The sequence below is a fragment of the Streptopelia decaocto genome, assembly GCF_964273445.1.
Source record: "Streptopelia decaocto genome assembly, chromosome: 1".
Classification (NCBI taxonomy): Eukaryota; Metazoa; Chordata; class Aves; order Columbiformes; family Columbidae; genus Streptopelia; species Streptopelia decaocto.
The window spans coordinates 84,794,097-84,866,185 of NC_138663.1; the positions used below are offsets into that span (position 1 = coordinate 84,794,097).

General features: G+C 41.5%; 2 protein-coding genes across 3 annotated transcripts; both read left to right on the plus strand.

The window, feature by feature from the left end:
- Window positions 1-16,894: 16,894 nt before the first annotated feature.
- On the plus strand, window positions 16,895-21,715 carry TMEM139 (transmembrane protein 139). Its single transcript, XM_082056114.1, has 3 exons — window positions 16,895-17,198; window positions 18,220-18,528; window positions 19,926-21,715. The coding sequence occupies exons 2-3, from the start codon at window positions 18,281-18,283 to the stop codon at window positions 20,413-20,415; spliced, it is 738 nt and encodes a 245-aa protein (XP_081912240.1). The 5' UTR covers window positions 16,895-17,198; window positions 18,220-18,280; the 3' UTR covers window positions 20,416-21,715.
- A 1,237-nt stretch (window positions 21,716-22,952) lies between these two features.
- On the plus strand, window positions 22,953-41,433 carry CASP2 (caspase 2). Of its 2 annotated transcripts, none has more exons than XM_082048250.1 (11): window positions 22,953-23,109; window positions 23,375-23,525; window positions 27,733-27,900; window positions 29,026-29,101; window positions 30,554-30,648; window positions 32,148-32,324; window positions 33,524-33,652; window positions 34,114-34,204; window positions 38,519-38,668; window positions 38,760-38,869; window positions 39,474-41,433. In XM_082048250.1, the coding sequence occupies exons 2-11, from the start codon at window positions 23,376-23,378 to the stop codon at window positions 39,606-39,608; spliced, it is 1,281 nt and encodes a 426-aa protein (XP_081904376.1). In that variant the 5' UTR covers window positions 22,953-23,109; window position 23,375; the 3' UTR covers window positions 39,609-41,433. The 2 variants fall into 2 exon arrangements, with proteins under 2 accessions (XP_081904376.1, XP_081904377.1); XM_082048251.1 differs by having other exon boundaries at window positions 23,107-23,242.
- The last annotated feature ends 30,656 nt before the right edge of the window (window positions 41,434-72,089 follow it).

The window sequence follows — 72,089 nt, forward strand, 5'->3', positions numbered from 1 at the left end:
TTTTGCTATGTATTTTCCCAGTTTTTCTAACAGATTTTTTTCATTCTTATAACTACGTTAGCATTTTGTCTTGCTCACATAGGAAAAGTCTGTATTAGCTGTAACACGGAAGCTGATCTCTGCAATTTTATTAATTATTTGAGTCATTGTAAGAACATCAGAAACTCCACAGAAGCTGCACAGTGTCACATAAACACCGCATCTTATTAACAATAAACTCTTCAGAGCAGAAACTGTATTTTTTTTGTGTTCTACTACAATATTACACTTGGTCATCACAACTCATAGATGCACTCAGAAACATACATGTTTTCACATCAGCTGTTTGCACAGATCTCTGTACAGAGCTTCTAAATAAATTACTGAGTGTGCACAGACAGCACCTCCCACTGCCCACTTGGACTCATCATGTTATGCCAAAGGCTGATAATTTTGAATCAGGGTGGGATTCCTTTGAGTCTGGACAGACTCTCTTTCATGCTGCCCATCTCTTCAGTTTGTCACATTTCCAACACAGACATCTGCTTTCCCTACCCCCTCTCTCTTTCCCCCTCCCCAACTGCTTCTCTGCACAATGCAGTATTGCACAATGTCCTTTGAAAGGCATACAGAGTATGTCCTGCTGAGGCTGAAACTGCTCCAAGGTCCATCTATTACACAACACCAAGCAAGCAGCAGAGAAGATCTGGATCAACCCTCCCCCATTCCTTCTAGATGCAAAACATATTTAATTGGCAATGCAGGCAAGATGAGAACAAAAGCAGCTAAGCTGTTCATCCCTTACCTGAGTGAGGATCTCTCATCCCCAGCTGGGGAGCGGATAGAGACAGAGAACCCAGCTGCTCTCCTTTCCTTGCACCATCAATTATTCACATAGGTTGCAGTCTCCTCTTTCTCCCTCCCTCCCTTTCTCTTCCGCTGCCCCCAACTGCAGATGAATGGAGAGTGAGCAGGTCGGTGCTGTCACACTTGAAACTAGAGATCATTGTTGATTGAACAGCCAGCCTGTGGAGCAGCTGTGCTTTTAAGCAGAGAAGCTTCGTCCTGGGGGAAGGTGCCAGACCGGCAGCTCCATAGGTGGAGCACAGGCAGCTCTGTACACCCACATCCTGCTTCTAATCCCAGACCTGCAGGGATGACCTTTAAAAAAAAAAAAGAGAGGTTTGCTGTGGTTTGTTTTGGTGTGGTGTTTTGTTGTTGTTGTTGTTGTTGTTTTCTTTCCCACAAAAAAAAGCACATTTCCTTTTAGCTCTGTCAAGTATAATGACAGTTATTTGGTGACAGTGAACTAGGTCATGTGGATTCATGTGTATAGATCAGAGTAGGAAGGGAAAGTAGCAGACTGGAAAATCTGAAAAATGCTTAGTTAATATTGACTTAGTCCCATAGCAAAGGCACTGAAAGAGGATAATCCAAGGGGACAGGATGACATGGTACTTTCTGCAAATGGTTTTGGTAACCACAAGCCATGAAACTAACCTGTGGATTGGAATGATTGTTCAGTGACAATTTTTGTGGATAACTAAAGAATTTTCTGTGTGGTGGAAGCCTTAGGCAACAGTAAAATGAGTTCTGGCAGACCTAGGTGAAGATGTTGAAAGCATTTTGCCTTTGTAGAGGGCTACTACCTACAACTGGGTGAGTGCTTTTAATTCTCAGGCCAAATTAACCACTCTGTTTTGCACTAGAGTAACTCAGCCTGACTCATTCTAATCCCATCAGTCTGCTGGGCGGATCTTCTATTACATCATCTTGAACATCACAGTAATTTCTTCTGTTAATTCTTCCCATGATCATAGCCATGGCAGAGGCACCACGGATACAAAGGAAAAAAGCATACTAGGGTGCTCAAATAGAAGGTCATCATTGGCTTTTCTGCCCTATTTAAATTTTCTTGTATTTTGCAAAAACACCTGCTGGAATTTTATCAGATGTAATGTTTCCTGAAATTATGTTAAAAATAAAGTGCCTAATAAAAGATGTTGGCATTGCAACCCCAATTGTGAGTACAACTCCTGAAAACCAGCAATCACTTTAAGAGGATACTGTGATTGTTTGTATCTAAAATTGTCTTTAATTATGTCAATTTTTCAAAACTTCATGTATAATGCTTTGCCAAGTTTTTCTCCACAACTATGCAGGCTGGAAATGTTTTATTAAAAAAAAAAAAAAGTTAAAAAGTCAGCACCTTTTTGTTTTCACTTGAGCATGGGAACCAACAATTTCTATAGGTGAACAAAATTGTGTTTCCTATGGTTTTGTTCTGTGTAGTTGTTCCAGGTCTAGGAACTCTGACTGAATCTGCTAGAGCACTTACAAGAACCTTCTCTTGTGCTGAATCTTTGATGAGGTTCACCTTGCAACCTTACCCTCTTTAAACCAGCCTATGAAACTGCGTCACCAGTCTCCTGGCACAGCCCATAGATAACAACTCAGGTTATTTTCAAGCTTTGAACAAAGCTGCCTGCTAGTAGAATTTAATGATATGAGAAATATTTATTAATTTATCTGACTGTCAGTACTGTATGAATTGGAGGAGATTTTGGCAGTATAACTCCGGATATTTGTCAACAAGGAAAATTCATACAAACAGAAATTATGGAATTACTTTCTAATTTCAAAGTTGACTGGAATGGCCATGATTCAAAAAAGAAGCAGCAGCTCCTCCACAGACTTCTAAGTTCTCACATATGTGCACAGCAGAAGGACAAGAGGGAACACTCAGGTTGAACTAAGGAAAATTTCAGCTATATGTAAGGAAAAAATTGTTTCTCCTATGAGGGTGGTTCAGTACTGTGAAGAAATGGCAAGAAACACTGAGTAATCTCCATTCTTGGAGAACTTCAGAAAATGTATGGACAGTCCTAGAGTAACCTGTTGTAGCTTTAAAGTTATCTATTTTGTGTAGGGTAGTTGCCCTAGATGAGATCTTTCCATCCCAACTTAGTCTATGATTTTACACTCTGCATGTTAGAATACCTGTGGCATGAAATGTTCCGAAGGTCAAAGTTCATTATTTCAGTACAAAATGTAAGAGCTTCAAGTTCTGCATTGTGTCAGATCACAATCAAGTTGAAATTCTTCACTACCAGTTTCCACCCAGAAGTCATCAAGTTTTCTAATCAGTCAGCAGGTAAAAATTTTATTGGTATATGTGAAAGCATTCAGAAAATCAGAGAGAGTTTGTAGCATCCAGCGAGTCTGGCCCTGGAAGTATATCACAGGTGGTCAATAGAGGCAAATGGAAAATACGAGATGTGAGGACAGCTCTAGCAGAGGAAGTCACCCTAATAAGACCATATTTTGCAAACAGCAATGCATTATCTATATAATAATCATGCCTAAGAGAAAGGACTTTTTTCCTGGGCTTTACTGCACAATTAACTTCATAATTGGCTTTCGCTAATAATTTTAACAAAGAAAAACTTTCTTTATACTCTTAGTCAGCCCAGTCCCTCAAAATCAGTAATATATGGATATGCAAAGCCATGTCATACATGTGAATTTACACATGAAATCAAGGCAGAGAAGTAAAAGGATTGCCAGGGACATGTTAAAACAGATGGAAGGACAGACTTATTTGACAGCAGAGAGTCATTAGAATGAGGAAAGGTTGAAGAGCTCACTGGTGAAGATATGGGCCTTGCCTGGTTTCAGTCAACTATTTAAAAAGTATGCAGCAATTAAATGGTATTCAAACAAGGTGAATAATAGCGTTCTAATCCAAACAGAACAACAGGGTTCACATGCAAAATTTCTGTGTTATAACCACAAGTTTCTAAACTGGCTGTGGGACAGGATAGGGAGGAAGGGAGGTCAGATCTGGACAGATGCAGTGTGGGTGAGGACAACAGGAGAATGCCTGGTTGGAAAGGCAGTCACACAAGTAAGTTTCTTTCACAGAATTAGGGATAGACTGCTCTCAGTTTCTTTTAACTAGCTGGGATTATTCCTCACAAACTTCTGTTGGCTTGAAACTCTGAAGCTCTGAGGGAGCAGAAGGGGTTAAAGCAGTCTGCATCATAAGAGGTGGCAGGGAGCAGCCCCTGTCAGGCCACCTAAAGCTGGAAACCCCTGGCGATAGAACACCATCAGCCCAGAGCCTACTGCTCTGGCAGGAGTCCCCTACTTTTGGCGGGTTTCCGGGAAATCAGAAAAATGCTGTGGCCCCTTTAAGAGCGCAAGCAGCTGTTTATTAGTGTGGACGGCACGATTCACTGCGGTGCGGAAGCGGGCAAGGAGCAGGAAGCATCCGCGAACTCACTGTGCCCTAAAAATGTTAAGGAAACCCAATAGGACATATACCCGCAGGTACGAAAGTTCACTTCTGAATACATGGCAGGGCAGAAAGAGTTTGTGATGCTGATTTCTTACAGTTCATCAACACCTGAAATGTTGTGAAATTATGTAGTTCAGCAAAACATTTATATTTTTTCGTCTTTTTTTTTCCTCTCTCCTCTCTCTCTTTTTTTTTTTTTTTCCTCTCCATTGAAGGGGGCTGCAAGATAGCTCACTCTGATCTCGGCCCTATTTGCAAGGCACGAAATAAGAGTCAGTCCCCACCCTAAAAAATATTCGTTCTCCAAGAGACCTGCAATGAGCCAAGGGATTTGCTTTAAGTCACAGCCAAAAGGTTTGTAGTATCCAGAAATTTAACTGAGATTGCCTGAATCAGAGGTCAGTTCCTCAGTTACAGTAACAGTCTCCTTGTTTCCCCATTCCTTGCTATCACTCCTCAATAGCAGAAAAGCATGAAATACAGTGCCTTTCTTAAATTATGAAAAAGGGAAGACATTGTTACGTACTTGAATCAGGACAGTAAACAAACAATATGCAGACTATTGACAATTTCATCAAAAAGCACCTACCAATTATTCCACAATGACAGGCCACCAGGAAAGAGGTAAAGATGATTTATGAAGATAATTAGGAGACAAAATAATGGATCATTTATTTGTTAACTAATAAGTACTCATAACAAATAAGGAGGGTCTAGCAGTGTAAGTATGTGTGATGGCAGAGAACACCTGATACTTGCTTTGACAAATATTTAGCATATATAATATCTTAAAAATAATCACTTCATGATATTCAGTAAGAAAATGTCTACCGTTTAGTAACCATACAGTTAACTCTAAATACCCAGAAAATCTAGTAATGAAGAATGTGGCAGACATTTTGCTTGTGTGAATGGCTAAATATATATTATTTTGTGTTTGTTCACAATTTCTAAAATTCCAATCCTCAATTACATAACACTGACAACGTGGGTTTCTACCAGATCATAAAATCATTTTGGTTGGAAAAGATCCTTAAGATCATAGAGTCCAACTATAACCTAAATCTAGCACTAAACCATGTCCCTAAGAGCCTTATCTATATGTCTTTTAAACACATGGTGTTTAAAGTTGTGGGGGAAAAAAAAAAAAAAAAAGGAAAACCCTGCCTGTGCCAAAAAATCTGCTGCTTTTGCCAGAGTTTTGTATCACCTTTGCAGCAGCTCCCCTCAGCAATGAACACACTTCATCACAGGGCTGGCAAAGGCAGCTGAGTAACCTGAAGAGCAGGAGAATCAGGGTAAAAGTAGCACCACCATGCATCAAAGACTTGGAAACTTCATCAGTATCAATGGAGACTTGGAGACTTTGTCAATATCAATGGATCTACAACTAGGTGTAGAGTAGAAACTTGTGAGAGATCAGGGTGTCACACACTGACACACTTTTAAGTGTTAAGAAGTGTCATATAACAGTGATTCTGAGAAAAGACTATTATCCCTTTCTTTAATGAAGCAAGACAAAATTTGAAGGGAGCAGGGGGGAACAGCGGAGGCACTAGACAAGAATATATACATCATCAGTATTTCCAATACACTCAAAGAAGTTTCTTCAGCCACAACTACAATCTCCCATGCACCAAGTGTCAATGAGAGCTTTTCAAATAGATAGCACTGTCTCCTGAATCACCCTAGCATCTTTCATCTGCAAAGGACTTCATATAACACTCTTATGAATCAGAGGTTTTCAGTAGCCAGTAGACTTGACAACTCTTCTCCAGAAACAGCGGCACTTGGATGATCTTTGGCACCACATATTACTTCATCCAATGCAGACATTTGTGAACTATAAACCACTCTATCCTGAAATTCTCCATTCATTGGCCATCTCATATTCACAGAAAGTCTCTTTGCAACCAGTCATTGCTCTTCTCATGAGTATGGACATGAAGTAGAACTTGCAGTTATCACCATTAATAAATTCTGTCAAAGCCATCAGTTCAACCAGATACACACCTAATTCCACACATTGCATGTCCTTCATGCATGTTTTTTGTTGCCTCCAGTGAACAAGGAAGCTATCTCTCAGAACAGAAGCCTTGATAAAACAGAATTTCCCTTTACAACTAACAGAAGTTGCAGTATCACTACTGCTGCTGCCTCAGGAGAATACAAAAATGGTGTATTGCTTTCACAGCACTGATTTACAAACAGCAGCCTGGTCTGGCAATTATGTGGTATTGTGCTCTTTATGAGACTGTTCCTGCAGCTGATGGCTAACCTCAGAAACCTCCTGTTCACCCCACAGGAAAAAACATCCAAAAAGTTTTTACAATGCCATGCTAGAATGTGCCAGGATAAAAACCTCAGATGCCATACAAACTGCAGTAGTACAGGGCATGATCATGGCACATACCAGAAATTCATTATGATGTGCTGTTTCTAATTTGGCAGTGTCCATTAGAAATGCAAATCAATGTCAGAACTGGATAAAACCTGCACCTATCAGTAAACAAACTGACAGCTCACACATTGATGAACTACAGGAAGATAAAAGCTACATTCTTTTCAGCTCGTGTATCTATTTGCTTTCATAAAGTAACAAATAAAATGCTCTTTCGTTGAACCCTGTGAATGCCTATTTGCACAGACTTAACCAAAATGTAACACCCATTTTTCCAGAGGCAGAAAAAAGAACCACATTGACCTTCCCCTCCCTGAGGTGTGCTGCCTTATTGCGCATGGCTGGAGCAAAACACAGTGAAAACCAGTGCTAAAACTAGCCCTGAAAGTTAAGTGTTGCCTTTGAAAGGAGAATATCTAATGAAGCCAATAAAGGACCACTGTTATAGATGTAGTTTTCAAGCAAAAGCTGCCTTTATTAAAATAGATTTTACTATTTTTTTTCTTTCTTATTTGTTTTCTTAGAAAGTTATCTCTCTCCGGCCTTCTGTACTTGAATTGTTGTTCTGTGGATTTGTCACATTTGCTTTAGACTATGAGCACCTTAAGCTGGGAACAGGCATCAAGGACCATGTAAGATTCTGCACTACATTCGCTATAAAGCACAACACTCAAAGCGACCAGTACCAGTAACAGCAGTGTACTCTTTTTCTCCAAAGCACAGCTCATCAATAAAATAGTTAAGTGAGCTCTTTGTCTGGCAACACCTCCCCCATTCTTCCACCCCACTATTAACTGAAAGAATGTGGAGAAAGTGCAACATAATAGGAACACAAGAGTGTCTCAAGGATGGACACTGTGTCCCACCAGTGACAGCAAAAAAAAAGACAAACTCTTGCTCAGGAAGCTACATTCTGCAACAGTAATGTCAAGCTCCTTCTCCTCCTCTCAAGACTATTACTTTTCAGTCCACAGTTATCTAGTATTGCAGTGAGTTGCATACAGACATTCAATTTTAACCCACGGAAGCTGTTTTTTAATGTTGGGTCATAATTCCCAAATATTGCTGGTGTGGTTCCCTAGCAGAACTATCTAATGCTGTTGAAAGGAAAAGGGCATCCCCTACTCTTCAACACAGAAATAGGCCCTCAGTTCCTTTCTCTTCTCTTGTGGCCATACTGGCACTGCCTGCATGTTTTTGTGACTATTAGTTTACTAACCCAACAGAAAATATTTTCTTTTTTCCTTTTTATTTTATTGGTTTTATGCCTTGTTAGCAATTCAGAACACGTCAGGGAGGGCCACAGTGCATAACAGGTTTGGCAACATAAGCAGAAAGGATATATGGCTAGGACCAGGGAGAAAGATAGGGAACAGGAACTCTGTTGTAATTACACATTGACTTTCCTCATTGTATCTCATATCCTTTGGCTGAAAACTTTCCCCTTCTGGAATGGTGAAATCACGTCTGGAGAAAAGGAATGCAAATATTATTCTATAGTAAAGCAGTTCAGCATATAGAGGTCTTATTTTCTCTTATTTCAAGAGACACTTAGTACAGTCTAGATTACAGGAAATTATCTTCCTGTGTTCTTTTAACTATTTTCAATTGATTTCTTCATTTCATCTTGAAACTATTTCTTTCTGCTCACTTGCTCTTCCCACACTAGGTATTCCTTTCACCATATTCTAGCAGTAGAACCTTAATTGCCCTCCTTCTCCTTTCCCTTTAGCGACAATTAAGTTCTCTCCTCCTCTGCCTGATCCACATTAGGAGCTCTGAATTACCACAAAAGGAGAAGTCCCTTTAGTATTCCATTTAGTAGCATTACAGTCACCAGGGTAAATTATTTCAAAAGAGTGTGTACTCACAGAATCACAGAATGTTTGGGATTGGAAGGGACCTCAAAAGATCATCTAGTCCCATCCCCCTGCTGGAGCAGGAACACCTAGATGAGGTTACACAGGAAGGCATCCAGGCAGGTCTTGAATGCCTCTAGAGTAGGAGACTCCACAACCTCCCTGGGCAGCCTGTTCCAGTGCTCTGTCACCCTCACTAGAGAAGAAGTTTCTTCTCAAATTTAAGTGGAACCTCTTGTGTTCCAGTTTGTACCCATTACCCCTTGTCCTACCATTGGTTGTCACCCAGAAGAGCCTGGCTCCATCCTCGTGACACTCACCCTTTATATATCTGTAAACATTAATGAGGTCACCCCTCAGTCTCCTCTTCTCCAAGCTAAAGAGACCCAGCTCCCTCAGCCTTTCCTCATAAGGGAGATGCTCCACTCCCTTAATCATCTTAGTTGCCCTACGCTGGACTCTCTGCAGCAGTTCCCTGTCCTTCTGGAACTGAGAGGCCCAGAACTGGACACAATATTCCAGATGTGGTCTCACCAGGGCAGAGTAGAGGGGAAGGAGAACCTCTCTCAACCTACTAACCACCCCCCTTCTAATACACCCCAGGGTGCCATTGGCCTTTCTGGCCACAAGGGCACAGTGCTGGCTCATGGTCATCCTGCTGTCCACCAGGACCCCCAGGTCCCTTTCCCCTACACTGCTCTCTAATGGATCATTCCACAACTTATACTGGAACCTGGGGTTGTTCCTGCCCAGATGCAAGACTCTACACTTTCCCTTGTTATATTTAATTAAATTTTTCCCTGCCCAACTCTCCAGCCTGTCCAGGTCTCGCTGGATGGTGGCACAACCTTCTGGCGTGTCAGCCACTCCCCCCAGCTTGGTGTCACCAGCAAACTTGCTGATAGTACACTCTAGTCCCTCATCCAACTCATTGATGAATATATTGAATAATACAGGTCCCAGTACTGACCCTTGGGGCACTCCACTAGGTACAGGTCTCCAACTTGACTCCGCCCCATTGACCATGACTCTCTGGCTTCTTTCCTTCAGCAAGTTCGCAGTCCACCTCACAACCCGTTCTTCCAGACCGCACTCCCTCAATTTAGCTGTGGAATATGTCCTCCCTCTTGCCCTTTTTGAAGATGGGAGTGACATTTGCTTTCCTCCAGTCCTCAGGCACCTCTCCTGTTTCCCAAGACTTGGCAAAGATGATGGAGAGCAGCCCAGCAATGACCTCAGCCAGCTCCCTCAGCACCCGCGGGTGCATCCCATCCGGACCCATGGATTTATGGATGTCCGGATTGCATAACTGCTCCCTAACCCAGTCCTCATCAACCAAGGCAAACTCCTCCATTGTCCTGCCTTCCTCTGGGGTCTCAGCAGTACGGGGCTTCTCAGGACAGCCTCCGGCAGAGTAGACAGAGACAAAGAAGGCATTCAGTAACTCTGCCTTCTCTGTATCTTCAGTCACCAGGGCACCCACCTCGTTCATCAGTGGGCCTACATTGCCTCTGCTGTCAGTTTTATCTGCTACGTATTTGGAAAAGCTCTTCCTGTTGTCCTTGACGCCTCTCGACAGGTTTAATTCTAAGGAGGCCTTAGCTTTCCTAGTTGCCTCCCTACACCCTCTGACAACAGCCTTATATTCTCCCCAAGTGGCCAGCCCCTCCTTCCATGATCTGTAAACTCTCCTCTTCCACTTGAGCTTACCCAGCAGCTCCCTGTTTAACCACACAGGTCTCCTGGCTCCCTTCCTTGACTTCCTACGTGTCGGTATGCTCTGATCTTGTGCCCAGTAGAAACAGTCCCTGAACACTAACCAACTATCTTGGTCTCCTTTACCTACAAGCAGCCTTGCCCATGGGATTTCCCTTAGCAATTGCCTGAAAAGGCGAAAGTTTGCCTTGCTAAAATCCAGAGTTGCAATTCTGCTTGCTATACTGCTCCTACCACATGAGATCCTGAACTCCACCATCTCATGTTCGCTGCAACCAAGGCAGCCTTCAACCTTTACTGCTTCAACCAGACCCTCCTTGTTAGTGAGGATGAGGTCCAGCAATGCACCTCTTCTAGTTGGCTCCTCCACCCTTTGCATCAGAAAGTTATTATCAAGGCACTGGAGGAACCTCCTAGACTGTGGCTGGCCAGCCGAGTAGTCCTTCCAACAAACATCAGGGAAGTTAAAATCCCTCACCACAACCAGGGCCTGTGATTGCAAGGCTGCTCCCAGCTGTCTGTAGAAGGCCTCATCAACTTCCTCACCCTGATTTGGTGGCCTGTAATAGACACCCACAACAGTATCACCCTTGCCAGCCTGCCCCTTAACTTTCACCCACAGACTCTCAACTCGCCCCTCATCCGTGCCTGGACAACACTCAATACATTGTAGTTGCTCTCTCACATAAAAAGAAACTCCACCACCACGTCTGACTGGCCTGTCTTTCCTGAAAAGGACATAAACAGTTTTCATCCTGCCAGTTTTCATCCTATATTGTGATGGACATGGTATGCACCTCGTTATGCCTTAAACAGCTGTTTTTTGCAATTTCTGGCAGCAAGGAATAGATAAGTGCTGTGGAGACAGGACTTATGTCTTCCTTGAGGCCTACCTATTCCTTGCAAAATGAAGGCCTCATTAATAGTATCTCTTCCTTGAGGTCTCATTAATTGGGCTGGAACAAAGGCAGGTTCATTCAGCAAACACTGACCAGCTAGGGGAAATAACAAATCACCAGCTACCCCTAGAGGACCAATCAACTCACTTCTGGGCACTTCTGAGACCACCAACCCATTTCTGGAACAATCTCCTTAAGTAGCATGAGGAGTGAGTAGAGGGAGGAGATGAGCTGCCCTCTCCTATCTCTCAGGCAAATGAACTAAAGCATAAAAAAACTTCTCACTTGGGACACTTGTGGTGAAGTTTTGTCGCACCCACCACCAAGAGAGCTACAAAGATTGTCGCTGGATCAATGGACCCTTGGAGTGGTGAAATCCTACCTTTCTTCTGATATCTTAATCTATCTCTCTTTTCTCTCTAATTTTATTCTAGGCACATAAGGGTAATATCATTGTGAGTTTTGTTATTGAAGTCTTGTTAAGTTTTATGATACAGTTACAAACTTTTGTCAAGGCACTATTCACTGTAATTCCACTGAGTTAAATGTGACTCACTATCAGAAAACAGAAATCCATTAGTTCTGCATAACATAACAAGTGTCTCTGACTCAGTCTCTGTAGATGTATGCTTTTCAGGTATCCCTGAGACAGGTGAGGAAATAGTGGTAGCAGTAGAAGCTCTCCTTGCAATATCAGTCCTTCTGGGAACACATCTCAAGCCTGATCTACAGAGAAAAGCCACTGCAGGTAGAAGACAGCCATGCCAAAAAAACCCAACATACAGTGACTACACATATGATAACTTTCAACCATTGTCCTATAAGAACTAGAATAAGCTGGAAGACAAAAACATTCAGCTATGGCAAGTCAAGCACAACTGTTCTTTTGAAATTTACACATATATCTTGAACATCTGAGCACAGGCATAACTTCCTTGGAGTTTTGCTTTCTCCAGCTTAAGACATTATACTGACCAGAAACATACCAACCACAGGTAAGGGCTGTTCCATGACCTCTGTAGATACAATGTAATCATGCTCCTGAACAGAAAAATCAAAGTCATATTTCACAAAGGTGACTAAGCACAGCTTGGGAGACAAAAGCAGAGATAGAAAAGACAGGAAAAGGTAGTTCAGTAGCACTTTGTTCCCAGTACTTGCTCAGGCTCTCAGAAATTGCTTCAGGACAAGGTTATAGGGAAGAATAGACAGTGATTACAGAAAGATTAATCATGCCATGGTATGTTCGTCACAAGGCCTTGGGAATAAAGCAAGCTTCTCTGCATACCGAGCTGATAAGCAAGCTTATTGTAGGTACTAAGTTAATTAGTAGCAGTTTGGGCAGGAGGTAGATAATGAGATGAAACAGGGGAAAGGTGAAATGCTTCCTAGAGACTGAATGAAAAATAAAGATTAACAATGAGGTACTGGAAGAAAGAATGAAAAAAAAAAAAAAAAGAAAAAGAAATCTGTGGTCTTAACTAAAGAAATCTGCTGTTAAATGAAGTCTGATCCTCATGGCATGATTCTTTCTATAAAAAGCATCTCCACAGCACATGATAGAGAGACAGTTTAGGACAGCAGTATAAATCTCCTCGTTTGCTTTCCCTGACTTCTACCCCTTATTCCACAAACACTGCATAGTGATACCTATCAGGCCTTTCTCAAGCTTCGGTGCATTTTCTTAATCTTGTCATCACCAAAAACTTCTTCATGCAGCAATGTGATCCATTTTTCTTTGTTATGGTTCCCCAGACACTGTAACCAATGACAGTGTGAAACAGACTATGGACTATGGCAGACACATGAACATGTCAGAAGTCCTTCAGGAATGCTAAAAGGCCTTGCGTAGAAGCACTGTGTTGCAGTCAGTAACATGTTAATAAAGATGTTCAACTAATGCATTCACAGCTGCATTGCGAAGTATAACTCATATAAATGCATAAAAATAACTCCTAAAGATTCAGCCCAGTAATCCATGCATCTCCATGGGTAAAATTTAGGGGACTCACTGGACTCTGAACTTCAACTGAAGTAATACAAGCAACAACTAATGCAGCAGAGATACCTATCATTTTTAACCTTTCTCATCCTGGTATTTCATAATTATGTCTATAAACATTTTTTAAAAGGGTGTACCAATCAAAACAGAAAGTTTCCGCAAAACCTATATCTATCTATTTATCTATCTATCTATCCACAAATCAAATAAAGTGCTTCCAATCACGGAGGTATTTTTCCACCAAATAATGAAGACTTCTTCACCTTTCTGACTTTCTCCTAACTTAGCAAAAAGGTCTAGCCCCAAAGCAGTTTTTATGTGCCTACTCCCTACAAGGGAATGTGCAGACAAGCAAAGTGCCTCAGCTCCCTCTACATAGCCTACATACCTTCTGTAGGTACTTAAAAAGGGGATTCAACAATAGTCAGATTGTTGGAAGGATTTAGTTCACTAAATTCACTCTGGAAAAATGTAAATACTTTCCCACTAGCTGGGACAGCTGAGGTGGCTCAGCAAGAGATCAACTGAGCACTAGAATCACCACAAGGAGGACAGGCTTTGACAGCTGGGAGGTAGAGAAGAGGTAGGAAGGACTACCATATTCCACAGCATTCACCTATTAGGTTGGTTCAGCTGCCTTATCAAATCACACTTTTACTCACTATTTTAAAAAGTAGGACCATCTTCTTTGTAAATAATTCTTATAGTAGGTATTCTCTTTTCTTACAATAGCTCAGTAAACAGAACACTCAGATAGGGTCTGTAGTATATTTTAATTCCCTCCTCAACCCAGTAGGATATCTCTTCTCTAGTCCTGCTGGCCATACTATTTCTGATACAAACCAGTATGCTGTTGGCCTTCATTTCTTCAAGGGCACACTTCTGAATCCTCTTGAGCTTGCTGTTCTTCAAGACCATCAGGTCTGTTTCAGCAGAACTGCATCCCAGCCAGTCAGACTCCAGCCTGTACTGCTGCTTGCGATTATTCTGTCTATAAATTACTTTACATTTATCTTTGCTAAACCTCATGCAATTCTTGTTGGCCCAATCTTCCCACTTGAATACTCTTAATAAACATTTAGTAGTAGTACATCTTCGTATCACAGACATACATGAACTACAGTCAGCTCGTGGAGGTAATTCGTATTGTGTTTGGCTACTTCCAGTGATGGAAGTACTGATGAGTTATTCTACAGGCAATTAAGAGAAATTTCAGGATCAGTAGCCCTTGTCCTTATGGGAGTTTTCAGCTTCCCAGACATCAACTGTGAATATCATACTGCTGAGATGAGCAGGTCTTGGAATTCTTGAAGTTTGTAGGAGATAACTTGTAGTCACAAGTACTCAGTGAGCCAACTGTGAAAGACACCCTCCTAGATTGGCTATTTCTGAATACAGAACGATTCATGGGGGATGTGATGGTAGATGGCTGCCTTGGCCACAGTGGTGACAGAAACATAGAATTGTTTTGGTTGGTAAAGACCTTTAAGGTCACTGAGTCCAACCATTAACCTAACATTGTCAAATCTACCTCTAAACCATGTTCCTGAGAAACTTATATACACATCTTCTAAACACCCCCAGGGATGGTGACTCAATCACTTCCGTGGGCAGCCTGTTACAATGCCTGACAACCCTTACCATGAAGGAGTTTTCCTCATATCCAACCTAAACCTCTCGTTGTGCAACTTGAGGCCAATTCCTCTTGTCCTATCACTTGTTACTTCAGAAAAGAGACCGACACCCACCTCACTATAACCTCCTTTCAGGTAGTTGTAGAGTGTGGTAACAAACCTGTTAGTGTAACCTAAGTTCCTGGAAAAAATATGGAGCAGATTATACTGGATACTATTGAAGGGCATTTAAAGAACAATGCAATGATCAGGCACAGTCAACATGGGTTCACAAAGGGAAAGTCCTGTTTAGCTAATTTGATAGCCTTCTATGACAATGTCACCCACCTTGCAGGTGAAGGGAAGGGCAGGTGAAGGGAAGGCAGTGGATGTAGTTTTTCTGGATTTTGGTGAGGCTTTTGATACTGTCTCTCACAGCATCCTTCTGGACGAATTGTCCAGCTGTGGGATAAGCAGGTTCATGGTGCACTGGGTGAAGAACTGGCTGAAGGGAAGAGCTCAAAGGGTTCTAGTAAATGGGGCTATATCTGGCTGGTGGCCAGTCACCAGTTATGTTCCTCAGAGCTCAACTCTAGTGCCACTTCTGTTCAATATATTTATCAACAATCTGGATGCAGAAGTTGAATTCACCATCAGCAAGTTTGGTGATGATAACAAACTGGGAGGTGCTGTTGACTCTTTTGAAGGACAAGAGGCCTTGCAGAGGGATCTAGATATTAACAGATTGGGGCACCGGCTATGATTTATGGGAGGAAATTTAACAAGCTGAAATGCCAGATTCTGTACCTAGGACAGAGTAACGCTGGGCACAAGTACAAACTGAGAGAGGAGTGGCCAGAGAGCAGCCCTGCAGAAAGGGATGTGAGACTGCTGGTCGACAGCAGCTCAGTAGAAATCAGGAGTGTGCACCCTGGCAGTAAACAGCATCCAGGGTGCACCAAACACAGCATAACTAGCTGGTCAAAGGAGGTGATTATCACATTGTATTTAGCATTGGTGCGGTCCCACCTTGAGTATTGTGTGCAGCTCTGGGCCCCACAATTTGAGAAGGATGTGAAGGTCCTTGAATGCGTCCAGAGGAGGGCAATAAAAGCTGCTGAAAGGACTGGAAGGAATGTCCTGTGAGAAGTGGCCAAGGACTTTGGGCTTGTCTGGTTTGGAGAAAGGAGACTGAGGGGCGACCTCATGGCTCTCCACAGCTTCCTGAAGAGGGGAATTGGGGAGGGAGGTGCTGATCTCTTCTCCTTGGTATTGAGTGATAGGATGTGTCAGAATGGATCAAAGCTGCATCAGAGGAGGTTCAGACAGGACATTAGGAAACATTTATTTACTGAGAGGGTGGTCAAACACTGGAACAGGCTTTCTAGAGAGGTAGTCAATGCCCCATCCCTGACAGTGTTTAAGAGGCATTTGGCCAATGCCCTTAATAACATGCTTTAACTTTTGGTGAGCCCTGAAGTGATCAGACAGTTGGACTATGTAACTGTTGTAGGTCCCTTCCAACTGAAATGGTCTCTATTCTATTCTGGTCTGGTCTAGTTGAGTCTAGTCTAGGCTATTTTCAGACACACACTAAAGGTTCAGATGATAACAGACATCATGAAGTAATTTAGTACACATTCCATTGCTTATGAGTAGTCCTCATTGCCAGACACATCAGGGAGTAAAAAAGATTTTAACCCAGCCCTCTGTTTTCTTTTTGTTTGCAAAATCCACTTTGCAAAATAATAACCCATTGAACCATTGCCTCCTTTTTTCTTTTTGTTTGTAAAATAGAAGAGGACATAAAACAACATCTGACAAACAGCACCCAATCAGGATAGGAAAATGTACGGATTTACACTCTACAGAACTCATAAATAGATTTATGTGTGGACCATGTGATGTGGGCTGGGCCAGCAGTCCATCCCCCTTTGTGAGGCAGAGATCAAGATTCCTCTGCTACGTGGGGAGGAGAACGTAATTTTCAGGGCAGAGTTTCTCTCCTTAAAGTAAAGCAGACCAAACAGATCTCACACAGGTAAGCACTCCCCCACTGCTCACTCCGCCCTCTTTCCTAATGAGTTTCCTGCTTTTGTGGGACAGACCTAGAACAGCAGCAAAAGAACAGAAGGTCTGTGATGGTCTAGAAATTGCTTTGGATTCAGAACCTGGAAAAATGAAGTTCTACTTTCCCACACAAAACTCGTTTGGTAGCTTCTGATATTCACTAGTTTCTGGCTTTTAGTTTCAAACGAAGTCTTCAGTGCCTCCATACAAGAAAAAAAGAGGAAAGGAGAGTTTTTGCTGGTGTCCCATCCTCAGGTCAGAAGGGGAAGTAGCAGGCATGAAAGAGCTTGCATATTTTTCCTTCTGATGAAGAGAGAAGCTAAAACATGACTACTCCTACCTACCAAAACCTCTCTCTGGTAAGTATAAGCTGAAAAAGAACGTGTTTATTTTTATGGCATTTGTATATTAGTTTATACATTTACCTATTTTTTGCTATAACTAGGGAAAGCATTTAGCGTGCAAAAGCACACAATGTAACGTAGAACTACTATATAAAACTGTGTATTTGTTTGGAGATGCATATTAATGAAAAATATGCCCATTGTCTTATGCTTTTTTTTCTTCAAAGGGGTCTTCATCAAAACAGTGGGATATATGTAGTTTAGTGCAACACATGCAAGATGACTCCTTATTAATATTTCTTGAATGCCACAGATCTCTGGTATTCACTGTATATTGACTGCACACAATGACAACTGTTGTCTCTTTCACAGAGATGGGGTTTGGAATGGGGCACAGGAGGTGCTCTCATGTTTGAGAATGGTGCAAAAGAGCACATCAACAGAAAAATCCTTACACTATTGGCAAATATTCAAATACATGCCCACAATTTGCAAAAACAGACATACCCCAGCTATATATAGAACCTAAAGTAATATTATTGCTGTAATGCTACACTCAAGTTAGACGCTCAATTTACTGGGGCAGACAGCCCCATCGATAAGGCTGGGATCTGAACTAGTATCTGAATGTTCATTATGCAACGTACAAATGTCATAGAATTTACCTTTATTCTGTGTTTCACTTTTGTAGTAATATCAAATCTGCATCCTAGACAACCCTAATTTTATTAAGAAGCTAGACCTTTTTAGATAAGCCTGACAGTAACTGCTGATGGTCTATTTATGCATTTTATGTCTTGCAATTGTGTATCCAAGCATTCCCATTATTCAATATGCATTCACATAGGAAATTCTAGTACATTTACATTGGTGTGCATTTATGCAGAGATTTCCCAGGCTTATTATGTATGTGCATATCTGCATGTTCTCATGATGGCATGTACTCGAGTAGGTATGTTCTTATTTTGGTCATGATACTAAGAAAATGTTTGTATGCTCATGTTTCATATTGAAAAAACAATTCCGTCTTCCACAGATGTCTGTCCCCTTAACTGCTCATCTGTTGTCAACTGTTTGCTACCACCACCTATACCACCATGCGGTTAGAAACACAGTGGAAGAACATTCGCCAAGCCTTGTTGCTTCTTTTCACTGCTGCTCTTCTCATTGGGGTCACCATGCTGGCCATTACTTCTAACATCAACCCAGTAGGCTATTTCTTCCTAGGAGTAGGGGGAGTGTGCCTGGTTGGGTATTTGCTGAGTGTGTTTGTCGAGTGTTACCTGAAGAATCATCGCCGACATGACACAAATGAGATACCTCCAAGCAGACAAAGCCAAGCAGAGTAAGCAGTAACCTGATAATTCTTCTTACTTTAATTCTCTCTCCTCAGATATGGCCATTTTACATATTGTTCTGCTGCCGTTCCCCTATGGCACTAAACACAGACCCACTCCAAAAGATAAAAGGTCTTTTCAGGTTGCTTTCCTTCATTATTCAGGTGGAGGTTGCAAATGTCTATGCCATGCATGTTCTGTATCTTGCCCAACATATATTTTCTTTCCCCCTAGGAACTGATCCACTAACAATTCCCAAGATTAAACAGGTCCAGGCCCAGTTTTATTTTAATTTGAGTTATCAAGTCTTGCCAAACAATGAGTCAGACAAGGAAAAAGAAAAAATGCTGAAGTAATATTGCGTCTTAGCTGGGTTTAGTTTTATGAACCTTATCTTCAGAGCAACTGTTCCTTGGCAAACTTTTAAAAAGGAACTTGTAACTAGGTGTATTTCCAGTCTTAAAAAAACACAACTTTGACAATAATAAGCTCTGATTTTGAGAGGCTCTGAATACTCCCACGTCTCCTTGGCTTCATGTACATTTGCAGGTGCTCAGCATCACCTAATTTAACCCCAGTTTACCTACTGTAGTCAAAGAGTTTATTTGTATCTTTGCTTCCTTGTCTGTAAAATCCAGATAATAATTATCCACATCCATAAATGACTTTAACTTCTCAAATACAGGTGTTGTGGAAGTGCCAAAAATGTTATTATGTGTTTACTTTTAGAAAGAGTGCATAAAAAGAAGTCTACCTTGGGCTTTGCTAGCTTGGGGGCATACTAGAAGAAAATTAGAAAATTAGTATCTGTTTACAACCTAAAAAGGAAAATGTTTCTAAAGTAACATTTTTCTCTGCAGATATTATTTTTAACACAGAAGAGTTAGTTCTTGCTTAAACTAAACAAAAATACTTAATTTTCTCCACTTCTTAAAAATAGATGAACATTGAGCTAAAGTATTAAAAAAGTAAGATCCTGTTTTATTCTGAGGAATAATTAGTAGTTAGTAATTCTTAGTAATACATTTTAACTGGTAGGAGATTATAAATGAGAGACAGGACCCTTTTGGGTCTCTTCCAACTTGAGATATTCTTTGATTCTATGATCAAGCTAAGCCTGGGACACTGAAAACCAGTATGTTTTTTTTTTTTTTTCGCTTGTTTGGAGGAGTGTAGGAACATGGCCAGATGGTCCATTCTCTGGACCAGAAAGCAAGAAATTAAGTTGGCTGGACAAGTGAGCAGCAGAATATCACATAGAACAACACCACATGAGATATCCTCTCTCAGTCATATCTATTGATTATAGCATGGTCCCTATACTACATTATCCAGACTACCTGCCCCTGCATAAACTAAGCAGTAAAATAACCAGTAAAACTGTCATTCCTCTCTTTGTGCATAGGGTGAATGCTGCCTATGAAGCACCCACCTATGAGGAAGTGATGACTATGTCAGCTCCAGCAATATGGACAATTGCATCCAATCCAAGCTTAGTGCCCTCACCACTGAATGAGCCTCCTCCTTACAACGTTGTTATTGAATCATCTGCCCAAGAGGCTCTCAGGGTGTCAGTGCCAACAGGCACAAGGGGGACCTCTGAGACGGACATAGGTTCCAGGATGCAGTTGCAGCTGGTGCTGCCCCCAAGGCTCCAACGGTTTGTTTCAGACATCCATGAAGTAAAAGGTATTGAACAAAGGTTTGAGCCACTGGAGCCACTCACTCCACCACCGGCTTATGAGAGTGCCATTAACAATGATGTCTTTGAAGATACTTTCCAGCCCTCCATATTATCATTAATTTCGCCTTCCACGAATGAAGAACCAAACCCTCACCCCAATACAGGGTGCTCCTGGAGGGAAGGTGAAAGTGCTGATATTTTTCATGCCTGAAACTGTAAAAGTCTGTCTCACCATTATTCAAACCAGAGCTGAACTACAGACAAAGCTTCTGATCTCACTAGAACCTTTTTGCACAAAATATAAATCGATGTAATACCACAATGCTTTGTCTAGGCAGATCTGTAAAAATACTGTGAGGAAAGTTTTGTTACATACAGCAACAATTCTCAAACTGGAGATACACCTTTGTGAGGGAGGAGAGTGAATCATGAGAAGAGACAAGGTTTCCAAATGACCTCTGAAGAAGGACTGTAGGATGCAGCGAGGAGAAACTACCTTGGAAAGAGAAGCAATAGGAACTGCACTGAGTAGATTCTGCCTGTGTGTTACAAACAGCAGCATTGCTGAGAGCTGTGTGATCATCAGCCACCCTAAAATTCTGACTGAGAGACTGAGGCTGTAATTCCCCATGTTGCTGTTTCACAGGAACACAAATTTATGGCCTGTGCTATTTGTTGCTATCCCTCTGCTGCACCCGCTCCATGTCCTCGGCTGTGCTGCCATGGAGTGTGGCTGAGGGTGATTGTCCTCATTGGGGACCCAGCACCACCCGATATCTGTCACTTGGCATTGCAAAGCTGATGGCAAGCACAGCACCGTGAAACTACTGCTGTTGTTCACACAGTTATCATCCCACACAGCCTGCAATGGTGGGCAAGAGGGACAAAATAGCAGTTTTACTCCTGCAAGAGAGTCTGGCAGTAGGATACATGTACATATACATATACACATACACATATACGTATCCTTTGCTAGGACCACCAGTCTTAGCAGCTCTACAGGAGGGTGTATTTCTTGGCTGTACTACTGCCGCAAACAGATCACTTGAGATATTTCATTGTCATCATGGCAAACATTTGCATAGAAAGGTCAATGCTCCTCTAGCTCTCTGTAATGACATCATGCATGGAGACTTCTCTCTGGACTCTGGAAAGTGCCAGTCTGACAGCAGAGGACACAGCTATAGCAGAGAGCACTTAAAGATAGCAGTTCCAAGACACACATAGTTTGCATCATGACAGCTCTAGGTTGCATCCAGGTTATAGCTCTCACTGATCAGTGACGGTGTGTGCTCTTTTAAAACGGGTGAGTTAAACTGATGGGCTCTGCAGCATTAAAGTGGTCTGCAGTATGCAAATAAACATTCGTGGCTGGTGAATTTCCAAATCAAAACAAACAAACAAACAATGGTGGTCCAAATCTCCTGTGAAGGAGAGGAGTAATCATAACAGCCTTGTCTCATACAATTACATCATTTTTTATTCATGTGAAGAACCATCAAACCATACACTAGAAGCAAATAAATTATTTCTTATTGTTTGATTCTTTATACTTCAAAGAAAAAAAATACTTTTAATGTTGTTTCTAAATAAATGGGACCGCATTAAAAATACCTAGTGGCGTTGTTTATTTTTCCTCCCCAAAGAAACACTCCACTCCATGCTTTTGCTTGTGTTCTGTGTATTTGAAGATCTTGGCTTAGAAAAAGGAGAGGAGTTCCATTTCTAAATCTACAGCTGAATCACTTTAATATCATTAATGATGAAGCAGCTAAGATACCTGTTATAAAAGTACTATGAGAGACAAATTTGCTGATAGAGGCAGTGTGATTTTTTCAAAGCCACTTATTTCTTGCATGTCTCTTCTGTAGCTGCAAACATGAAAGAATAAGCTACAACAAAAAACTAGCACAGTTCTTCCACGCAGAAACAGAAATGGAGTCTAAACTGGGCAACCCAGGACCTTTCGGAGTGCAATGAATTGCCAGGAGTTAGGAGGAAATTCAGGTGATCTGCACAGATAAAAGTTAGCCAAAAAACCCCTAATATATATATAATTAAAATAATAAATATATATATATATATAATGTCACCAGCTGTGATCAGTAGGATTCGGTTTTAGCATCTGTAAGGGTTATTCAAGCTTCTGAACTTGTGTTAAGTTTTAGTATGTGAAACTCCTGTGCACCAAGGGACGACCGTTTGAAGCTTTGCATGCCAAGAGCTGTAAATTTGCTTCTGCTTAAAAAGGATGCTCACTTGCTCTTCCCTTCATATTTCACGTGTACTCTGCATGCCCTGTGTGCCCCCCTTCTTCCCTTTCAATTACGTTACTTGTGCCCTTCTTTGATTTTAGCTGAAACGTATGTCAACAAAACATACATAACAAAAACTCTAAAAATAATATTTAAAAAAAAAAAAATCCCAGAACCGGTGTGCTTGCAAGCCAAGCTGCATACCTGTGAATTCTACGTGTACGCAGAGCCCCTCCCATTCCTTTATGAGCAAGACAATAATCCCGCCCCCGCCACACCTCCTGCTCCTTGGCCCCTGCACGGCATCCCGCAGTCCCACGTGCGGCGGGAGGGCGTTGCGGGGCGGGGCCAGCACGCACTGACGGGCCGCGGGAGACGCCCCGCCCCGGGGGCAGAGGCCAGGCAGGAATATACGCAAAACCTTTTCCGCGCTGCGAACTCGCCCCGCCCAGCACCCGCCTTGAAGCGACTGCACATGCGCGCAAGCGCCCCGGTGTGGGTGGTGTCCGGCGCTTGTTTTGTTCAGCTGTCGGAAAGGGAGGGGCTGCGGCTTGGGCCTCTGCCGCGTAACTGGTGGAAGCGGGTCTCGCGGTTTGAATCGCTGGGGCCGTCGGGAAGAAACGCGGGCGCGCGCGGCGTAGCAGCGCGGGGTGAGTGGCGGGACGAGCGCGCGCTGCTCGGGCTGTTTGGCGGGAACTGGTCCCGGGAGCGCGCATAGCGGCCTGCATCGGCCTGCCGCCGTCGGGCCCTTGCGGCCCTCCTTCTCTGCCCATCGCCGACCAGGCGAGTGGTGGAGGCCCCTCTGCGCGTTGTAAAGGCGGCGGCAGCCCGCAGAGTCTGTCTGCTTCCTCTTGAGCGGGAAGTTGGGAAGTTGCTCGCTGTTGAGTAGGGCTTTGTTTTACTCTCTCCTGGCAGGATGCTGGTTGCCTGCGGCATGCAGCGATGTCACCAGGAAGCTCTAAAGAAGAACCGGGTGATGCTGGCAAAGCAGCTGGTTTTGAAAGAGTTGATGGAGCACATGATAGAGAAAGACATCATCACCACGGAGATGATGGAAATGATACAGGTATGCAGGTTATACTCAACTGTACCATGAATTTTATTCCTAGTTAAGGTGAGTGTTGTTCTTGGCAGTGGCAGCACAGTAAAACTCATCTGTTTGTTACCAGCATTTTTTAATGTGACTGTTTGCAGAACGTACCGAGCAATATGGAGTTCGCTTGCAACACGTAGGGTAACTGTAAGCTGCTTTTGGCAATATGGATTTTGTCGGAGATTTATTAAATTGTTGGCTTGTGTGTTAGTATGTAGTTGCAGCATGCTGTGCTTCGAAAGTCAGGTGGTATCCTCCAGTCTTTTGTTGTCATTTTGTTGTCATTTTGTTGTCATTTTGTTGTCATTTTGTTGTCATTTTGTTGTCATTTTGTTGTCATTTTGTTGTCATTTTGTTGTCATTTGTCAAAGTAGGAATAATACCTACTTCCAGAATAATACTGTGAAAGTAAGTGAAGCACCATATTATAAACTAGCTTGTTGTGGCACTTGTACACCTGTTGCTGAAAGAATTTGTATTTCAAATATGTCTCTGTAGATTGCCTGGAGAACCTTACAGGATCCAAGACTCTCACTCTCAGATAAAAATGCTGTTCACAGGCTTTTGTTACTCATCCTGAGCAGTGGGTACTATGAGAAATAGTTAGAAATAGCTTGGGATTGCTCCCAAAGGTATGGTAGTGCACTGAAGACTGCAGAATGGAGATATGGCTCTTCAAAGAGAAAGCAAACTGGAAAGGTAATTACTGAAGATGCACATCAAATGCATCTCAAGATTCAAATAAGCAAACAAGGGTCTTTTTAGTCCCTTAGTAAGGTTGATGGTCCTGTCATAAGAACAGATGCTGAAAAATAGAATTATGAGATATTTGCTGGGCACTAGTGCAGCAGGTATGAACCTGAGACTGATAAGATTTTTGAAAGCAACAAGGAAATAACTTCTTGATTAATTTTGACTCGTGTGTGTCAAAGATAATGTGAAATTTCTCATGGGACCTGTCAAGGATACTTGTGCTAAGTTGTAGAGACACAGGCAGTTTTACCTGAAGTAGCTCCAATCCCTAGTGGAAAAGGTCAAAGGTACAGGAAGACAGTGAAAGTCAGAGAAGGAATCAAGAACTTTTTTTACTGGTTTTGGCTGGAATAGAGTTGATTTCTTCATACTAGCTTGTATGGGGCTGTTTTGGATTTGTCATGAAAACTGTGTGGATAACAGGGATGTTTTAGTTACTGCTTGCACACTGTCAAGGTGCACAAGAAGTTGGGAGGGGACACAGCTGAGACAGCTGACCCCAACTGACCAAAAGGATGTCCCAGACCATATGGCATCATGCTCAGCAATAAAGGCTGGGGGAAGAAAAAGAGGGGACATTTGGAGTTATGGTGTTTTTGTCTTCCCAAGTAACCATTATGCGTGATGGAGCCTGGCATTCCTAGAGATGGCTGAATATGTGCCTGCCCATGGGAAGTAGTGAATGAATTCCTTGCTCTGTTTTACTTGTGTGCACATCTTTTGCTTTTCCTATTAAACCATCTTTACATCATCCTGCACGTTTTTTCAGTTTTACCCTTGACTGAGGGGCTCCGTGGTCGCAGTCCCATTTCAGACTCTGGAAGGTTTCAAAATGATTCCAAGAGTGAGATTAAGACACAGACAAGGTCAGATGCCACTAAACAACCTATTTTATTTTTACGCCTAAAGCTAGAATGACAGAGTAAGTGGGAGGCAATTAGGAGGAAAGTTAAGCAAGTGATAGTTACCGCCAGGGATCCACCAGGGATCCGTCATCCATTGGGTAGCTCTCAGGTTTCAGGCCCTGGTAGTGCTGGCAGTTTGCAGGTCTCGGGTCCTGGTGGTGCAGTGAGTTTGCAGGTCTCGGGTTGTGCCGATATCGGAGTCCAGGTCCCAGTAGTGCTGGCAGTGCTTGGGTCTCAGGTCTGCTGGTCTCAGGTTACAGGTTTTGGTCCTGGTGGTGGATGGCCAGTTGTAACCTGGGTGTTTTGTGGCAGTTGGTGGCAGGTGTTGCCTGAGGACACTGCAGGCCTTGTTCCAGATGTTGGTGGCTGATGCTGCTAGAGTTTTGCTTGAGCTTTACACAAGCTTCAAGCATTCTTTGAGTTTTAGCAGTTCACAGTGATCATGCATTTTCTGCTTTAACTCAATGAATTTAAGCATTTACAGGAGGCCAAATTAAGCAGGCAGTGTAAGCAAGCATTTTTCTGTAACAAGCAGGCCTTAAGCCCATTATTTTAGCAAGCAAGCTTTGAGACAATAATTCACAATATCTCAGCCTTCCACACTTATGCTGTGTTTTAAGAACCACCGTCTCTCATACACACATACCACATGCTAAGAGGCATCATCTCTTATAGAAGTCCACTGGGCTTAAATAAGGATGCTGATGAAATATGAGTGGTTAGTAGGGATGTTGAGTTGCTGGCCTGAAGTTAGTCACAAAAATGGGAGGGAGGGAAAGAAAAGGAGAATTTAAATTGGGTAATTTAGAAAGATACCAAAAAAATTGAGATTTTAAAAAAATTATACGCACTTTTAAGGAAGAATAATGAAAAAAATGTGTTTACGGTATAGTGGAGATGATGTAAATATAATTAAGTAGGTGAAGGCCCAGATGAGAGGGATTTCAAACACAGAGCAAAAATCGTAGTGGAAAGCAAGTGGGACAGTGGATACATAAGTTTTTAGAATGAAGTAAAAAATCCACTTCATTAATGCCTTCTTGTCAGAGCATCAGGTATTCTTCCAGAGCTCTGGGATGGACCTTCAAAATAGCAGATATGACAGCAAGAGCTTTCTCTTGCTTTTTAAACAAGGTGAATGCTGTCAAATAATCAAAGACTATCAGATCGTGTAGATACTGAGATCTCAGTGCTCTTTGTTGATACCAGTGTATGGAGCTGGTTATCTTTTATGAACTAATGGAGAAGTGTTACCAGGAGAAAGGGCCAAGTATTTTCATACTTCTGGAAAGGCACAGGTGAGATATTTCTGTATGCACTTCTAGTCAACAGTGTTCTGAAAGTTGAGGTTTCCATGGATATGGGAAAGGGTACTTGCATTGTCAAGGTGAAAAGGCCATTTATGAGGAGGCTGAAAGAAGGTGGCTTGTTTACTATAGCAAATGGAGACTGATTTATAGAAAGAAGTTTGATAAATAAGGGAAAGGACAGGAGAACAGTGAAGTCAAGGGACATTGTTGATACAAAAATAAATGCTACTAGTCAGTCATGAATGAACATATATCTGAAATTTCAGAGTAGGTTCATAAGCATTGGATCAACAAAATTCTGCAGTAGCCTTCCAATGTGATGGGACAAAAGCCAAACTATTTTTAACACCAAGCTTGATACATTTTGTAAAGGAAACCAAATCATGTAAAATGTTCTGTACCAGAGGATTTACACATCTGACTCAATGCTTTTTTTTCTGATTTTCCTGTGATTGCTAACATAGTCTTAGTCTTTGGTTCTGTGTATCTCAGCCTTTCTTATCCATGAGAAGGAGAGATCTTGGAGCTAAGTGGTAATTAAAAATATATAGGATGAATTCCATGGAGTTTACAAAATTTATATTTGATACTTAGTGTTTTAGTACATGATGTTTTGGTGTGTTTTAGATTTCACAGGGAAGGCTATTTGTTGGCAAGTGTCCTGTTAATATTCTAACAATTAGAACTCCCTGAGAATCTTTTACAGATTTTTTATTGTTACTTTTTCGCATACACTACTGTATATTGTTTCATTGATCTAAATGTTACAGTCTATACGTATGTAGCATCTTTTCAGAATTCACTCCGTAAAATAAGTATTTTACTGAAACTTTTCTTAGGCTTTGTGTTATTTGTGCGTGAGACAATAAACCATTGGGCAGTAGCGGAAACATGTTCTGGACTTTGTGCATTTAGTCAGGGGAAATAGATACTATTAGAACAGTAACTGGAAGTAAAAGTTTAGAGAGAAGAGCGTATATTACTCTGATTGTGTATGAATTGTTGACTTGCTATATTGTCATATATTCTCCCCATTGTGCTAATAGGAAGAGATGAGTGGGAAAAGCTATAAAAATGGATCTAGTACAGCTAAGCACAGTTATGAAACGTTTACATGAAGGAAAAAAGTTGAGTTGTTCTGAAGTTTCGTTCAATATTGATTGCATTGACGTGCTAAATTTGAGTGTGCATTTTTTTTTCCTCTGGGTCTAGGCCAAGTCAGGGAGCTTCAGCCAAAATGTGGAATTCCTCAATTTGCTCCCCAAGAGAGGCCCTAATGCCTTCACAGCCTTCTGTGAAGCTCTACGAGAAACCAAACAACAGCATCTGGAGGCAATGATCTTGAAGACAACATCCAACCTAAGCAATGGGATTGCAAGGGTACAACAGTTTTAAAAAAATAAAATGGATATACTGCATTTCAGATTGGGTTTGTGCACTAAGTGATCTTTTTCAAATGGGAAAAAAAATAATTGTTTACAATGGAGAGGATGAGTTTTTGTTGCAAATTGGAACTTACAGTAGCCTTAGTAAAAGCAGAGGGGAAGAAATTTGGGAACAAGAGAATTTTTACAGAGAATCACAGGATGGTAGAGGTTGGAAGAGACCTCAGGAAGTCATGTGGCACAACTCACCTGCTCAAGCAGGGTCATCTTAAGGAAATTGCCCAGAATCACATCCATATGACTTCTGAATATCTCCAAGGATGCATCCTCATGGATTCATCCATGGAGGATGAATATCTCCATGGGTAACCTCCTCCAGTACTTGGTCACCCTCACAGAGAAAAACTGTTTCCTGATATTCAGAGGGAGCCTCCTGTCTTTCAGTTTGTGCCCTTTGCTTCTTGTCCTGCTACTGGGCCTGGCTCTGTCCTCTTTTCACCCAGGTGTTTATGTAGAGATTCCCCTATATGAGATCACCCTGAGCCTTCTCTTCTGCAGGCTGAACGGTCCCAACCAAAACTCCCCTGGCTGCACCCCAGCGAGAATGAGACTGGGACCTGAAACCCCAACTCCTTAAATCTGAAGCATGACACTAATGGCATGAAATATTCTTATTGATCAGTCTGGATGTCAGTCAAGCTCTGCCCCATCCATGCCCCCCTTCCTTGATATCTCACACCTGTGGGCAGAGCACTCAGAATGTCCTTGGCTCTCAGACCAGAGCGATTAAAAACATTAACTCTGTCCTGGGGTGTTACCTTCTTGTTCTCAAACTAAGTCCAAATAATGACTGTGCTAGCTATGAAAAAGAAAGGTTTGTAACTGCATGAAGAAAATTAAGTCATTTCGAGTCTGACCTGCACACATTGATAGAAGTGGTGCTGCTGTCCTGGCATGATGTTCCATTTGGATGTGAATGATAATACTCTTTTTAAAGTCATATATTAGCATATGTAAGTACATGTATCTTTGTTCCATGATACCTACAGACTTGTACCGTACTAAAAAAAAAAGCTGGTTTATGCTTCTCTTTTTCATGGATTTGTTGGTTATCTTGTAGCTTGAGTGCTGTTCTGGATCAAATCTTCCATTCTCTACCAGTGAATCCTGTAATTCAAAGAGACCATGCTGGATTGGTGAGTCACACATGACATTGTGAATACTTGATTGGCCATCTAGTTGTTTGCTTCTAATTTCTCTAATACTCAATTCATAAGCTTGCTACAGCTTTGTTCATCCCAGGAATACAGACTCAACAGTGAACTGACTGTATTCTGATCAGATGCAGGAGGCAGAATTAGGCTAGAAAATGGAAGTGAAATAGCATATTGAAAGAGAGAATCCAGTCAGTTTCTAGTCAGCTTCATTTATTTATACAGGAATTTTTGTCGCCCAAACAATACATTAGTAAAATCGGATATTTTCAAAGATTTTCTTCTTTCTTAAAATTCGTAGTAGAGTTTAATTGAACTGGAGCTGTGTAAAGATAATGATTTTGGCCAGAATTTCTTAACTTAGTCTTCCTTCTTAGCAAATAAATTTAAGTACATGGCCTTATATATATTACATGGGCCCAACATAGATTTCTGTAGCTTTTGTTAAGTGCAGCAAATTAGCTTTTCTTTAGCAAGCATCTGTGACTTAGATCAGGGAACTAGTTGTTGGGATGGATCTTCCTGCTAGTCTTTATTTTGCCTCTGGTAATTCCTGAAGTACTCATGTTCCGTAATTGTAGGTTTAACTGTATGCTGGTTAGTAGGAGTGCTCTCTCTAGTGTTAAAGAACAAGAATCTAGATTTTGAAGGCCATTGTTTTTTTTTTTTTAATTTAGGTGCAAAGGTTTTATGTTTGGGTTGTTCTGGGTTTTAGAACATGCATTCTCTAACCAGGAAAGCCATGTCTCAGAAGGTGAAAAAATATTTCAAAGGAAGTAATGAATGTCATAAGCTCCTTTTCTTCAGGATAGGGCAGTAAGTGTTTGTCTGCAAATGATGAATAGTTGATTATCATTCCCCATATCTGCTGTTATCCAGAGGAAAGGGTTATTCAGAGGCAGGTGAACAAAAAAGGGCATTGCACTTTATGTATGTTAGAAACATCTAGTTTGATAGCTTATGTATGTGTTCAGCAAAAAATAAATAATTGTATCCAGTGAGCATGGGAGGCCTTAAATGAAAGGAAAAGCATTATTCTATTTGAGTATTTCTAGCAATGGTTTGTCAACCTAACTGTGAAAGGAATAACATACTGTTCAAAATGACAGAAAGCACTCATCTCTAATTTTAGATGAGAATTCTGCTTTCATAGTCTTGAACTAAATTTACTAGGCCTTAGGTAAGGCTAACTCACATATAAGACAAAAAAAAGTTGCCAATTAAAATAATAAAAAATAAGCATGTAATTCTAGTACTTTTGATCTTTTTCTGCTATATTTCATTCTATGATGAAGAAGAATTTTTAGAGGTGTGAATAGTATACTACAGGAATATGCCTAAGACCATGTACTTCAGAGTTTGCCAGTTACTACCTTAATGCAGAGGCTTTGTAGCTGGAATTTTTTATTGTTACTGATACGTTTATTTGCACAGAACCAATGGAACATTCCTTGGATAATAGAGATGGTCCCCTGGTTCCTTCAGTGAAGCACTGCACTCCTGAATTTTATCATAACCATCAGCACTTGGTAAGTAGTTGGCAGAGAAAATCTCCTTAAGATGTGAAAAATATGAGGTGTTTGTATATATCAATGGAGCACATGCTACTTAAAACTGAGCCAAAATGCATGCTGCATTAGAATCAAGATCAGTGGTGTGCTATCTGTGTAACTAAAAGATGTTACCAGTGTTGTTTGATTTGATGTAGTTCTCATTTGCAAGTGTCAAGAAATTCTGAGAAGTTCTGTAACTCTATGCAAATCTCTGGCTCTGGTTTTTGTTCATGAAGAGCTTTGTGAAATGTCTTCTGTTCTGTTGCTCTGTGTAGGCTATCAGTATTATTGTGTCTTATTTGTCTGCATCCTCATCTCCTTCAGTGTGATGACACACCTTTCAAATGACTGTAATACGCTAGAACTGTGTTTCAAATAGTAGTCACAGTCTTGGCTGTTGTAATTGCTACCTGTACCTGGAAGAGTATCTCCTTAGGTTTAAGAAAAAGGTCAGGATTCTGTGCTGGGTAGCACTAGTTAGAATAGCCTGAGTTTCTAATCTTCTGCAGCATTTGAAGTTATGTAGGTAGACTAATTACTTTTTGTTTATTCTGTTTGTAAAGCATAGCTTCTGTTGGAGTGGGTTTAAAGGAAAAGAAAAAAATCCTTTCTTGTATACTTTACGAGGGTCACACAGTGTGCTAATGCTGAACACTCAGTCACAGGCTCTATGTACAGCGAAACAGATATTTTGTTTTAACTGTCTATTGGAGAGATCTAATTAGGCAGCATCAGTGTGAGTTTGACTTGACTCCTTTTACATCTATGCTTGGATACACCCTATTTGATATGCTCCTTTGGCATTAAATTTCACTTCCAATTTACAGCAGTGTTAGTAAGTGATTTGTTGCTGTTAGAGTGGGAGAGGCAGAGAGAGAACTTAATTTGAAGACACCCCTCTTAAACTAGTTCTTTCCCTGTTAACCTTTTTTTGCCACATGGATAACTTTTGGGATCAGTGACTGACAGTCCTGTGCTGTTACAATTGCACTCATGCTATTTTACATCTGTTTTCCCAACAGCAATTAAGAAATGTTAGCTAGGTTTTACATAGTGTTGTCCTAAGGCCTTTGTTGGGGACGATGGAAATATGTGTGGCCATGTTGGGGTGAGAGTGGGGAAAGGGAAAAAAGTTAGCAAGATCTAATTCACAGTTTGAAATGTATAAGCTCTGTTTATTTTAAAATGATAAATAAGGCAAGCTAGTGTAGCATCTTAATAATAGTGTTGTAGGATCATCAGTTGTGAAGACTTGCAAATGCACTTAGTTGTCTTTTGCATCCTTTGCAATTCAAACATTTATTTTATTTATTAAAAAAACACAAGTAAACAAAACCAAACAACCTCTAAAATTTGACCTCAAGAAATCCTGTGCATCATATATCAAGCTGATACGTAGGGATTACTGTTCTAGTCTAACACTCTGTTATTTCCTTGTGTAGTCTAAAGTTACCTATTTAAAATCTTCTTTTCAGGCATATAAACTGATATCAGAGCCTCGGGGCTTAGCGCTTATTCTCAGCAATGTCCATTTCAGCAGTGAGAAGGACTTGGAGTATCGTGCAGGGGGGGATGTGGACTGTACTTCCCTGGAGATGCTTTTCAAGAATCTTGGGTATCAAGTGACTGTCTTTCATGATCTAACTGCACAGGTAAGGGGGATGGATCCTAGTACTTCACAGCCAGTACAACTGAGAGTTTGTAACTGTTCCATAAACATCTTAGGATGTTCTGTTGGATATAACTAAGCTTAAACAGGAGGATGTGAATGGTCACTTAGGAATGAAAAATAAGGTTAAATGGGATGATGTCTGCTTGCATTCTGACAAGTATGAAGAAGCTTGGAAGGCAGAGGACTTACAATAGAAAGTAGAATCACAGAGAACCACAAGAGATACTACTCTAGTCTGACCTCTTGTAGTATAATACAAGGGGCAAGAATTTCTTGACCACACCTGGCATGTGTGTTAAAAACACAAATGAATATATCTCCAGTTTACTCTAGATAGGTTTTTCTGGTATTCTGCTATCCTAAAAGTTAAACTTTGCAAATATTTGACGTAGACTTTGCAAGTGTAAGTGGTGGTTTTTGTGTCCTTTCACTGATGGAGTCAATTGCTATCCTGTTTATCAGTCTCCCAGTATCTGTTCAGTTAAGTTCTGCTCTTTCAGTCTTTGCTTTGCTCAAGTAGTGGCTGTGCTTCACTTTGGGAAATTGGTAGTGTTCCATGACTGACTGAATCAAGCCACTGTCTTTCTCTATGAATGGCAATTGCTGCCCTGTCCAGCCTCATTTGTTCTTATTCCTTTTAAATCCATATGAAAACAAGTGGTATAGAACCTGTTAAAGCATGTTTTATTCAAGAAGGCAGCTTTTTGCAACATTAGTAATAGGACTTTTGCACCTGACATGTAGTCAGTTTCTAAAGCTTTCGACTTGTAATTTGCTGTTGTGTTTTCATCACTAGTGTTTGGCGTACAACTGATAAGTTGCTCTGATGTCTCAGCCAGACTTAAGTGTTAGTGTAAAATCTCTATATAATATAAGTTGGTTTCTTCTGTGTTGAATCCATGTGTACCAACTCAGATACTTGTTGCATCCCCCTACTGAGCGGTATAGAAATGTAGATATCCTAAGTGAATGGTACTTCGTGATGTTATGCTTAGGACTGAATATTACATAAAAGAACAAGAACATTTTGCTGTTGTTTTTATGGAACATGTCCTGTAAATTTGATGTATGTAAGGCTTATTTCATAACAGGAGGACCATTTGTGTTTTTCCCTGTGTATTGACCCACTTTCCCTGTGCAAGTCTGGAAAGCATTAAACATTTTTTTTTTCTCTTCTAGGAGATGCAGAATGCATTGGAGAGATTCTCTAAACTGCCAGATCATCAGGATGTGGATTCATGTATTGTAGCTCTACTTTCCCACGGTGTAGAAGGTGGGGCTTATGGCAGTGATGGCAAACTACTACAGGTATATTGCTTTGTCCTCATGTGTTGTGGGTTTTCTCTTGGAAGGTAACAATGGAAAGAGGGGAAGAAAAGTTTTTTTTAAAAAAAAATAAAGTGAAGCGATGGGAGACTGAGGATGTACATTTTTTAAGATGGCAAAAATAAGGGCTTGTGGGAAGAAAGGGGCAGGAGGCTGTCCATGAGAGGTCTGTGAGATAAAGAATGACATAGAAATAGGGCAGGTGGGGGAAGCTATTTAATTCTCTTTTTCCTGTACAAGTATGAGGTAGAGTGCTTGAACTCCGACTAATAGGAGCTAGGGGTGAGGGTGGGAAAGGGATGTGTTTGTCACACAGAGAGTTTGAAGATAAAGGAGAAAATACCAAGATTAGTGAGGTAATAGCCAAAATGAAGGGAAGCAAGGTGAGACTAGGTGTGGCTCATAGAAGGCTGCAGTGAAGATTATTTACCGTCTTCTCTCAGTTGCAGGAGGCTTTCCGTCTCTTTGATAATGCAAACTGTCCGAATCTCCAGAATAAGCCCAAGATGTTCTTTATTCAAGCTTGCCGGGGAGGTGAGTGCCCAAATACTGAAGGCCATGTATTTGACATGCCATTGAGTCTCATTTTACGCACATACACACCCTCACATTCAACTTGCTGTCAACTCTCCTCTTTGCTTCTCTCAGGTGTAAGTGGGACTCATATTCACCTCCCTCTGCCCTGCTGCTGCTGCTACTGCATCTGTTGCTCTGTAAGTGTCTTTTGCTCTGCATGAGGTGTGTGCATTGACTTGCAGACCCCAGAGCACCTTAGTGATACAAAGCTCTATGATATCCCACTAGTATATAGAAGCTTTTTCTTGCTATGCCTGCCGTAGGGGGAGTGGGGCATATGGTGCATCAAATTGCAGCACAGCATGGAGTGGTACACTAGCACTGGAGTCTTGCCTGAGGTCCTGTCTTTTTCTTGGTCCTGGATGTGTTGTGTCTCATGTGTTGTCTCTCAAGCTATCAAAGTTGGCTCCAGGTTGTGGGGTTTTTTTCCTTTATCCTGCTAAATGACGTTTCCTTACACCTGTTGTAGAAACAGAATTCTTTTCTTGTTTCTCCTAGGTTGAATCTTTTCCCACTCTTTCCTTTTTTTTTCTTTTTTTTTTTTTTTTTTAATTCTGCTATTCGCTTTCCCTCCTTTTGTAACTATGTCTGTAACTACCTACCTTTCAGATCTGCTAATGACCAGTTTTTTCCGTAAAGTGTCTGGCCTTTGAGGTTGCTGGGAAACTGCAGATACTCCAAAGTGAAGTTCTGTCTTATAAAGCTTTGTTTTTTCCCTTGTGATAAAGAAATGTTTCTAGCGTTTATGCTTTCCCCCCTTTTCCCTTGTTCTTTCCAACAGTCTCCCTTCTTTTTCATTTTTACCTGAGCTTTATAGTTTGTCCTCTAGCCAAGAAAATGTTTCATTCATTTGTTATATACTTGTGTGGAATTCCAATTCAGAGAAGAATCTGAAGTGTACCTGAAATATTCTGAGTATCAAAAATATTTGATCCTTCTAAGCATTTGGAAATATTGTAATGTGCATGTTTACAATATAAATTGGATGTGATTGCTTTCCTTTACATTATTGAGCCTTTAGATACTCTTGAACAAATGTGAGTACACAAACTCATAACAGTCTGGAAATAGGTGTAATAACCCAGAATTGGCAGCTGACATAATTAGGTAATTAGGTTTATTTGACTGTAATGTTACCAAAATGGGTCTGTTCACATCAACAAATCAGGCTTGCCCTTCTGCTTCCCAAGAAGGTTTCAATTAAGAAAGCTATGCAAAATGCTGCAGAATTGGAAGGGATAGTGCAATAGGCAAAGGATTGAGACTTGAGCAACTGAAAGAGAAAAATCTATTCAGTTTAAAAAAAATAAATCATAGAAAATAGAAAGGGTTGGTTTGGGAAGGACCTTAAAGATCATCTGGTTCCAATGCCCCTGCCATGGACAGGGACACCTTCCACTAGGCTGGGTTGCTCAAAGCACCATCCAGCTTGTCCTTGGATGCTTCCATGGATGTGGCATCCACAGCTTCTCTGGGCAACTTGTTCCAGTGCCTCACCACTGTCATAGTGAAGAATTTCTTTAATCTACATCTCCCCTCTTTCAGTTTAAAGCTATTACCTCTTGTCCTATCACTTGTTCTATCCTACCCCTTGCTAAAAGTCCCTCTCTAGCTGTCTTTGGGCCTCCTTTAGGTACTGGGAGGCTCGTATAAGCTTTACCCAGAGCCTTCTCTTCTCCAGGCTGAACAACCCCAACTCTCTAAGCCTGTTTTCATAGAAGAGGTGTTCCAGCCCTCTGATCATCTTCATGGCTCCACTCTGGACTCATTCCAGTAGCTCCATGTCCCTCTTATCTTGGATGCCCCAGAGCTGGAGGTGGGGTGTTGTTAGAGCAGAGTAGAGAGGGAAAATCACCTCCCCTGACCTGCTGGTCATGCTTCTTTTTATGCAGCTGAGGATACGGTTGGCTTTCTGGGCTGCAGGGGTACATTGCTGGATCATGTTAAGCTTCTCATCAACCAACTCCCCCAAGTCCTTCTCCTCAAGGCTGCTCTCAGTCAGTTTTCTGCTCAGGCTGTACTTGTGCTTGGGTTTGCCCCGACCCGTTTGCAGGACCTCGCACTTGGCCTTGTAGAGCTGAAAAAGCATAAATTTGTCTTTTTTAATGTCTCTTTTAAACCTTGAGTAATAGTTGAAGCGGAAAGCTACTTACAAAGTAATTGAGCTGCCAACAGAATATGTGTACCTTTTCATGTTAGCATTCAAATGTTAGACTAGCCAATACATTTTCTTTTAAAGTAGCATTTAAAAGACTGTATAAATAGTGTGGACAACTTTAGATTAGTAATCAATCTCTTCAGGCATGCAAGGTAGCTGGAAACGGTTGAAACAAAATGAGAAATGCATAGGTTATTCTTTTTCTCTAAGTTTATGTGGTAAAGCTTTTCTTTCTTCTATTAATGACACATTAAAAATGTAGATAAAGCAGAGTTGGTACGGTCCACTTAATTTCCAAAGGGCCTTTGGCAGGAGTCTACTAAAGAATCGAATTAGTCCACCTGCTGTCCATGGATCAAAAACCAGCGACAACAGAAAGCAATAGGAAAACAAAAATAGTCAGATTTCACTATGACACAAAATGAGACTTTGAAGCTGTGTTTGATATAGTAGTTTATCCAGAAAAGTGGAGAACTTTGGTAAATAATGACAAATAGGTAGTCAGCCATTATTTAAATCAATTGAGAAAAGAGTGATCTGGAAGCCTCAGTAAAATTTAAGAGGCTGGATCAAACTGAGTGGCAGTTATTGGTGATATAAATTAGAGGTTAAGTATATAGAAGAATATCTTGATAGGGTTAGTGCTATACACATTTTTGTTTTGTTGGCAAGTTGAATAGAGTGGTGTTTGAAGACATGCATGAGGAAGACATCTAATTCTGAAGCTTTAATTAAAAAGGTTTTGACTTTATATATTATGGGATGATAACAGTGTGAATAATTTAGCTTGACTGTAAAGTTACCTGAGTTTTATCTGAAATAACAGACACTGTGAACAGTACTCTAAATTTTTAAAAATATATAGAACTAAAAGATTTTGGAGAAGTGTAATAAAAGTGATTTTAAAAGTGTGGTTAAAAAAAGAAAAAATTGCATTGCTACCTGAAAGAGGTGGAAGTACCCATGAAATTTTGAGCTATGGAGCCTTAATTATAGGCCTGTCAGACAATTGCACCTCTCCCACTGCCACTTTCATTTTTGGACGAAAATAACAACATTGCTGACTTATGAAGTGACCATTTCCTGTGTATAATTAAGAGATGCCACCAGTGCCACTGCCTGTGAAAGCGTTAGAAATCCAAATGCATTTCTTAGACACAACCTAGCAACAAAAACCTAGAGCCATCATAACAGGAAGGCTTCTGAAGGGATGCTTATGCCTCCAAAGACTACAATCTGACCCATGCTGTTAAGGAAGTAAGTAAAACAGTAGCTTCTCATCTTGCAACAAAAGAACAAAAGGGCAAAATCAGGTAGAAATCCTGTAAAATGTAGTTATATTTTTCATACAACATAGCTAGACTATTAAGCTATTGCCATTAAGCAGTTAGTCTAAATTACAATGGAAACTCTGCATCGTGTAAACAACCAATAGAGAACATCTCCACCTGTCATAATACATACTACAAAGGACATTAAATATTCTATAGGTTTTAAACCAGTTTTCCTGTACTCATGTTTGGGGTCAAATTATTTTGTATGTTACTATTGCACAATTTATGCTTTTAATTAAAACAAGTGGGATTTTAGTCAGGATTTAGAACTAGGTGAGATACTTGGTCTGTTTTTTCTTGATGTCTTGGAGGTACACCTTAGCAGCAAAAATGGTAGCTCTCACTCAGTTCTGCAATAAATACACTGTTAGCATTGCAAACTAGACTAGACATTTTTGAACATTTCTGTGATTCGTGAAGGTGGAGGCCAGAAACTTTTAGGGCTAGGCATCAAATCCTTCCATACATGGTGAAGAACTATCAGAAGCTTAATTGCTTTCTGATTATCCCATGACATGCATAGGAAAGGAGAGGGGAAAAACAAAATCAGTCATGATGCGGACTAACAGTCACATTAGGCTGAGCGGGTTCAGTACTTGTTGGTATCTGCATTAGTTTCTGCAGAACTTTCAGATGAGTTTAAATAACAGCTGAAAAAGCTTAAAGTTCATGGTTCGTTGAAAAGCTTTCTGCATGACAGCAATTGTGGCATTACTGACCAGAGCAGTAATTCAGGATGATTTTTTTTTTTTTTTTTTCCTACCCCTTCACCCCCTCCAGATAAGACAGACCGGGGAGTGGATCAAAGAGATGGGAAAGAATGGTCAGATTCCCCAGGTTGTGAGGAAAGTGATGCAAACAAGGAAGAAAATCTCAAGCTGCGCCTGCCTACATGCTCTGATATGATCTGTGGATATGCTTGTCTGAAAGGTACTGGAGAGAGGCCCTAATAGTCAGGGCATAAGGAGGTTTTATGTGTCTATGTTTCCCAGAAACTTGATAATACATGTTTTCTTCTCAGGCACTGCGGCCATGCGAAACACCAAGCGTGGATCCTGGTATATTGAGGCTCTCACCTCTGTGTTTGCAGAGGACTCCCGAGACACTCATGTGGCTGACATGTTGGTGAAGGTGAGCTGGAGCATCTTTGCTCTCCCATACTTACCTGGTTTCTGAAGTGCCTTCCAGTGCTTCAAATTGCTTGCATTAATCTACTATTAAAGCAGTTGTTCTTGCCTTGCTTGTTGCAAAAATATTACTTCTTTCCCTGTTTTTACATATATATTTATATACAGTTCCACAGCACTTTAACCGAAGTCAAAATGTTGTTTCTTTTACTCCTTCCATTTCCTTGTGTGATTTCATGGTGAATTTATGAGGATTAGTCTGGCTTGCCAAGAATTACTTTTCTATAGAAATAGCGTGGTTTTTTTTCCAAGTAGATTCATTCCCTGAACTGGCTCACCAAATAGCTGCACAAGCACTTGCACTCACATAAGATTAAGAAAATGGGCAAGAGGGAGTGGAGACAGCTGTGTGACCACAACAACTTGAGCTGCTGTGGAACTGAACCCTAGTTCTTTATCCGTATAATTTAGAAAGACAATAGATAGGGCACTACTTAATAAGTTAAACAGAATAATTTGTGAGTACAGAAAGCAATGACATTTTTCTTACTTCTGTCTTCTTAATCCTTCCAGTCATTTTTTTTTTTTTTTTTCAATCTCACATCTAGGTGAATAGGCAAATCAAGCAACGAGAAGGTTATGCCCCAGGCACAGAATTTCACCGCTGCAAGGAAATGTCAGAATATTGTAGCACACTCTGTCGGGACCTTTACCTTTATCCTGGCTATCAAGCAGGAAAATAACCTGCCAGCTCTGTTGGAAGAGAGATACTGCCAAAGCTGAACTTTGAGTATGGATGTCGAATTTTCATTCTTATGGGCTGTGACATCAGATGCTCAAGCAACGAATGCTTGTTTATACCTGGCCAGTCCAATTCTTGATGTCTCTTTCTAAAATAATCTGGCAACTCTCTTTGTAATCTGATACAGTTCAGGGTTTAAAATTCCAATATCCTCACTCATTCCATATGTATAGACATTGAGGATCAGCACTGGAACCGGGAAGAAGTGGGAACATCCTTTGGAAGGAGACATAAGGACATCAGTAAGCTAAGTGAATGTGAAAAGGCAAACAGACTATTCATAGAGTTTTTTAAATGTTAAGCCTCTCTGAAAGGAAAGTTATTTATAAAATACTACTTATCTTATGCTTGTATTTAAAAATTTTTTAATACTTTCTGCCTGATTCTTCAGTCAGGACAGCCAGCTCCTGTGCACGTTAGGAAAGGGTTCCTTTATGAAGGAGAATCCTTCCCCTGTCTAAAATGGAAGGTTATTTTGAGTACTTGACACTTTCCTATCCATCTCAATCACTTGAAAGTCTCTTTTTGCACATTCCTTCTGCAGCTAAGAGAACTACAAGACATCCCAGGTTATCAGAAAACAAACAGAGATCCAGAATTTCTCATGTAGGCAAATAAGCCTTCATGAACTGCCCCAGAAATAGTTTTGAATCTAGAAATTCTAGATTAGCTTCCTTTAGTCTCAAGACTGAACAACTGCGTAGAATATTACATTTGAGGAATTTGTTTGCCATGGTATCTGTGTGTCCCAACAGGCATAGGATTCAATCCACCAGCTTCTCAGGAGTCTATAAATTGCTCTGTACAACTGAATCCCTGAAACCCTTCAGCGTTGTACAAAAGGATGTTTTTGTCTTCTGTTTAATTAACAAAAATATTCAAGGCAGCTCTTTACAGTCTAAGTGTGTTGCTTGGATTATTTATCACTGCAGTTTGTTTCCCTTTTAAATGAAAAGGAAGGGTTTCACCTTATTACTCTGTTACGTGAGTTTTCTTTCTCAGCCACGATCATTTAAAGCTAGCTAATGTTGTTTGCAAAGTGTCATTTCAGTTGGTCAATAAGAAATGTTGTGGCATAATCAATCACTTCTTTTGAATATTTTCTGCACAGCCTCTTCATGTTGTAATTTGTTTCTTGCTTGTGTCCAGGAGATGGGAATTTTTCTCCTTTTGTGGTAGAGCCTAAACCCTGGTATACTGGGTTATACATGGACTACAGTCTTCTCCATTTTGTAGCAGTAAGTTGGTATAGTTTCTGGCTTACTCTTTTTATGTAAGTGTGGCTTTTAAAAACTTTTTTTCAGCATAAATTATGAATAGGAAGCACAAAGGGATATGGAGGGAGACTGGAAAATTAGGCATGAGATTTTTTTTATTGTTCTGCCTAGGAAAATGAAGGCTGTGTTTCGTCCAGCTGACAATGGTGCATCAATAACACACATCTTGAACTACTCTTAGACACAACATGTGATAAACAGAACAAGGATTATACTTGCCAATTGGTGCCTTACTCTGAAGTTTGAAATACCATTTTAAGGGCTATTGTACCTCCCTGGAGTATAACCACTTTCTTTGTGAGTGCTCCCTCTTTGAAATGGTGCAGTATTTTACAGATACATATATTGATGAAGCAGTCCACCATGATGGATTAGATTTCTGTAGGATTGCATCAAGTTGCATTATCACTGCCAATTTTGTATATACCTATTGTATACTTGTATTTTACTGCCTTGAGGTGTCAAAATAAAGAATTATTGTTTGATTGATCTGTGCAGTATCTTCAATTTGGAGAGTTATACCTCTGTGCAGAAATGGAACTTCTATATAAAGATAATTATGCATAATTTCTAGAGAGGATCTCCCAGAGATACTTTTGAACTTTCAGGCAAAAGCCTGCTACTTCCTAGCTGCAACTGGTATGGGCTGCTTGTAAATTTTGATAACACCTGCACTAAGCTAAATACATTTTTAATAAATATGAAGCAGAACCATCAATTAGGCAGCCAATGTTGTGTTTCAGAACAGAAAATATTTAGATTGGGAGAACTGTGGGCTTGGTGCTCTTGAAAGATTTGCTGCCAAAAAGAAGGGTTTCTGAGTCTTGGAAGGAGGAGGGGCCCACAAAGAAGGTGAAGATCCCAGCTGGAGGAAAGTTCCTGGAAGTAGTGGAAGATCTGGGAGATCAGAGAGCTGCATGGAAACAAATGTCAGGGCATATCTAGAGGCCTTGACCTGTAATGCCCAAGACTGGTAACTATGAGGGGCTGTGCAGCACAAAACCGACACAACTTTCTGCTCCAGTTCAACAACCAGCAATGACCACAGAATCATCTTGGTTGGAAGAGACCCTCAAGATCACTAAGTGCAATCATAAACAGTGGCATTAAGCCATGTCCCTAAGAACCTTATCTATGTGCCTTTAGACACCTCCAGGGATGGTGACTCCACCACTTCCCTGGGCAGCTTGTTCCAATGCCCGACAACCCTTTCTGTGAAGAATTTTTTCCTAATATCCAATCTAAACCTCCCCTGGCACAATTTGAGGCCATTTCCTTGCATCCTATCACCTCCTGCTTGGGAGAAGAGACCAACACCCTCCATGCCACAACCTACTTTCAGATAATTGTAGAGAGTGATAAGGTCTCCCCTTGACTGAGTTTTATGCGGGCTAAACAATCCCAGTTCCCTCAGCTGCTTCTCGTACGACTTGTGCTCCAGACACTTCACCAGCTTTGTTACCCTTCTCTGAACATTCTCCAGCACCTCAGTGTCTTTCTTGTAGTAAGGGGCCCAAAACTGAACTTGGGGGCCCCCATAACCCTGGGCTGGAGAGTCATGGCTGCAAGAACAATAAACACCCAATCAATCTGGAACTTGTATGGGATTTGCTACTCTAGCTATATCTCTACAAGTCAATAGGGCCTGATGGGTTTCATCCAAGGGTACTTAAGGAGCTCGCTGATGTCACAGAAAGACCTCTCCATGATTTTTAAACATTCCTGGGAACCTGGAGAGGTCCTAGTTGACTGGAAGCTGGCAAATGTTCCAGTCTACAAGAAGGGCAACAGGGATGACCCTGGCAACTACAGACCTGTCAGCCTCACTTCTGTGCCTGGCAAAATTATGGAGAAGATTAATCTGGGAGTTACTGAAAAACACCTGAATGACAATGCAGTCATTGGTCCCAGCCAGCATGGGTTCGTGAGGGCAAAGTCCTGCTTGGCCAACTTGATTCCTTTCTACAACAAAGTTACCCTCCTAGCTGATCAAGGGAAGCCTGTCGATGTGTTCTTCTTGGATTTCTTTAAAGCCTTTGATACTGTCTCTTACAGTACCCTCCTGGACAAGATGTCCAGCATACAGCTGGATAAACACATAATGCAAATGGAAGCTCAGACCTGGGTAATGCACCTTGGAGAAAGCCAGTGAGTGTGAAATAAGAAGGTAAAGGCTCTGTTCTCATTAGTTCTAAAATAAACCCCAGCATCCAGATCCACTAGAGGTTACCATTTGCTCTATCTCATCTGAAACACCTAGAAGGGTATTTCCTGTCTTCTAAGTTCCTTTTTTGTTGTTGTTTTTACAGGAAGAGTACATTATTTTTTCGATAATACTGAATTCTGTTACAGGAAATCTAGTAGTAACATTGGGAATGGTACTACCCTCATCTACCTGTGCAGAAAGTGTTTCCAGTAGTGCAGAAGATGAAGTAAACAAGATGTTTGTATTTCCAGATAAAAAAGTTACAAGCTACTAGCATAGTTTAAGGAATTACTTTAATGCTGGGATAGCAGTAAAGTGTTAAACACTTCACATTTTGGCTCAAAACCGAAAGAATAATAAGATCAAAAGTTCTGGTTTGTTGGAGAGGGAGTGAAAACAGTGAACAAAATGTGGACAAGGTATTTTACAAATCTTGACTTGCATGAAAATAATTTTATTTATTAGTAGAATAATTCAGTAAATTAATATAATTGTAGTGATACTAATCTGTTTTTGTTTCCCTGTTTGTTATTATGAAAAGTAGTAGATACTTAGAGGTCTTGACTTAGTAAAAAGAGTAATTGGTCTCCTTAACAATTGGAGTCTACAGAATAGTGTTGAAAGAGGGGATGCTTTCCCAAACTTCAAAAGAAAAATAATTGGAATTGCTGTGGCTTTTGATTTTTTTTTTTTACTTTTTTTTTCTTTTGTCACTCCTGAAAGTTCTGATTTTCAGCTGCAAAATAAGTAAAAACAGTAACACCTCTCATAGAAACCACACTTTGACAAAAGTGAGTATGAAGCTGCATTGACAAAATATTTACATTTGGATCCCTTATGTTCGGGTTGTAAAGAAAAACACAAACTAGCTAGCTGTTAGCATTCAGTCACTTGGAAAGTGACTTAGAGGGTGGGGAAGGAAAGGTCACACTGAGCATAGGCTTAACTTTTCCAAATTGGCAGCTCTGCAGCTCTGGGCTCTCCTCTTGCCCAGCCCAGAAACCCCAGGCTTTCTGTCCCAGGCTGATTTGCAGGTTCAAACAGTACCAACGCTGACTGTTCATCTTGGAAACAGACATACAGAGAACACTGATGTGGCCGACTACACAGACTGCAACAGATAAGGCACTGCCTTCAGCAGCACCTTGCTTCAGTGCTACTGGAACTCAGAGCATGAATATGGACAGCCACCTCCCCTTTCTCTTCTTTGTCTAGTAAGGATCGAAGTTCAGTAGTTGTGCAGGTCTGACTGAAAATGACTTAATTTTCTCATGCAGTTACAACCCTTTCTTTTTCATAGCTAGCACGGCCATTATTTGGACTTAGTTTGAGAACAAGATAACACCCCAGGACAGAGTTAATGTTTTTAATTGCTCTGGTCTGAGAGCCAAGGATGTTCTGAGTGCCCTGCCCACAGGTGTAAGGGGGGCAGAGATGGGGCAGAGCTTGACTGACATCCAGACTGATCAATAACAGTATTTCATCCCATTAGCATCATGCTTCCTATTTAAGGAGAGTCAGGATCTTCTGGTCCTTCTCTCACACGTTCTTTGCCTTCTTTACTCTCTTTGTTGGAGCCGGGGGAGTTCTGTTAGGGACTTCCTTTAGTTTGGCCTTAGGTCATCCTGCCATTTTGCCTCTGGGCCTTTCTGCCTTTTTCCTCTTTTTCTCTCTCCAGGATTGGCTGTTGGGAACAGGTGCTGTTTCCTGGGACTGGCTGCTCAGTGTGGATGGAGCTTGTGAGGAATTGCATCGAGTATATTTTATTTTATATTATATTCTGTTTTTATTTTATATATATATATATATTTGCTAGTAGTGTATTAGTTTTTTGTTTTTTATTAAACTGTGTTTATCTCAGTCCAAGTTTCTCCCCTTTTGATTCTCTCCTCTGTTTGGGGGGTAGGAGTCAGGGGAGTGAGTGAGTGAGTGGCTATCATGGTTGTATTGCTACCTCGGGTTAAACCACCACAGTATTGAAAGGACTCATACTCCCACTCTCTATATTCACAAGCACATTCATTGATCTATTGAGTACCCAGAGAGCATGGCCCCCTGTCTCTCCCATACCCCTTCCTGAATGTTGGGCCTTCTCATGTGCTCTATGGGTCTGCTACCTGCTGGCTAGTCCAGATTGAAGCTTGCTAGTGAACAGGTGCACACGCATGCTCATCCCACAGGCACCCCACATTCATGGGTCCCACTGACTATCAACATGACACCACTGCCTACCTAATACTCCTGACCAGACCCATGGGCTCCTACTTGCTGGTTAGTCCAGACTAAAGTTTACCACTAAATTACATGCACTTATGCCAGGTTTGGGGAAGATATAGACACACCCTGCAACAGGTGGCACAAGGGCTGTGACCCACAATCCTGCTCCAGCTGCTGAGTCCCTGCCTTTCCTTACTCACGCTGATCCCCTCAGCAGCTGTGCCCAGGACACATGCTGGTCCCATCCTAGAGGCTGGAGCAGGCACTCACCCATGCCTGTTGCTGACACCACAGGCCTAGGGTGCCTGCAGCCCTAGTGTGACTCCAGTTGCTGCCACCAAGCTCCCTCACACAGGTCTTACCTGTAGCTAGCACTCCAGGCACCCAGTGAGATGATCTGGAGAGCTATGAGCATTCCAGCTACTGCTGCTGAGACCCCACTTGCCTCAGTTCCTGGCACCACAGATCCCTGTGGATTCCTGTGACTGCATTTGCTGATCCCAAATTCACTCACACCAATCTCCCCAGTTGCTGCCAGCTCATTCTTACTCATGTACATGGGATAGTAAGATTACATGGAAAGACCGTTAAGAAAGAATTTAATAAGAAGATAGGACAGACTCTGATGATCAGGAGCAGTGTTAAGTCAGACAAGCACATTACCAGCCTTGATTTTCACTTTGTTCCTTCCCAACCCTTTTCCTTAACAAGTTTTGCATAGTCCCACAGATGCAGTTCAAACATCTCAAGTTGCTGTTTTCCTATTGTTTCCCCCATATGAATTACAAAGGCCAGGCTGGCCTCCAAAGCCGTGCCTGTAGTTTCCTACTGGCCCATCAAACAGTGACTGGAGACATTTTGCCTTTTGCATCATCTCTGTTACCCTTTGTTTCTCAGGTCTGACCCTCTGCATGGTTTTGTTTGTGGCTTCTACTCTGGAGACATTCAAAACCAGCCTGGACACCTTCCTGTGTAGCCTCATCTAGGTGTTCCTGCTCTGGCAGGGGGATTGGACTAGATGATCTTTTGAGGTCCCTTCCAATCCCAAACATTCTGTGATTCTGGGATTCCCCCTTTCTTTGTCATCACTTTCTGCGTTGAAAAGGCCCTTGACAGGATAACCTTAATGGGGAAGATGCTTTCACCTGTCACATATCCTTACATAACCTGTCTTTACTTAGGGGGAGAAACAGCTTAGGAAGTCATGATGTTGCCCTAACTAACTGTCTGCTTTACCTCAATATATATAGAATTTATCAGTTTCCCTGACTTAAAAGCTTTGCAGATAACAGGGGAAAAACAACCCAGCAGGTGACTGAAGAAAGCTGTGGCCTGTATTATCTGTTCCATTCCCCACAGACCCCTAGGCTTGCTGCTGCCTCAGGATACGGTGGACAGCAGCTAGGACTCAGCAGAGGATGTAGCAGTTACCAGGGCTGCTCAGTGCTCTGTTTCTCAAGGCAGAAGCCCAGAGCAGCACCCTGACTTTTCCCTTTCTACTCTATTAGCTCCTCCTTCCTTTTCTTGTGACAAAGGCCCAGGACACACAGAAGGGACCTCCCTACTTCACATGCCTACTGATGTTCCAGGATTCTCAACATCCCACAAACCCTTGCTGACTGTGCTGTTGAGCAGCTTTGACTTGGTTTAGGTATAACAAATTTGGTTAAGCATAGCTTTTTTGTTGTCTTTTATAGTCCCATGTCATTTTTAGTTAGAGACTACGAAAAAACCCTACATTAACACAGGAGGAAAATATGAGATCTTTTCAAGGTAGTTCTCAGGAATTAAATTACATATATTTAGATGTTAGAAAATGCATTCTCTTGGTGTACCTACCTATTGAAAAACGTTTCAAAACTTGAAAATCACTTCTGTGGATGGTGGGAAATATTAGAAAGAAAATGCAAAAAAAAAATCATTAAGAGTTGAAACCTCATGAAGCCAACCTCATGTAGTTCAAAAAGAAGTGCAGAGTATTGTACCTGGGGAGGAGCAACCGCATGCACCAACATGTGCTGGGGGCAACTCATCTGGGAAACAGCTTGGCAGAAAGGGATTTGAGGGTTCTGGTGAACACCAAGTTGAACAGGAGCCAGCAACCCGCCTTCATAGCAAACAAGGCTAATGGTATCCTGGAATGCATTAGGAAGAATGTTTACCAGCAGCTCAGATCAAGGGAGATGATCCTTCCCCTCTGTTCAGCTCTGGCAAGGCTGCATCTGGAGTTCTGTGTCCAGTTTGAGGTCCTCTGTACAAGAGAGATGCAGACATACTGGCAAGAGTCCAACAGCAGGCCACAAAGATGATGAAGGGACTGGAGCACCTGGAGAAGAGAAGGTTCAGGGGGATCTTATATAGGGGAATCTTATATAAGCACCTGAAGGGAGGGTGCAAAGAGAACAGAGCCAGGAGCAGTGACAGAACAAGAAGCAAAGGGCACAAACAGGAGACTCCCTCTGAACATCAGGAAACAGTTTTTCACTGTGGGGTTGACCAAACACTGAAGGAGGTTACCCAGAGAGGCTGCAGAGTCTCCATTCTTGGAGATATTCAAAAGCCACCTGGAAATGGCCTTAGGCAGCTGGGTCTAGGTGGTCCTGCTTGTACAGGGGAGTTGGACCAGGTGACCCCCAGAGGTCCCTTCCAACCTCAGCCATTTTGTGATTCTGTATGAAAAAGGTACTGAGTTTTGGTTATGCCAGAGGATGAAGGTTCATGAAGGTACAAAGGGCCATTTATTTGTGGTGGGGTATTGTGGCTAGGGAATCAACAATAATGGATATGGTTTAATAAAAATTGTGTTAAATGTGAGGACACCATGTAACTTATATAAGAAATAGTCTTCCAATGCCTGATAGGAGAACTTGCCCTCTTAGATGCTGACATTTGACAAAGTTGTCCCTGAGACGGATTGTAGGAATAATCCTGCTCAAGTTGCAGGATGCTTCTCTCGTCTCTAATTTTGTTATTTTTTTATTTCCATCCTCTTCTTCCCTAGTCTCTCTCTGTCATCAGCTGCCATTCTTTCTATGGTCCCACTCTTGATGCCTTCCAAACGTAGTGAAGTATGACACTGCCTGAGAGAAGAGAGGGAAATGTTACCTCCTGTTAATTTACTGAGCTGTCCTAGTGCCAGGGCAGCAGAGATATTAAAGCAGGGAAGCGGCTGCTGTGTCCAAGCACAGACTGAACAAGAGGGGGCAGGGAGTCTCTGGTTACATTCTCCCTTGCTGTCTTTCACTTACTAGTTAGTAACCTTCTCTCTCAGGGGGCTCTATGAGATTTTAGCTGAAGCCTTGTGTCTCTTTCACTCCATGATTTTGCCGTGGAGAGCAGACGGGAAGACACTGCTCTGAACAATCCCTACTCCACAGGACATTGTCTCTGGGGATATGACTGGGGATGCCTCTCCAACAAAAGCGTTCCGATACCAACAGACTCTGGTGAGTACAATATCTGCAAGAGGACAGAATGTTTCCTAAATGATAGCTGTTCCTTTCTCTGATTAAGGGGCTAAACACTTTCTTCGCCTACAAATAGCCTTCCCTGTTTGTATTAGGAAGAATCTGTGAGAGTTCTGCCTGAGCACGTCCCAGTAGTGTCTTCCTCCAAGAGAGAATGAAGTCATATTCTGCTTTTCTTGGTATGAAAATGGGAATCGTCCCTAATCCCCATGGATGAACATTTACATCACTGAATTCACCAGAGAAATAAAAAATACTGGAGAGACTCAGGGCTCAGTTTGCAGGGACGCTTAGTCTGCAGAGCTGTGTAGAAATGCAACTGCTGGTTGTGAACACGTTTCCTTTTTCCATACAAGCACAGATACAGCGCTGAAACCTTTCCCTGACCTTTCTTACAGCCCCCAGAAGATGTGGTTAGGAGTCTGACATGCTGGGTGTTAACAGGTGCTGTGAGTGCTTGGAGTATGTTGTTCTATGGCATCTCTTGGATGCATACCAGTGGGGTCTTGCACGGCTTTCTTTTATAGGTATTTGGATGCAGGTTGTTGCCCCAGTTTCTGGTTTAAGTACTTTAAAAGATTACTGCCAACTGGGAGAATTAAGATTTACCGCATCTCATGAATCTTCATACGTCTCTGAACAAGTTGAGGTAGCAGCTTGTTCTGCATCTAAAAAGCCACTTCTTTCGGTAATCGAGGTGAAAATTGGAATCATAGACTCCAGATTGACTAATGAACAGCATGAACAGAAACACAACATCTAAAAATGAATGTTGGCCTGTTTGTACCTGAGCATGCAAAGTTTTGGTATAAGTGTTCGGAGGCAAATAAGGCTGTGTTTGAGCTAAGGAAAAGATAAAATCTCATATTTGAGCTACTGCAAAGAAAGAGGGCAAGACTATAGAAGCTAGAACACCTCATTGGGAACAGAAAGCTGAGGTGAAGACCAGGAGAGCAGTTTTCGGTCCAGCATTTTCTGCTGCTAGGCCCTGCTCTTATGTACGATGTAGTGCCTTACAGATAAATGAAGAATTGTATGTTCTTTAGTGTGACCATATAGCTCTTTATGATTGAAAGCTTGATTTTAAATCCAGGCTTGTGTAATGGATGTAAACTTCTTAGTGCTCTACATAGGCACATCACAAGCACGCACCCTCAACTTAACAGTGTTTTACTAAGAACACTATTTGTTACTTGCAAAGTATTAACATTGCTGAAAGAGCCAATCATTACAGTGGAAAGACTGGATTATGAAATATTTCATCTCTGTTGGCCTGGCTTTCTGTAATCCAATGCAAAAAAGTAGCATCCTCAGTGTCAGGATCAAGTAGCACCAACACTAGAGCACTGAGACTGGGTCTAATATACAATATAGTGGGATTGCAGTGCCCTGTTTGCACAGTATGCAAACATGTAAGGTTTGTGGAGGGAGAACAAGAGTTGGGTTCTAAGATGAAAAATTCAAACTGAGTTGGTTTCTGAGTTGATCAAATTCCATGAGGTACTGATCTGTAAGGAAATTCTACCAAACTGAACAAAAGCAGTGGCAAAGAAGAGAGCATGAGACATCTTTTGATGCAGAAATAGCAACTATACTACTTGGGGAAAATGGCTATTATTTCTTCTGTAACTGTAAGAAACTCATGAATTTCTAGAATTTTCAGTTTTAGATTATTTAGTTCAGAACTAGACTAGTCAGAATATTTCAACTGGTGACAGTTTACTTGAATGCTTGTGGGAATACACAATGGGCATTGGATTTAATGAGTTCAAAGAGAATAATATGTATAACAAGCTAAGGCAAGTCTTCTTTGACAAAGCATTTGTACATTACTAAATAGCTATTCAGGAGAGAAAGGAAGACAATGTACTGCATGATCTTCATTTATTCATAAATTTATCCCAAATATTTGCCTGAGAGCTTTTTTGGCTTCCAGAGAGGACAAGATTGTGTAATACAGGGAAGCTGTATGATCCCTTAAGTGTCTGCCTGGATAAACCCAAAATGCTTAGTTCTTTAATTGAATTCAAGTCACTCACATCCCAGATAAACTTTAGGATAAGGAGGCAACTGTGGTACAACCTACTTCATTAAAGAGGTGGCTATAAATATAGGAATTATTCAAGAATGATCATATACTTGAGTCTTTAGGGATCACAAGCAGAGCAGCAGCTTGTTAGTGAGAGCAGCTAGTTGCGAGATCCAATCCATGCATCAGTGCTAATTAGATGCTGAATCAGTAACCTTGATGAAGGATTAATTATTTCTCAAAACACAAAAAACTAAGAACAGTTGTAAGGATTAGATAGCAAGTGAACAAGGGACTGTGATTCTGGATGTAGGTGCCTGAGGCAGGTTTCAGACACATTTTGGACCTGAGTGTCTTAACAAGTTACACCTTAAAACGCTATCTTTACAAGTATAGTCCTATCAAGTATCATCATTACTGCTATCCACTCCATGTAGTCAGACATGTTAGTTCTTTCTTGTTTAAGGACTGAACAGCAGCACAGAGCACTTCCAAACTAATGCTACATACATCAGTTTTCGCACATAAAGCAGTCACTGCTCTCTGGGCATGTTGTCTGTGGTAAAAGAGATGGTATGTGATCACCTGGCTTCAAAGACTGTAGGAATGAGTGCTATTTTCATCTGATTTAGAAAATCTATTACGGTGTCACAACCCAAAACCCAAGTCACTTATGAAGCCCTTAGACCTTGGGATGAGTTGCTGGTCATCCTTCAAGGTCACAAATAATCTTCATGAGAGTGCTGATGAGTCAGCTTGCCATTTCTCATCCTTCAAACCCTTATGTGATTGAAGTATCTCTGCTTGTTTATGTATCATGGCCATTTTATTAATTTTTTCTCCTCCTGGCTTAGTCTTTTGCCGTTTTTCTCCCATATTCTCTTCTAGCCATTTCTTCCCCATGTGTTCATTGCCTCTTTGTCACTTACTCTTTCACCATTCTCTTGTTTTCTTCACGTACCTTTTTCTCACTCTTGCCTTCTGCTGTGTCTCCTCAGTTTTCCCTCTGCTGTTCCTGTTCTCAGTATATATGAAGCCAAGTGTTAGGTTTCACAGCTGTGTTTTTCTCTGCGCCTTCCTCACATCACTGTCATTGGATTCTGTTCTAAAAATATCCCATGTGACCCTTTCCCTGTGCTGTCCCAAGGCAGTGGCAGGATTCTCCACAGCCCCCCTCTCCTCTTTTTCTGTCTGAAGATGTCAATCATACAGAAAATAATGTTAGAAGGCAGAAGAGACCTGGAGAACTAAGGTCATGAGAAAGAAAACTTGTGCAGATTTCTATGGCTAGTTCCAAAGCTGGAGAGGACAAAAGATGCAGATGAATACAGGGCCAGTCTCTACAGGGCAAGATGTACTTGCTGGTGACAATGACAACAGAAAAGAAACAAATTTTTCAGTGCCTTCCTGTCTGATTAAAAGTGCAGGCATTTAGAAGCATCGCCTACTGCTATTGAGGAACAATTTTTAGCTTCTCATGTTCAGTCTGTGGGGGAAGAAAGTATTTTCTTGCATACTGGCAGTGTTTGTTGTCTCACAGGCCAGCCTCTGCTGAAACGAACCGAGGCAAAAAGAAGAGGTCCATTGCTCATCTTCCCATAAGTCAGACTGGAATTTAATATCTCAGTAATATCAATAATTCAATAAGCTCAAGGTTTCCTATTCACTTATCCACCACATCCACCTTGCTGTCTACTTCCCCTTGCTTTGGCATCTACTGACTCAGTGCCATAGGCATATTTGAAGATCTGCATTCATATATCTCCCCACTTCCCATCAGTAGGATCACAAAACTAACGCCTTACCTTGTAAAAAAATTGCTGCAGAATCAGTGACAGAATCTTGTCCTGACTGCATGGAACAAATGCCTGGGGAGCTGAAAGCATTCACCTGCAATGTACAAATAGTAGTGCTCCCCTCCTGTAACCATCAGTCACTGGGCAATCAGACCTCCTGCTTTTGTGCTGTGAGATTGTGCCTGACCCTTTCCTAGCTGAGAGACAGGCCAGTTTCAGAATCCCAGTGAGTAACAGCGTATTTCCTGTGCCACCTAGCATGCCAGGAGGAAGGCTAAGGAAAAATGAGAACAGGCCTACTAACACCTTGTTTTTTCTTAAAGAAGCATGGATTTTACTTTTAAGATTTTAGTAAGGTGAAATACACATGGCATCCATCGACTCTGGATTAGGAGCAGGTTAAAGAGTGGTTGGAGTCTAGATTTACTTCTCCAGAGTGCCAGGCCCTGGAGACAAATAATGAGTTTATAGTTGTCCTATCCATTCTGTTTGCAAAGAATTTTTGTAAGAACATCTTCCCAAAACAATAAAGTAGTGCTCTTTCTATCATTGCATGGAGAGATGTTTAGAGCTGCCCTACCTGTTTAAAGCAGGGGAATAGGAAATTTTGATATATATTTTGCTGTGGCCATAAGCTCCACTGTGAGACCTAGCAGCCTCTTGAAGAAATTATTTCATTTCCATTTTGTATAGCTAGCAGACCTGGTCTTCATAGTTCTATTAATAATCTAAGTTTGTCTGCCAGTATTTTGGTTTTGTCTCTATTAAAGTGAAAAGAAGAGAGTCACAGAAAGATTTAGATGGGAATGGACCTCTGGCAGTATCCAGTTCAACTCCCTGCGCAGGCATGAATTTCCCTTGTTGCATGTCATGGCTGTTGCCTCCTGCACTTCTCCTGTGCCTCTCTGAGAAGAGTCTGGCTCCACCTTGTCTACACCCTCCCTCTAGGCAGTGGCAGACAGCAAAAAGACACCTCTCTGCCTCCTTTTCTCTGGGGTGAATAAACCCACCTCCTTCAGCTGCTCCAGCCAACTTCCAGGCACAACTTCCTGAGGTGACACACACAGCTACACACCAGTGCTATTTATCACTGACCTCAGTGCTTTTCCCACATGGAAAGTTCAATTCAACAGTAACACATGTAGGAGAAATGGCATCGAAGACTTTGCCTGGTGCTTGGCGCTGCCTTGCCTGGCTGTTGCCCACCCACCGCTGAAGCAGTTGCAGCCTCTCAGGTGCAGGTTGGCTGTAGGAACCTTGACCCACATGCTGCAAAAAGCCTTCTCTGCTACTTGCAGAAAAAACTTTTTTTTCACACATCATTCAGATATTGGGTTCCGTCATGAGGATGTCCAGAATTATATGTTTTAATTTGTTGTTTCCAAAAAATTTGAGGTGTCCAGGTACAAAGTGGAGATCTCACACACCAGGAGCTGGCTGAGTAGCATTGATCTCATCACTGCAGTTGTCTGTTCCTGAGAAAGCTGTTGCAACTCTAGCACGGGAGCAGCAAGAATATCTTTATACTTCAGTGAGTTTGTCCAGCTACATGTCCCTTACTTATAATGCTATAAAATTTAAGCTTTTCCACAAATTGTAAAGACCTACTGTCCAAGCAAATAAATGCCAAGGGCTGGCAGCATGCTGATTAGTCTAACTCTTGCCATTGATCTTGTGCTGTAAATAGTAAAATAGCCTGCTTGTGTGTAAATGGTGTAAGGGGGCATCCCACTTCTGTTTGAAACCTAATAGGGTAGCTTCATGTTATAAACTTTTTTATGTGGATGAAGAAAATACATAATTGTTTTGACAGCTGACACTTGCATGCTAATTTGTCAGTATAGCAGATTAAATTCTTTCAGACAATTTTGGGGCAAGGGGTTGGAAAGACCATGTACTAGCATTCCTGATATTTCAAAAAGTTAGACCTGTTGCTAGTACAATCGTTAACAACAGTAGCAGAGCGGCAAGTGGAATTCAGATGTTACTGTCCAAGCTGTACATCAGGTGGCATACAAAATACAGTATATGAGAAATAATGGATCAAGACATAAATGTACAGCAGATACAAATCCTCATGGTAAACTTGGCTACTGTTGTGAATTTCGACAATATCACAGGTAACAACCTGGGCATTCTGGAGTTGTTAGTGCAAGACACTTCAAACTTCGGACATTGCTAAGGATATAAGCAGAATTAAAGGATTTGCTTACATTGTTAAAACTGAGCCATATATCTCTACAATGGATTCCTGCCTCCTGGTGAAGTGATTGATTCTTATGTGTCTTTAAAGTAGCCAAGTGACTGTTGGGATTGACAGTCACCTACTTCCATAAAATATTTATAAAAGGTCATGGATCAAGAATGTTTGCCTATCAACTATTGGTACTGAGAGTAGATTCTAAAAGTATGTAAGAATACAAAGCACTGTCACCATATTTATTGCACAGTGCTAATGCAACTGTAAGTGGCACTTACACCTTTTCAAAGAAAGTCATTACTAGCAGCTCTAAAAACTATGACATGCAGTATGTTCCTTTCTTATTTGGTGATGTGAGGAAATGCATTACCTTGTGGACCTTCGAGTTTGTTTCAGATTGAAGTTAGGCCAGTTAGTCTTAACTGGGCAGTTTCTAGACTATACATTCTTTGATCCAGTGTAAACTGCTATAGTGACTATGGATATCTATAATCTAAGACTTGGAGCTACCCAAAGCACTACTGGGACACTGAAGAGAACAGAATTTGCCTGAAGATCACTTCTCAGAAGCTGACAGAATATTTTGCTGTTAAAAAGAAATTACTGCTTTTAACAACTACAGGAGAATAATTATCTATTTTTGAGTATGTAGTCACCCCAGGTACAGACCACAGTCCTGCAAAGAAACTTAAGAATTAGATGAAGCTTTCTTCAGATAACTGAAAGAGCCTCGTGTTCATAGTCTCTGGAAACAGTCTGCTGGAGCAACAACACAGCAGGGCACAAGCAATCCAGGAGGTTTCTGGAGTTCATTGACAACAATTTCTTAACACACGTAATCAAGGAGAGAGCAAGGGGAGGTGCTCTGCTGGACCTGATACTTATGAACAAGGAGGGACTGTTTTGGACTCTGAAGGTCTGGGACAGCCTCAAGATCTGAGGAGGGAGGACTAAAAATAAGATCATAATCTTTGAGTTCAAGAGAGCAGTCTTTGGCTCTTCAGGGATCCACTTGGAAGAATTTCATGGGATATGGCTTTGAAGAGAAGAGGGCTCCAAGGGAGCTGGCTTGATATACAGGAATCTTCTCCTCTAAGCTCAGAAATGATCCATTGTGTGAACTGACAGAGGCAGGTCACAGGAACAATCCCAAACCACAGAAGAAATGCAAAGGGTAAATTTATTTTCATTACCTTGCTAACCATGCAATCTCCGAAAAACCACCAAATTACCCAGGCAGAGAGACACAAGTGCGAACACAGGCACTGCAGAGCTCAGCCCTTGCTAGAAGATCTCTGAACCTGCTGTTTTCACCTGTATTTCAAGGATTCAAGCAGGTGTTTTTTTCCTTTGTGCTTTGATCTTTCTCACAGCAGCATGGATCTTGAGCATGTTTGATATGGTGCCCTTGAGTTTCTCACATGCGTTACCACAGAAGTTCTACTTCTCAAGCACACAAGGCCAAAAAACAATTAGTGTGATAGATATGTTTTTCTACACCCCAGCTGCAGCCACTTCAGAGTATTTGCAACTCTTCTCCTCACAGATCTTCCATTATATTCCCACATCCATCCTGATGAGCAGGAAATCAAGCAAAAGCAACTGGAGGCCTGCATGAATGAACAAGGAGCTCCTGACTAAACTCAGACATAAAAAATGTAGAAGTAGGGTCACGGGACCTGTGAGGAATATAGAAACACTGGCCAAGTGTGTGAGGATGAGGTTAAGAAAGCCTAAGCTAGACAAGTAGACCTCAAAGTGGATTGAAATCTGGCTGAACTGCAGAGCTTGCAAGATTGTGATCAGTAGCGCAAAGACCAGCTGGAGGCCAGTTGTTAGTGAGGTGCCCCAGCTTTCGATACTACATCCCATACTGTTGAACTTCTTCATTAATTATCTAGGTGACAGAAATGAGTAAACTTTCGGCAAATTTGCAGATAATACAAAACCTAGATGAGTAGTTGGTACACCATACAGTTGTACTGCCATTCAGAAGGACCTTGATAGACTGCAGGAATGGGCAGAGAATAACTTCATGAAGTTCAACAAAGGGAAATGCAGAGTCCTGCACCTGGGGAGGAATAATCCAATGCAGCAGTACATGTTACGAACTGACTGGCTGGAAAGCAACTTGATGGAAAAGGGCCTGGGGGTCCTGGTGGACACTAAGTTGAACATGAGTCAGCAACATGTCCTTGCTGCAAAGAAAGCTACTGGTATCCTGAGCTGCATTAGGAAGAGTGTTGCCAGTATGCTGTGGGAGGTGATGAGGCCACATTTTATCTAGTCATATTTTCCTACTTCTTAGCCCATAGTTCTAAACAAATACTGAGGCAGTTATTATTATGACCATTCTGTTTAACCCCAAGACCTTATTCTTATATAGTAAAAGTCAGCTAACATAGTAACAGTTGGACAATTCTCATGTATACAAAACTAGAACATCTGTTCCTCCTACCCATAATCACTTCACATTTATTGTGACTCTTTCATCTGTCATTTTATCACTCAGTCATCCAGTTAAGGTCCTTATACAATTCTTCAGTCAGCCTTTGATTTTACTCCTCTGAATAACTTAGCAACAAACTGTGAGCCCTTTTCTAGACCAGATAAGTATTTGATATTACACTGCTTGGCATCAAGTTTATTATCAGTGGTAGAAGACAAGGCACTGAGTGTATGCTGCTTTGAGTTCCAATTCCACACAGAAATAGGGTGTGTTGGAAATCTTATTTCCGTTAGTTGGAAGTCCATAGGTAAAAAGAACTGCAGGTTCACCTAAGCTTCTCAGGACTGGTAAAAGTAAATGTAAGGTTAAATTCATCGCAGCTGTGTAGCATAGTAGTGACAGAAGAAATAGCCAGTGTGGTGTAGGAACTTCATTCCAGAGGTACAGGAAAATATTCCTCTTGAGAAGATTAAGCAGGGTCTGAGTAAAGTTCTCCTCTTGCTTAAACATGTGTTTTAATTCTTCATGGGAGGGTGCACATTCTAACTGAGATGACCTATTGACTGCCTCATGTAACAGCTTCTTACTTAAATTCTGCTTCCTTGACCTGTGGTGAACTCACTCAGAGCACGACACTGAGCAGTTAACCGCATAAAGACATGAATGTTTTTCCATCAGTTTACCTTTCATAGTGCTAAAGGCAGACATATCAGCACTGGTGCAAGGAAGGGAATGTGACTATCCTTTCTTTATGCCACTTTCAATTTTGAGGCAGCTGTAAAGGTTCAGGCCAACACTGAAAAATCTTGAATTACTGTGTGTTCCTCTGTTTTCTCTCTTCTTTATGTTTCAAAAGCAGTCTGAACTACTCTTACCCCATGACCCCTAAAGAGTTCCTTTTTTTTTTTTTTTTTAATAATGGTCCTTATACCAAAAGATAAAATACCAGACTCGAGACTTTGTCTGTAAATGTGGAATAAGGGAAACTAAAAAGTTCAAGGTCTGATAACTTTTGATTAGGCAGTGTCAAGGTTTGATTGCAGGGCAACTATAAACCTTGGCAGATGCTTTGTTAACCCCCTCTCCTCCTCAACCCCCCCTCCCTAATAAATACAGGTGATAGGAATGCAAAGAAGGACAAAAAGAGATAGTTGGAAAAAAAATTAAAATGTTTTACTAATGCTACTAATAAAATAGAGAAAATAATATAAAATATACAAAACCAATCTTGAAAGTCCCAGCAAATCTCAGCACTGCTCCAGCAGCAGCAGACCCTACACCTGAAAGTCCTGGGCTGGACTCTATAACAAACTGAAACTGGATTCAGTCTGTCACTAGGCCTCAGTTCACAGGGTCGGCAGGCAGGGTCCTTCCCAGATGTCAGCCATAGTCAAAGAAGAGAAAAAGGGATGAGGCCCTTGTGATCTCCCATTTTTATATGAATGGGATGGAATACTTGGTCAGTTTTAGTCACCTGTTCAGTTCACTTCTCCTTGCCACTCTCACTTACGGGACGTGCATCATTATCAGCGAACTTGCATTCTACTGCTAAGTCTACCAAAATATGTATCCTACTTTAGAAAAGTGCAGTTACTAAGAAGACTTTAGCTGAAAGGAAAATTCACTAAAAGAGAAACTTGTTTTTAACAAAACCAGGACAGGCAGGTACACAGTGTAACAGGCAGCTTGTTTTGCATGGGGCTTAGGCAGTGTGGGCTATTCCTGCTGACTAGCAGCCCTTCACTGCAAGCCCACAGAAAGAGAGAGTCAGAGTATCTGCAAGGAGTAGTCCTTCCCCATAATACCTTTCCCCAAGCTACCTCTTGTGACCCTTATTCTTTACTTTTGCTGTTCTAACACTGTGGGAAACTGCAGGTAGGCTACCTGTAGGCATAACCATATTAAACACACACCACCCCTAAGGCATTAATCACAATTGTTTATATTTGTGAGGCAATACCAACAACTGCCCAAAGTGCCCTCCCGGGTCAACCCTTGTGAGCTCTGTCCCACTCTTTCATCTCAGCAGTATCTTAGGCAACAGAACTCCAAGGGCTGGGCAAGTACTGAATTGACCTTTTCTTTCTGGGAAAGAAACAGACGGAATTCACGTATCCTTAGTTGGTAGCAAGAGATTCACGAAATATACTGGCTTATTATTTCTTGATATGCCGTGTCTTCCAGTCATGTTCATTTTATATGCTACTCAGACATCTAACTCCTGATACTCTATAGAACCTGATATCCTTATAGCAAGTCACATGATTGCTCAAACCCCAGGAAAAGAAGAAAAAATTATTTGGTGATATAGCTTCTTGCTACACTGTTGTAAAGCGTGACCTTGTACGGGAGGGACAGACCAGCTGCAGGAATCAGGCCTCTGATGCTGCACATTAAGAAGGTTGTCAGCACACTTTCAGACTGAAGATTTACGAGAAGACAGCAGGTGCAAAAGTATCTTTTCTTCAGGTCATTTCTGTGAAGGATAGTAAAGTTATAAAAAATTCTGCATCCTTGAGTACAGAGTCTGTGAACAATCAAATTAGACATAGAAAGCAAATAGAATTTGATTAAAAGTACCAAAACAAGAATCAAAGCAGTGGTATACCTACTTCTATGCAAATGCTAGAATTATTAAAATGAACATGTAGGACCAGTCTCTTGTCCTAACAGGAGATACACCAGACATATTGAAAACTTTGTGGTAGACAATCAATAGGAAATCATAATACCAGGATGCAAAATATGCAGAAAGGTAAGGTAAACCATACTAGTGGTAGAGTAGTACTCTATGCTGATGAGAACCTGGATCGAACTAAGGAACTCAGCATCAGAATAGGTTGAAATTTCAAACCTAAATAGGAAGTGTATAGTGTTGGATCTGCATCACCACTTTCTGAACCCAGACGGTAACACTATGATATGTTGATTGTGATCAGAGAGCCAGCTACAGCAGAAACTACAGTAACAAAAAACTGCAATGACCCCTATATAGGCTGGGCAAATGTCACAGTGGGATGTGAAGTAGACATAATCAGAGATTGTGGCATAGTCAGCTAGGAAGTCTACAAAAGGTTATGACTAGATATTGAACTAAACAATTCAACTTCTTAGTTGAAACCACGACTTCATAGTGACTACAGTATGCTTGGAGTCAATACCCCCGTGGAAGCAACAGAGGTCAAAAAATCCACTAGAATGGGTCAAACAGAAAACCACATAGGACAACAGTTAGGTGTCAAAGGCTGTCTGTGAGATGTTAAAATGCAAGATGCAGATTCTCTCTAGCCAGGAGTGGCTCAGCCTGATCTCTTCCACTTGGATGTGGGTGAAAGAAGAACTATTATCTGGTTGGAAGTGATACGGGCTGTTCTTTAGGGAGTGCTGACCTCCTGCCTTCCTGATGATATCTGCCTCTTATTTCCAATGCTGCTCTGTGAGCAGGGCAGAAGCGAAATTCACCGCCAGGGCCAGACACTCCCATGGACTGATACTGCTGAGGAAGGAAGCCTGCTAAAATTGACATTGCAGACCTGGTATCAGAACACAGATATTAAAGATATTAATGTACTTCCAGACTGATCTGAATGTGCAGCAGCTGATTTAGTACAACGATCATGTTCCCCAGCATTCAAGACTATAGGTCAAGAGAGGACAGGGTTGTAATGATCAGTGTGGCAAAACTCACTATGAAATTGTATAGACAGACATGTTTGTCCAAGTGGTCTGCCACAAATTACATTTAGATTGCCAAGGTGAAGGTTTCCTTCAGGAACACAATGGAAAACGCCCCTGCCCAAAACAAGGAGAGTACCCTGCTCTTACAGAGACCTTACCTCCAACCCATGGGGTTTAATGATGGGATTTTGGGCTGCTTCCCTTGGAAGCACTTGGGTGTGAGGAACCTTCTGGCCAGCAGTGTTGGTGTCAGTGGTACCAGCAGTGCTATATACCAGCAAGTTCTGTAGCCAGAGCTGTGGTCCCCATGGTACAGGGAAGCACTCTGCTCTTTGGGTCCCCTTCCCTCCTTGAACAGGGCCCTCGCTGACGAAGATGAGGTTGTACTGTGCCATAGCAAGGGTAAGCTGCATCTTCTTCCCAGAGCAATGAGTCTTCAGCAGGTGGCACAGCTTGTCCCTTGGCATCATGGGTCTGAGGAACCTGTGGACTTGTGTGAGCCCCTGGTCCTTATAGTACCCAGAAGCCTGTGGTGGCCTGGGACATTTCTGTCTCATGCTAAGTAAAGGTCCTCAGCCCAGCCCAGCCAGTGCACCTGGCAGAGACCATCAACTCCCCCTGACACAGGCAGGAGAGGCACTGGGATTTGTAAAGTTTCACCAGGATCATCTCTGCCTTTTTTTTCTGACTGACCCCTATCAAACTATGCTATAGACATACTACTATTTGTGGAACAGAATATGACTCTGATACAGATAGGCAAAAATTTAGTTACGGCCCAGACCAAGGGCAGCATCTGAACAAGATGCCACAAATACTCTCAGTGATTTTTGCTGACTCTGAATACCAAATAATGCACATGAGCAAGAATGGGAGCAATTATATTAAACATACAAACATGGCATCAAAAAGCCATGATTTCTCTGAGTTAGCAGCTTCTAGAACTTAATTCAGTTCTCAGGTTAAAGGAAAAGTTAGAAGAGTTCCCATGATTTATCCTCTGCACCTTCTTTTTCATTGGCCTGTTATCCCTCCACCACGCCTGACTTTGGTCAATAGTTTCTAATGTCGATCTACAGCCCTTCCCTGAATTTCTGTTTCAGGTTTAATATTTTTAGATGGTGTGGACATTAAATGTTAGCCCTGGGACACAATACCATTTGTGGAACACTTCCTGCACTTTCTTCTGCTGACTTATCTTGTCCTGGGCTTGAAATACTAGGTTACCCGTCTCTTTGACAACTGAAGATTATTGTTTCTGCATGCCCCTGGGGTACTTTTTACACCTTTTTCCCCTTGTGACAGTCAAAATTGGCTCCTGCTGGTAAGTATACAGCAGCTTTAGTTTAATGAGTTCCACAGAGGAAATACTTTATGCAACATGCATGTGAAAGTGTGACCCAGTTCTTCAATCTGGATGCACTTGCTCGATACAGTTCTTCCCCCAACACTTGCCTACAAGACAAAGCAGGGGGCTGATAAAAGAGGGAGTCCAGTGAATGTCATGCTGACTCTGACTATCATCCTTCTATCAGTAGCCAGTGATAAAAGGAAAGGTTATTGTCACAAAGAATTTGCTTTACCCTCATTTGTGATGGATTTATTATTCTGGCTGCCAAGAGAACTACTATCTTCCCACTGTTTACCTTCATCTTTATCTCATATTACTACTGAGGATTGTTTTATGGGAAACAGGCAAGACTCCTACTATGCAGGAGAGTTAGATGGCATTGTATGGGTATTTGCATTTGGATGGGAAAAGGAGAAGGAAAACAGGAAGCTTAGTCAAAACCATACAAGATTTACTAGTATAACTTTGATAGTAAATAAGGTATTTAAAAATCTCTAACTGTAGTGATAACGCATCTGTGCTACAACTTTTATATTGACATCATTCATCTCAGTTAGCTGAGACAGGCCAGGACACACTAGTACAGTCAGCAACTAGTACTCATCAGCCATGGAGTTCATATAAGCAGTTTATAGCATTTGCTCTAATAATGGTGAAGGTCTGAAATGTAAGCAAGACCCAAGTGCTACTGAGAAAAGGTTTATGGTTGCTTATGTCTCTGCTGCAATCAGAAAAGATGGTCCCTTTCCTCATTTCTAGGTATATTCCTGACCCCTTGTTTTCTAACATTCATGTGGCCATGCATTAGCTGGAATGGAGACCTCAGCTGGCTGAAAATTATTATTTTGTTGCATCACACTTCTTGATTACTAGTTCCAATACCTAACAAATTAGGATTGTCCTTTTCAACCAGTCTGCTCCTTACGTCCCCTAAACCAGTAGTGTGATAACCCTGTCAGAGAGATCAATAGATTCTAGGGCCTCAAAGAAGTGACTTTTCAAGCATTTGAAAGTTGAGCATGGAAAATAAATTATTTTCTTGCACACCTCTAATTCTAGCCATGGCCTCCTTGAGATATCTGCCCATACTCAAGGTCCCTTCTTCTTGCCCAACCCCAGCTAAAGTATATCCCTAACATGTCCTTGAAACCTTCCCTTTTCATCTCAGTCCAAATAATTTTGCTTCATAAGCCAGGCCTTCTCCTAAACTTTTCAGGTGTGACCACGTCTTTTCCTAGTCGGTCATGGCTTATATAAGAGGCAACATTCTTCTCTTGAAATTAACCAAGTCCAATACAAAACTAACACAGCCTGTGCCAGCCCAGTTCCACACAGCTCACCACTGCCTTTTCTTTCCATCCTTGTGATGTCAGTCTTCCTGCTGTGTAATTGCATGATTGACAGTGCAATTATTAATGTCACCTGCCTAACAAGCAATCTACAGGGAGAAGGGGAAGAAAGGCACTGCCTACCATCTCTCAAGGATGGTTTTAGCTGACAACAAAATGCAGGTCATGTTGCAGGTGACGTATTAAGGAACATTCACCATTTGGAATTGGAGTTCATTATGTAGATGAGCAATTTCCCAGAGAGCCTGGAATAATAACAAATTCACAAGATTAGAAGCATCCCTAAAATGTTTTGATCATTAGGGATGAATCTGTATTTCCTAGATGTTCTCTTCTGCTAAAAATGTCTTCAAGCTGATGACTTTGGAGAATGTTTGTGATGCAACATCATTCTCCTAAAAAAAAATAGGAAATCCACTTAACACACTTAATTGAGTGTTTGCTAGTTCTTATTGACTTTAGCTGCTTTTGGATGCTTAATGCAGTTATTAAAAGTGTTCTGCCTCTCAGCAGTCTAGTTTCACTTTTTTTAAAAATTTTATTTTCATTCAATTTTGATACTTGTATACACACTGTGCGTATTCGATTTGCCCTCAGTTTGTTCTAAGACAAGACAATCAGACCTCTACCCCAGCAGTAAGACACTTCTTCCTTTGGAAAGCTATTGAGCATATTTAAGGAAGAAATTATTTAACAGAGGCTACAGGGTGCTGTAAAGTAGAGAGTGAGTGAGGGGACTGGGGGTTACAGTTTAAGAAGAGGGGCAGTTGTAGGGGAGGAGCTGTCCAAGCTGTGAAGGTGCAGAAACAATCTCCTGGGCAATGGAGTGTAAGCACAAAGTTTTAGCACCTCAGAAGGTCATCAAGTTAATTGCAACCAAGGTGGCAGTGGGTGGGGAGAGTTGTATGTAAACGATATGTGTATTTCTGTGCTTCCTGACTTATATGCTTTAAGTTTTCTCCGCTTAAAAAAGTAAAATAATCATATTTTTATTCTAGTAAAAACTGTTCTATTTCGAGTTTTGAAGCCTGTGTGTCCTGACCAGAGAGCTCACCAGGACATCTAGTCAGATCTGCTTTAAAGTTCTGGATGATTTGGAATCCATTTATAAACCTAATTTTGCTGTCTTCTCTTTAAACTGATTTTCTGTGTCTTTCTCTCGCTGCTGTTTTCTTTCTTCTTTTTGTTGTTGTTGTTGTTGTTGTTTTGTTTTTTAAAGTTCTCTCTGGTTGTTCTTTTTGCTCTCGGTTCCAAACTGTGTCCATACTCTGATGTAAGATAAGACAACCTCAAACTAACAAGCATCAACATAGATGTGGCTTTGTTTCATTTAATTTTGGGGTGAATACACAAAGTGTTCAGTGCAGACTGTCACAGTTGGGTTGTTTCTGGAATAGAGACTTAACCCTGCCCCTTGAAAGCTCATTTATTTTTTGCCAAGTCATGGCATATCATAATGTCATATCACGTCATACCACAATGTCATCATGTCATATTATGATCTGTTCAAGTTTTCTTCCAAGTTCACCTATTCCAATATTTCCTTCAATTTCTCCTTTGTGTCCCTGTGTTCCTGTTAAGTATTTATCTGCTTTCAGTTGTGAGATCTGTTTTTTTTTTTCTATCCTGCCGCTCCTCCAGTAACATCATCGTCTCCCTACATGTTATCAAAAGCTGATGATTCTGAAAATGTGCCCTGTTTCTGTCAATTCTGCTCTATTCAGCCTAGTATTACTCAGTACATGTCTTTTTTAATATCATCATATTATCTTGTTATTTCTCCATGACGAAAGCCCTTAAACTTTCTGAACTTTTTCTTTCTACTTTTTACTGTGAATTCTACAATTCTTCCAAGTGTTCTCTGAGAGTTCTGTGTCACCCTCTCTCCATATTCAGCCTTGCTTGCAATGGTCTCTTGCACAACTTCAATTTCTGTCTTTTGCTACTGTTCGAGCTTTAGTCCACAGTCTCTTTCTTTCTTTCACTATAAAAGCCATCTTTTCTCCCAGTCTCTCCCCCTCTTCCTTTCCTTGCCTTTTCACAGCATTCTTTCTCTCCCAAAGCTCCAATTGCCTCCTGTAGCTCTTTGAAGCCTCCATGGCTATCTTGCCTAAGAAAATGTCCCATTCAAACATCTTGTTCTCATCTAGAAGACACTGCCTTATGTCTACTGAAGTATTTTTCCCGCCTTTTTACTCTTTTTTTTTTTTTCTCTATCTTAATCTATTGCTTGAGGCAAAGTACACTTGCTGTGACTTCTTCCTGTCCTGCATCTCATCCTTTCATGCCCTTCTGTGCTTTCTTTGTCTCTTATCACCTCTGTGTTTCTTTTATAACCTCTGTTACTGTTAAGTGGTCCTCCTTTTGTCACCTTTCTCCTCTTCCTTCTTCAAAACTCCCTTCTTCCCTCTCACCTTTACAGTTTCTTTTGTCTCATAGCTTACCTTTTATATTATCTCTTTCAGAGCCTTATGGATCTCTTGGACTGGATTCTCTTAAGCACACTCTTTTCTTTATTCTTAAACAGCTGCTTTTGTATCCTGCATGCATGGATCTGAGTAACAATAACTCCATGTCCACAAATTCAACTCCTTTCAGTCTGGGGTGGTAGAGGGCTCTGCATCACCATCTGCTATAATGTCTGTGTAAGCAGTAGTGGCAGCAGTTGAAAAATATATGTTATCTTTCATTCTAGTGGAGGCTGCAGCCTGGTGGTGGGCCATAAGGTTTGCATAGTGAGGTCATGAAGTGGTCTAGGTCTTTCAGAAGAAATCTGCTAAAGAAACTAACAAAAATAATTTCTAGTATAAGCAGAAGGCTCAGAAGTTAGTATGATGTCTAATAATTGTGTGGGCAGGGCACAGGGAACAACATTATCTTGTCAGTGTTGATTAACAGTATGGGGATTTCAGGTGACAAATCTCCTCAGATAAGACCATGAGAGAAGTGTGAGTCTTCAGTCATCCCTCCTCCCATACTATCAGAGCTTTCAATATAAAAGCAGTAGGATGAAAAGGATAGGAATTACATTTCTGCATCCTGAAAAGCATTCAGGAGAAAAAAACATAAAGGCAGAGAAAGAGAGTCCTAAGAGAAAACTGTGAAGAGGGAGATAGATGGCTGACTGGAGAAGAGACCCATCTTGGGTGAGAGCCCTTCTGACTTCTATTCCTTTCTTTTTCCTCACCTAAAACCCTAATTTGGGTGGTAGCTGTAGTTTAATCCATTGTGAAGATGTCCTGCTTGAAGGAAGTACCACAGAAACACACTTTGGAGTCACCATAAAGCCTGAATGTGCAAAGAAAAAACTAGTGTATGAGCAGGTTGTATACCTTTCCTCTTGTGTGCTGTGGGGCAGTCTAGAAACTTTTGTGAGTCCTTTCAAGAGGCTTAGGTGCACCTGAGGAGTTAAGCCATTCATATGGGTCATCTCTGTTTGTGACTAGTGCAAGATGGTTATTATGTCATCTTCTTTTTTTACATCTTCCTCCACTTCGGTGCTAGTCTCCTGAGTCTGTTGATAACTTGTCAAGCGACAGCAGTACTGCATTGCTGTGTCCTGGAAGAAGCGCAGACCTAGGCCTTGTTTGTAGAAAGCAGGACAGATGAGCAATAAAGAAAATATATGAAGCAGAACTGTGGGAGAAAATTACAGGAAAATTTATAAGGGAGATTTGACAGCAGTTGCTGGGCAACAGCAATGCAGAAAGGCAGATCTTTCCAACTTGTGTTCAGTATTCTGTACTTTTGGGGCTCTACTGCTCTGAAAATATGGACAAGACAATGGGTAGACCTGGAACAATACTTTTCATTAGGTCAGCTGTTTCAGCTGGCAAAAGTGGACAAGCGGTTGTGTTCACAAGTTCTTCTTTGAGACTGAAATAGAAGCAGTAGATCTCAAAGCAAGTACAAGTTGAGTTGCTTTGAATTTAGCAAAACTATTGTCAGTGAGGCTGTGACAAGAGATTGTTGGTACCTTGTGGAACAGACAGGATGTTAACAGTGCCCAGAGAGTTGACCAATTGCTTTCCTCCCAAGGGAAAGAGGGAGAGTGTTGATTCATAAGCTGTGGAGCATGATAAGGTTAGTGTTCAGCAAACAGGAAATAATGTGACATAAATCTAGTATCTCTACACATGACATATATTTATTTTCTCATGTACTGTAATGGTGAATTTCAGTTCTCTGTCTTTACCTTGGTAGACAATATCTGGGTACAGAGATCAGAGGTAGAGAGATTGTTTGATGAGAAGTGGTCTCCCATCAGGAACTAGATAAATGCTAGGTCCTTAGCTGCAGATATCCTTAAAGCTAGGCCTTTGGAACGTACGCATGTACCACTGTGTGCATAATGATTGTTCAGTTTCCTGTGTATACTCATCAGTCAACCATTTGGCACACTGGATGAGGTGTGTCACATTGTAAAGTACAAGTGAGCGTGCAGGGGTAAAGGTTTCTTGTTTGAGTAGCATCTAGAGCCATTTGGTGAATGTCGGCCTTGGGGTTTTTTTGATGAGGTAAGTCCAGGGCCAGTTTGGAGGCTGAGAGTGACAGTGCTTAGAAAAGGCATTTCAGGGTAGGATCATCTTATTTTAGCCTTTAATTATATAATTATTTTCCAAGGAAATTCCAGAACAGCAACATACAAGACAGACAGTAGAGTTTGGTTAGCTGGCAGTAGGGGGTTCTTTTTTCAGCGAAGCAATTTCTGATGTGCTTTTCTTGTGCGTCTTGAAAAACAAGAGCTAGAAGAGTGCACGTTTGAGTAAAGGTTCCCATTAGCTTTTTTCCAGTGGCTACGAGTGTTCTCCTCCAGTAAACATAATAGTAACAGCTGTATTACTGCTTTGATGTTTGCTGGGACTTAGTGTGGTTGGTGTTTAGGTTTTCTATATATGATGTACATTTATATTCTATACAGGTTTTTAAAATATTTTATAAACTATATAGTATGTGGTACACATCATTTTTTATGCAAACCACAGTGACATTGGTCTTCCAAAAATATCTCAATAGGCTGGGAGCAGTTAATGCCTTTATTATAGAAATCTATAAAGGTATCCAAATGTTCTCCTCTGATTTCCTAGACACGATCATGCAGAAACTCTTCTTTAAAGTGGTTCATTACAAATTTTGTCCTACTGAGGTGCCACAGTCTTCCTCCAGGAAGCATTTCTTATTGACAGTAAAGTGAGTGATGGTGAGAATGAAACAGATTACAGAATTGTTAGGGTTGGAAGGGACCTCTGGAGATCATCTAGTCCAACCCACCTGCTAAATTAGGTTCATCTAGAGTAGATTGCACAGGAATGTGTCCAGGTGGGTCTTGAATGTCTCCAGAGAAGGAGACTCCACACAGCCTGTTCCAGTGCTCTGTCACCCTCAACAGAAAGAAGCTTCTCCTTGTATTCAGATGGAACCTCCTATGCTTCAGTCTGTGCCCATTGCCCCTCATCCTATCATTGGGCACCACTGAAAGGAGTCTGGTCCCATCCTCTTGACACCCACCCTTGAGATATTTATAAACATTGATGAGATCCCCTCTCAGCCTTCTCTTCTCCAGGCCAAACAGACCCAGCTCTCTCCTCATAAGAAAGATGCTCCAGGATCCTAATCATCTTTGTAGCCTGCTGCTGGACTCCATAATTCCTTGTCCTTCTTAAACTGGGGAGCCCAGAACTGGATGCAGTACTCCAGATGCAGCCTCACCAGGGCAGATGAGAGGGGGAGAATAACCTGGACCTGCTGGTCACAATTTTCTTAATGCATCCCAGGATATCATTGACCTTCTTGGCCACAAGAGCACATTGATGTCAACCTGTTGTCCACCAGAACTCCCAAGCCCTTCTCTGCAGTGCTGCTTTCCAGCAGGTCCACCCCTAACCTGTACTGGTGCCTAGTGTTATTCCTCCCCAGGTGCAGGACCCTACACTTGCCCTTAAATGATGAGCCCAAATGTTTTGAGGCAGCACTAATATTGCTGTTGTAAATATTCAGAGCTTGCCTGGCATGCCACCAGATGCAGTTTGTACAGACTAACAATTTCCATATGGATATTAATGCGAATGGATATCCATACAGATATTATTAGCAGAAATTCTGGAGGAGATTGGAAGGTGGTTTATGGAGGAAATTAAGTGTGTCTTCCCTTTGGAGACTTTCTCTTACCTCACTGTCGAGGACCATGCAGACTGAGAAAAGACAAAATGAGCCTCCAAGAGAAATGTTTTGCAGGGGTCTGCAAAATGAAGTAATGAGGCTACTGTTCTGGACCCAAAGTCTCTCTCTCTCCTTCATCCTGCCTGCAAATCTCTTATTCTGCAGCATGAGAAGCCTGGAAACCATTACTCTGGGGAGGTGATTGTGTATAAGAGGAGGAAGAATGAGCAGCTGTGACTGTGTTTGAGGCATGTGGAGTCTTCTAGAACTCACTGCTCTTCATTAATAGCCATCAACAGATAAATGGTTACAGGCAGCACACTGACAGTACTGGGAGGTGTCTCTAGACCATGTTGCTGGAACATACTTCTGATTACTGCCACTGGCTGGTAGCTCACTGGTGTTGGCTGAGCTCACTGCTTTTTTGCGTGGCTGAGAAATAAGTGACTGAGTAGAGAGGAGAAGCTGTTGAACACTCCAGCCTGTGGAAAAGTGAGCATAAAGAAGAATAAATTTCTGCATATACCCGCAATTGAATACCCACAGAGCAGTTTGGTAACATTCGTCAAAAGTATAAAGTGCTCCCCATAAGGGTACATGGAAAGGCTGAGATCATGCTCAGAAGGTACAGGGATGCCTGCCGTCTCTATTAGGGCTTGCTGCTTCTCTCGTGGACCATGGACTTAGAAAAATTGTCTTGAGAAACTGAGTCTGCACCCATCTTGCTCTACATCACCATCATTCCTGGCATCTTTATGGTTGTCAGTCAGTCTTTCGGACACCTGGTGTTTGGAAAGAAAACAAGCAAGCCCACTGAATTCTGCTCTTATTACAAATATGGCTTGCTCAGGATGGGGAGGTGTGGAAAAAAAAAAAATAAATCCTGGATAATCGTTTCAGCTTCTTCCTATCTGCTTTCTGTCTCTGTACCTCTAGCTCTGTCTGTCTAACTGCTGCCCTTCCTCCTACCCCCTCCCCCTTCCCTCTCCTTCAGGAGTTCCCCTCTTGCCCACACCTGATATTCAATCCCGTCAGTTAGTGCCTTTTGCTGAGATCAGAGATGGCACTGGGGAATCATGTGGCAAAGTTGCTATAAATATAGTTAAACCTTGCAATCACTGCCTTTGGGCAGGAAGGAGAGAAAGTGAGAGAAGCACAAGGACGAGAAGGAGAAGGAAGAGGAAAAGGAGGGACAGAGATGAAGTGAGTGCAGAAACAGGACAAGTCAGAGTAGTCTGAGGAGAGAAAGAAAGGAAGGAGGGAGCACAAGAAAGTGCAGAGGCCATGCTCTCAGGCAAAACATGAGGTGGTTCTAGGTAGAGGCACAGAGCAGCAGCTCCTTTACAACTGAGTATGAGGCAGAGTAGAGGCATAGAGACCTCAGAGACCATGACAGAGGAACCCAGATTGAAGTCAGCTTGCAGGGGACGGCGGAGGGAGGCACCACAATATGACTATGTCTGCTTTGAGAAACGCACCTGTTACAGGATACCTTTGGAGGCAGGATGCAAGGCCCGGGGGACAGAGGATGACCTACCCTACCTGGAGATCTCCCTCAGACACGCATTGGTAGCACTGGACAACTGGGACGTTTGTGGCAGCGTAGGTCTCCCTTGGATCACACGAGTTCTTGGGGCTCCCAGAATGGTGCTGGTAGAGTACATATCCCAGTCCATTCCAAATCCTACCAACTCTCCCCTACATTTGCTGACTCCCAGATCAGGCATTGACTTTCAGATTTGTACTTACATCCAGAAGTGGTATCAGCATTTCAAGTCAGGCATCATTTTTACCTGCCATGGACACAAAGAGAGTTAGAGCAAGCTGGGATGGAGAAAATCAACCAGACCGGTAATGTATTTGTAACAGCAAAGAGAAACTGCAACTGCCTTCAGGTGCATAGTAATATTAAGTAGAGCGGAAGAGTGAATAAAACCAAAGAGAACACTGATGTATATAGCTGTACAGATGCAGAGCTCTGTTCTGACTTTTCTCTGACCAAAAAAGCACTTCATAGTCATAGACTCATACATGTGTATTGATATTTCTGGTAACTCTTAGGGAAGATTTAAAGTAAGGGATTTCCTAACCCTTAAAGTTGACCTGACTCTTTCTCTGTTTCATACAAGCAGTGATTCAGAAAAATATCTGGGGCATAGATGGACTCTGGTTATGGCTTCTTGTTCTATTATCCTCTGTATCTCCTCTGCCTCCTCTTCTGGGACAGCCTCCTGTAGAGAGTAG

Coding starts and splice junctions, on each gene's coding strand:
- CASP2 (XM_082048250.1), top strand. CDS start 23,376: ATGCTGGTTGCCTGCGGCATGCAGCGATGTCACCAGGAAGCTCTAAAG. Junction 23,526..27,732: donor AGATGATGGAAATGATACAG/GTATGCAGGTTA, acceptor CTCTGGGTCTAG/GCCAAGTCAGGGAGCTTCAG. Junction 34,205..38,518: donor TATTCAAGCTTGCCGGGGAG/GTGAGTGCCCAA, acceptor CACCCCCTCCAG/ATAAGACAGACCGGGGAGTG.
- TMEM139 (XM_082056114.1), top strand. CDS start 18,281: ATGCGGTTAGAAACACAGTGGAAGAACATTCGCCAAGCCTTGTTGCTT. Junction 18,529..19,925: donor AGCAGACAAAGCCAAGCAGA/GTAAGCAGTAAC, acceptor CTTTGTGCATAG/GGTGAATGCTGCCTATGAAG.